Raw genomic sequence first — 72089 nt, 5'->3', positions numbered from 1 at the left:
GGGCCAAACGCAGGCAGGTGGGAGTAGTGTAGGTGGGACATGTTGGTCACTGTGGGCAAGTTGGACCGAAGGGTATGTTTCCATACCGTGTGACTCTATGACTCTATCCTACACACTCGGGACAATTTACAATTTTTTACCAAAGCCAATTAACCTACATACCTGTACATCTTTGGAGTGTGGGAGAAAACCCACCCAGGTCACGGGGAGAACATACAAACTCTGTACAGACAGAATCCATGGTCGGGATCAAACGCGGGTCTCTGGCGCTGTTCGGCAGCAAATCCATCGCTACACCACTGTGCCGCCCTAAAGCTTGCTGGGTCAATTATCAGTGGAACAGGATCCTTGATAACCAATAGGCATACAGAGGATTGAATTGAATTCAATTAGGTCAATGCACAAATTCTAATTATTTTTTTTTCAATTATAAAGAGCACTAAGCAAAAGCAAAGTGGGAATATAAATCATAAGGTTTGCAGATGACACAAAAATAGGTGGTATTGTAGACAGTGAAGAATCACAGGGTATCTTGATCAGCTGGGCAAGTGGGCTGAGGAATGGCAAATGCAGCTTCATTCAGGTAAGTGTTAGGTATAGCATTTTGGCAAGTTAAACCAGGGCCTGAGCATGAGGGTGGATATATCCTCAGGACCTGATAGGATCTATCCCTGGTTATTGAGAAAGGCAAGGGTGGGGATTGTAGGGACCTTGACGAAGATCCTTGTAGTTTCTCTGGCTACAGGTGTAATCCTGTAGGATTGGAGAGTAGCCAATGTTGTTCCTTTGTTCAAAATTGGAAGTAGAGATAATCCAGGAAATTACCGCTTCATGTAAGTGGTTGGGAAGCGATTAGAAAAGATTCTTTGGGATAGGATTTACTCTCATTTGGAAGAGAGAGGACTAATTAGGAACAGTCAGCATGGCCTTCTATGCAGCAGGTCATGTCTTGTGAACTCGATTGAGTATTTTGAAGAGGTGACGGAAGGGATTGATATGGGTAGGGTGGTAGATGTTGTCCATATGATTCTTAGTAAGGCATTTTTTATTAAAAGTTTTACTAAAAATCATATAGACAACGTCTACTATCCTCCCCTCATCAATCTGGTCCTTGATGGTAGGCTGATCTAGAAGATGAAGATGCATGATACAGATGATTTGGACGCTAAAGCGGATCAGTTGGTCAGTAAGTTTGCAGACAACTCCAAAATTAATGGAGTACCGGACAGTAAAAACTTGTTTTTGTTTTGCAAATATGTGGAGGCTTTGGAAGAGATTTACTAGAATCCTGCCTGAGTTGCAGGGTATTAGCTATGAGGAGAGGTTGTGTAAACTTAGATTGCTTTCTTTAGAGTATTGGAGGCTGAGCAGAAATCAAATAGAAGTGTATAAAATTATGAGAGGCATAGATAGGTTACATTGTCAGATTAGAGGGCATAGCTTTAAGGTGAGAAGGGCAAAGCATAAAGAAGATATGTGGGGCAAGCTTTTTGCACAGAGAGTGGTGGGTGCCTGGATCACACTGCCAGGGGTGGTGTCTGAGGCAAATACAATCATGGATTTTAGATAAGCATACGTAGATGTGCAGGGAATGGATCGACGTGGGTCATGTGCAGGCAGAGGAGATAGTTTACCTTGGCATCATGTTCAGCAGGGACATAGTGGGCCGAAGGGCCTGTTCCTGTGTTATACTATTCTATGGCCTCTATTCTAAATGGTGGTAAAGAAGGCTTTTATCACATTGGCCTTCGTCAGGATAGACATTGGGACATTATGTTATAGATGTACAAGATGCTGGTGAGACTGTACAACGGGTATCTTGCTTAGTTTTCCTTACCCTGCTACAGGAAGTATTCCATTAAGCTGCAAAAAATGGAACAAAGATTCGCAAGGATGTTGCCGGGACTCGAGGGCCTGAGGTGCAGGGAAAGGCTGGGCAGGCTAGGACATTATTCCTTGTCGCGCAGGAGGCTGAGGGGTGATCTTAAGAGGTGTATAAAATCATGAGGAGAATTGATCGGGTGAATGCACAGTCTTCTTTCCAAGGGTAAAGAAATCAAGATCTAGAGGACATGGGTTTAAGGTGAGAGGGGAACAATTTAATAGAACCTGAGGGGTAATTTTTTCACACAGTAGAGTGGGGATATAGAACAGCTACTAGAGGAAACAGTTGAGGCAGATTGAATAACAACATTTAAAATACATTTGGACAGGTATATGAACAGGGAAGGTTTGGAGGTATATGAGGCAAAGATGGACAAATAGTCTTAGCTTAGATAGGGTATTTCAGTCAGTCTGAAAGAGTTGGGCCGAAGGACATGTTTCTGTGCTGCGTGACTCTATGTAAAATGTAAATGTAAAAAACCTTTATTGTCACTACACAAAGTACAGCGAAATTAAAGCAGTCCAGATGATGCAATCACACACAGCAGACAGTACAAAGGATAAACCTTTATCCATAACAAGCTAAACCTAATCTACTGAATTAAACAAACTGACCTCTAATACAATATAGACAAAACAATTACAATACGGTCAAGGCAGTGTACAGTTCAATCAAGACAGCAAGTTATTGCACAGCAATGAGAGCTAACATATTGCAAGTGCCGTTTTTTTAAAATTAAATAAATAATGTAATTAAATATAAGGTGCGGTCGATTGGCTATAACTCTATCAATAGCCATTCTAATAAATCTTAGTAGATACCTTGTATTTTTAGATATTTATGTGAAAGAATTACAGACACATACGTGAAATTATTTTTACAGGGACAAATAATTTGTCATCAGATGTGATACAGTATCTTAGAGGTTATGCCACTGGTTCAGCTGCCAGAATTTTGGCTCTTTGATCCAGCAAAGTGTTTGAATCTGCAGAGTATTCTCAGCCCTTTTAGTGTAGTCTAGAGATATAGCATAGAAACTGGCCCCGTGGCCCACTGAGTCCACGTCGACCGTCGATCACCTGTTCACATAGTTCTATGTTATCCCACGTTTGCATTCAGTCCCCTGCTTACTCGTGGGAATTTACAGAGGCCGATTAATCCACAAACCCACATGTCTTTGAGATATGGGAGGAAAATGAAACACACACACGGAGAAATTCCACACGGTCAGGGGGATAATATGCAAAGGGTGGGGACTGCTTGAAATTGGTGAATTCAATGCTTAAACCGTTTAGTTATAAACTACCCGTGGAATATGAGGTGCTGTTCCTCCAATTTGCATGTGACCTCACTCTGGCAATGGAGGTGGCCAAGGACTGAAAGGTCAGAATGGGAATGGGAAGGGGAGTTAACATGGTTTGCAACTGGGAGCTTCAATAGGCTTTGCCAGACAGAACGCAATTGTTCAACAAATCATCTTCTGTCCATTCTTTCCATAGGAATAACTTACGGAGTTCTTCCAGTACTTAAAAAAATAATATTAAGTTGCTGCTGACTGTCAATGACATTCTGATGACATCCTATTGTCATCGATATACTAAAACTCTCATTTGTTTGTTTGTTCCTGAATTACGGCCAAAACGGTACATGATAGCGTGACAATTTTAGGCCCACCTTACTCAGCATCGTCCCTTTGGTGCTAATGGAAGAAGTTTCATTGAAATCGGTGTCATATTTTTAAAGTTACTCACATTTTAAAGATTAAATCTATCTCCTAGGGAGGGAGGAGGGAGGGAGGGAGAGAGGGAGGGATGGGGGGGGAGAGAGGGAGGGGGAAGCAGGGAGGATAAAGGGGCTTGAGGGGGATGGAGTGGGGGGGGAGGGGAGAGGGAGGAGGGATGGGGGGAGGGGAGGGGGGAGGAGAGGAGGAGAGGGTTTTGCACCAATGCAGGAGAGGTTTGGGCCCAACGGGTCCACTCAGTCTAGTAAGTTTTTAAAGTTCATATGTTCCAGGAGCAAGATTAGGCCATTCGGCCCATCAAGTCTACTCCGCCATTCAATAATGGCTGATCTGTCTTTCCTTCTCAACCCCATTCTCCTGCCTTCTCCCCATAACCCCTGATATCCTGGTTGTTTTAAAATCACTGGGAGCAGGTCAAAATTCAAAGCATTGGACCCTACCAAGGCAAAGGAGAGTAAAAGAAAAGATAGGATAGTCACAGGCAGCAACAGTCTAATTCGTGCAAAGCTTGTGTTTGCAAAGATTGAACATTCAATGAGGTAAAACTCTAATGGCCCAACATGAATTCCAATCTCTCTTATTTTCTGCAACCAGATGTCCAATGTAATGTGATGCTATCTCAAACATGTAGAACAGTGACCACAAAGAACTGCAGATTCCTATTGAGCAGGTTGTCTTACATATATACACACACAAGTTTACACGCAGACACACAAACACAAGTCACTTAATAGTTTGAAAGGAAAATCTGTGAATCTGAACAATGAGAACTCAAGAAGGAGGTCAGTGTGACCTGTACACCAGTCCAGTAAATTTAATGATGAAAAATACTACGAGCAAGAAACAAAGTGCTGAGTGTGGTAACCAAACATCCCAACACACAAATTCAACAATTGCCACGTCATGAGATTTTTGTTTGTTTTAGTTTTAGAGATACAGAGTGGAATCAGGCCCTTCGGCCCACTGAGGCCACGCTGACCAGCGATCACCTGTACACTAGTTCTATCCTCTATGCTAGGGACAATTTTCAGAAGCCAATTAACCTACAAAGCTGCACATCTTTGGGATGTGGGAGTAAACCGGAGCACCCAGAGAAAACCCAAGTGGTCACATGGCGAACGTGCAAACTCTGTACAGACAGCACCCGCAGCCAGGATCGAACCCGGGTCTTTGGTGCTGTAAAGCAGCAATACCACTAAGCATCTTTAATCAGGTCGACCTACGAGCCACGCTCCACAAATTCCACCAGCATGTGCAGTGCCCTACCAGGGGCTCAAACACGCTGGATAAGGTGTATACCAACGTAAAGGACGCCTACAGAGCTCTCCCCTGCCCACCCCTGGGACAATACGATCACCTCTCACTGTTTCTACTGCCCGCATACAAACCCCTCATCCGCAAGACCAAACCTACAATAAAGACGGTCAAAATATGGCCCGAGGATGCCACCCTACAATTCCAGGACTGCTTTGATCGCACCGACTGGGACCTGTTTGCACAGCAGGCGACCTGCGGTTCAGAGGTAGACTTGGAGGAATACGCATCCACTGTGCTCTCCTACATCAACTGCTGTGTGGAGAATGTCACGGAGGACAAGGAAATAAAGATGTTCCCAAACCGGAAACCCTGGATGAATAAGGAGGTACAGAACCTGCTGAGGGCACGCAACAATGCCTTTAAATCTGGTGACACTTCAGCATACAGTGTTGCCAGATCAAACCTGAACAGAGGTATTAAAAGGGCCAAAGACACCCACAGACAACGGGTGGAAGACCACTTCAACACCACGGACACCAGAAGCATGTGGCAGGGTGTCAGGGACATTACTGGCTACAAGAGCAGCCCTGCCTGCCCCCACAGCGATATGACACTGACCAACGAGCTAAACACCTTTTTTGCCCACTTCGAAACTGGCAACACCACCTTGAGTGGAAGAACCCCAGCCGAGGCGGAGGGACTGGTCTTGCAACTGAGCATACAGGAGGTACAACGCGCTCTGCAAAGGGTCAACCCACACAAGGCTGCAGACCCGGATGGAGTTCAAGGAAGGGTACTTAAGGACTGTGCTGAACAGCTGGCTGAGGTATTCACCAGGATCTTTAACCTGTCACTATCTCTGGCTACGGTCCCCAAGTGCCTGAAGTCGGCTACCAAATTGCCGGTGCCGAAAAAAGCAAAGATCACAAAGTCTGGTCTACCCCAACAGCTGCTGACGACCTTCTACCGCTGCACCATAGAGAGCATCCTAACGCATGGCATCCCTGTGTGGTACCTCAGCTGCACGGAGGCAGAAAGGAAAGCTCTTCAGCGGGTAGTCCATAGAGCTCAGAGGACCATCGGAACACAGCTACCAGCCTTGGAGGGCATCTACAACACACGATGCCTCAGAAAAGCCACCAGCATCCACAAAGACTCTTCACACCCCTGCAACAGTCTGTTCGAACTCCTTCCATCGGGCAGATGATACAAGGCCTTCTACGCCCGCACCTCCAGACTCAGGAACAGCTTCATCCCCAGGGCCATAGCTGCTATGAACCGGTCCTGCTGAGCCGGATGGTCACATCGCACAGTGAACCGGCACAGATCTACTTGCACTTTATTCTGTCTTAAAACTGTTACAATTTGTTTCGTTGGGTTGTTGTTGTTTAAATTAATTAATTAATTTATTGCATCGTATGGGAGGCGCATTCCCAATCTCGTTGTACCCCTGTACAATGACAATAAAGATATATTGTTTTGTATTGTATTGTATTGTATCTGTGCTGTCAAGGTGTCAAGGTGACACACTATTAATTATGCTTAATTGCCAATTATAAAAGGTTGATCCTGATTTCTCTCAGTCAGTTGGTTCATATAAAACTCTGGCAGCCTCAGGAAGGTTGAGTCAAGAGAGAATCAAGGGTCAAGAGTTCACAAGTATTTAATTGCTGTATATATTGACAACAGAACAATGAAATTCTTTATTGCCGCAGCTTTACAGGCCCATAAATGTAATAATAAATGCAACGACACACAAATAAATATAAAATAATCAAATATACATTAAATAGCCAGGGTGGTGAGTCGATGATGATATTGGCTGCCTCTTTGAGGTTGTGCCGCAAATTGATCCCATTGATCCCTTCGATGGTGGGGAAGTCAGTTCCTGTGTTAGACCAGGAAGTGTCTACCACTCTCTGTAGCTTCCTTCCTTCGTGGGTGTATGCGTTTTCAAATCAGGCTATGATACAAACAGTCAGTATACTCCAGATGGTCAAGAATGGTCACCGTTGGGTGGCGCAGCGGTAGAGTTGCTGCCTCACAGCGCTAGAGACCCAAGTTCGATCTTGACTAGGGGTGCTGTCTGTATGGAGTTTGTACGTTCTCCCCGTGACCTGCGTGGGTTTTCTCCAAGATCTTCGGTTACCTCCCACACTCCAAAGACGTACAGGCTTGTAGGTTAATGGCTTGGTATCAATGTAAAAAAATGTCCCTAATGTGTATAGGATAGTGTCAGTATGTGGGGATCGCTGGTCGGCAGAGACTTGGGCTGGAGGGCCTGTTTCCGCACTGTATCTCTAAATTAAACTAAACCAAACTAAAATTGTCAAGAATGGGATGTCAGGGCAACACTGCCGGCTGCCACATGGAAGTGGGGTACCAGGGGCAGAACACAAACTGCTGGAGTAACTCAGCTTATCAGGCAGCAGAATGGATGGGCGACGTTTTGAGTCAGAACCCTTTTACAGGTAGTAGGGGGGAGAAACTTGGAAATGAGATGGGGGAAGAGATGCTGCCTGACCCGCTCGAGTTACTCCCCCAGCATTTTGTGTTTTGCTCAAGATTCCTGTATCTGCAGTTTAATGGTTCAATGGGTCGATGGTTCAATGGGTCGATGGTTCAATGGGTCGATGGGTCAATGGGTTGATGGTTCAATGGGTCGATGGTTCAATGGGTCGATGGGCCGATGGGTCAATAGTTCAGTGGTTCAATCGTTCAATGGTTCAATGGGTCAATGGTACTTTGTTGTCTCGGACCGAAGGGCACAGCCTCAGAATAAAAGGACATACCTTTAGAATAGCGATAAAGAGGAATTTGTTAAGCCAAAGGGTGGTGAATCTGTGGAATTCATTGCCACGATAGCAGTAAAGGCCCAGAATTGGGTAGTTTTAAAGCAGAAATTGATAGGTTCTTGATTAGTAGGGGCATCAAAAGACAGGAAAATGGGGTTGAGAGGGAAAATACATCAGCCATTATTGATTGGTGGAGTGGGTTGAATTGGGCTGAATTGCCTAATTCTGTTTCTCTGTCTTCTGGTCTTATTGTCACATGTGCCAAGGTACAGTGAAATACCTTGTACCTTGGCACATGTAAACAGTTCAGTAAAAATCTTAATGTACATAGGCACAATCATACTCAACTACAGGACTGTAGGCTTAGTAGATTACACTGAGACAGCACACAAGAGTCACCATGTTTCTGATTTATATCCAAAGTTGTTAAAAATGCAGAGTCTTAATGTAGAGTTCCTTGAGTCTGCAAGTGATAGGGATGGCTGTGATATTTTTATTGTGTTGAATATGCAATTCTCCATTCAGCTTCGGGCAGCACGGTGGCGCAGTGGTAGAGATGTTGCCTTACAGTGCTTGCAGCGCCAGAGACCCGGGTTCAATCCCGACTACGGGTGCTGTCTGTACAGAGTTTTACGTTCTCCCCGTGACTTGCGTGGGTTTTCTCCAAGACCTTCGGTTTCCTCCCACACTCCAAAGCCATACAGGTTTGTAGGTTAATTGGCTTGGTATAAGTGCAAATTATCCCTGGTGTGTGTTAGTGTACGGGGGATCGCTGGTCGGTGCGGACTGGGTGGGTCGAAGGGCCTGTTTTCGCGTTGTGTCTTTAAACCAAACTAAAGTGAAGAGACTCTCTGAAGCTGGAGTAGATGGGAAAACGACTTTCAATCCTTTACATGGAGTTTGGTGGACCAGTATTCCCCATTCACCGCAGGCAGTGATGGAGTTTGGTAGACCAGTATTCCCTGCACTGCAGGCAGTGATGGAGTTTGGTAGACCAGTATTCCCTGTTACTGCAGGCAGTGCTGCTGCCTCCCAGTTTCAGGGACTCTTTTTGATCCTGTTCTCTGGCCCGGCATCTGTGGAGCATGCACAATCATTCCATGACCACATGGGTTTACTCTGGGTGCTCCAGTTTCCCACCACATGCCATTGATGCTCTGGTTAAGTGGCGACTGTGAATCGCCTTTAGTGTAGGTGGGTGGGGAGTTTTGAACATGTCTGAAAGAGAGAATACACTGCGGGACGCGGTAGGATAAGGAAAAGATGAATAGGCCTTGTGGGATTGCTCCAACTGGGAGATGACATTGACCAGATGGGCCATATGGCCTTCTCCAATTACCATTTGCTGCCAACTGTGACATTGGGACAGAGATGTGGATAGGAAGAGATAAGAAGGCTATGGGTCTTCGTAAGACGTCACCTCAGGTAGATGCTATAAATGGTGAAGAGAGCTGTGTCCGTGATGGACCGGGCTGAGTCCACCACTCTGTGTAGCCTCTTGCATTCCTATGCATTGAAATTGTCATACCAGACCAGGATGCAGCTAATCAGGATACTTTCTACAGTATATTTGTGGAGATTTGTCAGGGTAGACCGCTCCAGACTCTCGTGACTGGTAATTTGGATTTTTGCACTCGGGTCCTTCATTTGTGAGCTCAAATTCATTGAATGGAACTCTGACCCATGAATTTGTGACAGAGTGAGAGAGACTGTACTTCCCAATGAACTACATTTAATGCAAAATGCGCAAAACGCTGGAGTAACTCAGTGGGTTAGGCAGTATCTCTGGAGAACATGGATAGGTGACGTTTCGGGTCGGGCCCCTTCTACGGACTCTGAAGAATCTTGAGTCTTCAGAATTCAGACTCTTGAGTCCGAAGGAGGGTCCTGACCCGAAACGTCACCTATCCATGTTAACCCCGGGATGCTGCCTGACCCGCTGAGTTACTCCAGCACTCTGTGTCTTTGCTTTGTAAGCCAGTATTTGCAATTCCTTGTTTCTACAGGAAACTCACAAAGTTTCAATCAAAATTACATTTATTTATATAAAATGTAATAGTTTGACTTGTTCCACATCTGCATTTTCTTTCAGAACAGCAGGTGTGCCACTGATCATAACTTGGCAGAATAACTTTCCACTAAAGAAATCTGAGAATAGAGAAAGGAGAAATGCCATTAAGATTATGCCCTCTACGGACAATATTTATTTTATCTCTTTTGTGGGTACAATCCAAATATTTAATCTACTGAGGACAGTTTCTGCATGAATGCTCTTGCTGAAAATAAAATCAAGTAACACTTCAGTTTATTGAGCTCGACCCAGACCTCTGCCAGTGAATAATAACAGAAAATTAAAAGAATTCATTGCAGATGTAGATCGGGTTAGGACTCTTGAAGAGGAGTCCTGACCTGAAACGTCATCTGCTGTCCCCTCCACGGATGCTGCCTGACAGGCTGAGTTCCTCCAGCACGTTGTTTAGTTTAGTTTAGTTTAGAGATACAGCGTGGAAACAGGCCCTTCGGCCCATCGAGTGCGTGCACACCAGTGATCCCCGCACACCTACACTACACTACCCTACACACATTAGGGACAATTGTACATTTAGAGAAAGCCAATTAACCTACAAACCTGTACGTCTTTCGAGTGTGGGAGGAAACCGAAGCTCTCGGAGAAAACCCACGCGGTCACGAGGAGAACGTACAAACTCTGTACAGACGGCATCCGTAGTCAGGATCGAACCCGGGTCTCTGGTGCTGAAAGCGCTGTAAGGCAGCAACTCTACCGTTGCGCCACCTTACCGCCACCGTGCCTTGCTCAAATCTCTGCAGACGTTGGTAATCTGAAATAAAAACAGAAAATGCTGGAAACAGCAGGTCAGGTCAGGCTGCATCCGTGGAAAGATACAGAGTGAATGTTTCAGATCATGGGGCATTACGTCAAAACTGATGTGCCAAATTTTTCCAGCATTTTCTCATTTTACCTCCATGCAGGGTTTGGTGAGATGCAAGATTCAAAATGCACGCCTACAATTCTGGTCTCAGTCACTCCCTACCTTCTAACTCCCAGAATTCCTAGTCATAGAGTCATGCAGCATGGAAACAGGCCTTCAGCCCACACAGTCCTTCTCTCCGTTTACTTTTCTCGGTTGTTGAGGATGATTCCTACGCTGTGAAATGACGTCAGTGGAATTATCTTTCTTGTCCACCCCGATAAAACCCAATATCATCTCTGGCCTTTGTCCAACAATCTGTCGAGCAAATTACCTGTGTTCACCTCTTGCCGACCATGCTCTGTCCTGCTCCTCCTCTTTTCCTGCTTTCTTCCCCACCCCTCCTGCAATCAGTCTGAAGAAGGGTCCCGATCCGAAACATCACCGATCCATGTTCTCCATAGATGCTGCCTGAGTTACTCCAGAAGTTCGTGTCTAGAAAAACCCAACCTCGTCCCAAGTTAATAAAGAATAAGTGACAATTTTTACAGAGACCGCCACTGTGAACTGGAGAAATTCATGATAATTTTTAGCCTCAAATAAGAACCCTGTGTTTTGTTGTGTGCCCAGGAATTACACCCCTTGACAGCCGCACGGCAAAGACACCCCTTCCTGAATGGATTTAGTTTGGCGGTACATATAGTCGTAGAGTCATACAGTGATAGAGTCACACTGCATGGAAACAGGCCCTTCGGCCCAACCCGTCCATGCCATCCAAGATGCCCCATCTATGCTAGTCCCATTTGGCTCATATCCTTCCAAATGTTTCCTGTCCAGATACTGTACCAAATGTTTTTTATGTAGGGTTGTTGTGCCTGCCTTGGCTACTTCCTCTGGCAGCTCGTGCCATTTACCCACTATCCTCTGTGTGATGAAGTTGCTCCTCAGTTTCCTATTAAAGCTTTCCCCATTTACCTTAAACGTATGCGCTCGAGTTCTTGATTACTCTACTCCAGGAAAAAAAGATTCGGTGCATTCACCCTATCTATTCTCCTCAATATTTTATACACCACTAGAAGATCACTTCTCAGCCTCCTGCATTCCGAGGAAGTGTTACTGGTGTAATGGCATGATTTCATGTTGTCTAGTGGTGCTTTTAGCCGTAAGGTCACAAGTTTCTGGTCTTTCAGAGTCCCAACTGGTACATGATTTAGGGGCAGCAAAGTGGCGCAGCGGCAGAGTTGCTGCTTTTCAGCGCCAGAGACCCGGGTTCGATCCGGACTACGGGTGCTGTCTGTACGGAGTTTGTATGTTCTCCCAGTGACCGCAAGGGTTTTTCCAGCTGCTCCGGTTTTCCTCCCACGTTCCAAAGATGTATTGGTATGGGTTCGTTGGCTTTGGTACAATTGTGAAATTTATCAAGTGTATCGGGCAGTGTTAGCGTACGGGGTGATGGCTGGTCGGCACGGACTTGGTGGGCCAAATGGCTTGTTTCTGCACTGTATCTCCAAAGTCTAAAGTTTAATCTAGTGTGGGAAGATGAAAATCCTTGGAGCAGCATGAATGCTCGTGGGTTTGGATGGAGGCACCTCAGTTTCAGTCTACGTCTGATGTTTGCTATGTCTGCACAGCAATGACTGGCACTGATACATGGCAAATATTTTCTTGTTGACACCTCATCATTTGGAATAGCAAAGAGACTATCAATCATGAATGAAGAGTCTCAAGAACAAAAATGTTTGGAGCATAGTTGCGATTTGGCAGGCTCAATCTATTTCACTGATCGTGGAGCACAAAAAATAAAGAATACCTAAAAAAATTGCAATGGAAGTTCCAAAGTATTGGTTGTATTTTTTTTCGGCACATTCTTGTGGTAAAACCCTGCAAGCATTCTACAGTTCAGAGCCATGTCCTAGTTTGATTCTGCATCTGACTTCTGATTTTGAAGTCTCTTTCCATATCATCTGGCTGTAACTTGGGCAGGGTTCCTCTGTTTACTAAGTTCCTTTCATGTGTGAATCAGGACTGCTCTTCCATTTAAAAAAAATGAAACATGTTCTTAATAGACCTCTCAAAATCAAATAGAGTTTCATAAGGACATTTTATTTCTATAGAATCACCTGTGGTGTTGTTCCACTGGTTGCTCATTAGAATGGCAGTGGGGAGATACTAAGCCCCCCATACCTTTGTCTCGAATACCTTTGCTGAGATCAAGATAGTTCTCCTTCGGTGAATCATATTCTGTTCATTCCTGGCTAAAAGTCACAACCCAATGACATGCCAAAATAGAACTGACTTATGGACTTTCATGGAGTTATAGAATCACACAGCATGCAAACAGGTGCTTTGGTCCAACTTGCCCATGCCTACCAAGATGCCAATCTGAACAAATGCCATTTGCCCACATTTGACCCTTATCACTGAACCTTTGCTATCTAAGTACCTGCCTGATGTATTTTAAATGCTGCAATTGTACCTTTCTTTATCACTTTCTTTGTTTAACCTCATAGGTTTGAGGTGAAGGGAGGAAAGTCCGATGAAAGTGGTGGCGCTGTGCAGCAGCTGCGGCTCACCTGCAGTCCGTTTGTCTTTTGTGTTTTTTGTTGTTTTTTGTCTTAATTGTAGTGTTTAGATGTGATGAGGTGTTTTTTGTGGTTGTGCACTATGTGTGGGGGGGGGGGGGGGGAACTGTAAAATTGTCTCTTCCGAACGGACACCCGACCTTTTTTTCTGGGTCGGTTCTCCGTTCACGCTGAGGCCTACCATCGGCCAAACACCTGGAGCTGGCGGCCTCCACCTGGGACCACCTGGGCTCTGGTTCACAGAGCCCGCGGACCGGACTCACCATCTGCGGAAATGGCTGCCTTCGGAGGCTGTGGTGGCGCTGCAAGTGCGGCTGCGATTCGCCTTCGGAAGGTCCGGAGGCTTCGGCCGTGGGCCGCGTGGACGTCGGAAGCTCGCAGGCCCCTGGGTGGGGGCCGACGTCTGGAGCTCCTGCAGCAGCAGCGTCTTTACCCGCCCCAAAACGCGGGGCTTGGGTCGGCCCACCGCGGACCTTTCATCGTCCGGGGCGGCCTGAAATAGACCGCGGGATTTTTTTCTGCCCGGCGGGGGCTTCAATGTCGGGAGCCATGACCACCCCGATGTGCAGCGGCAGCGTCTTCGCCTGCCCCGAAACGCGGGGCTTGGGTCGGCCCGCTGCGGACCTTTCATCGTCTGGCGCGGCCTGGAATAGGCCGCGGAATTTTCTCCGCCCGGCGGGGGCTTCAATGTCGGGAGCCCCAACCGCCCCGACGTGGCAACTTCAACAGCCTGACCGCTGGAGAAGATGGCAGGGGAAGAGAAAAGACATTCTGGCCTTTCATCACAATGAGGAGGTGACTGGAGGAGACTCACTGTGGTGGACGTTTCTTTTTTTTGGTTTGTGTTGGTTTGTGATTGTGTGTGTTATTGCTTATTTTTATTGCTCTTATTGTTGGACTGTGGGTAACCGAATTTCGTCCAAAAGACTTGTTTTTTTGGATGACAATAAAAGTTATTCTGATTCTGAAAGAATTAATAGGAACCTGAGGGGTAACTTTTTTACACAAAGGGTGGTGGGTGTATGGAGGAGGTAGTTGAGGCAGGTACTATCTCAGCATTTAAGAAGTATTTAGATAGGTACATGGATATGATATATTCCGAGGGATATAGGCCAAACGCAGGCAGGTGGGACTAGTGTAAATGGGGCATGTTGGTCGGCTTGGACACGGTGGACTGAGCTGCCTGTTTCCGCACTGTATGACTCAATGACTCTATGACTATGGCAGCTCGTTCCATATACCCAACACCCTCTGTTTTAAAAAAGTTCCCATTATTGGTGTTGATATTGGTTTATTATTGTCACGTCTGCCAAGATATAGTGAAAATCTTTGCATGGTATCCAGTCAAATCATATTATACATCAGTATAATCAAGCCGTGCACAAGTACACCAGCCACTGCAAAGCAAAATCTTTATCATTAAATATTATCCCTTTCATTTTAAACCTGCTCCCTCTCGAGATTGATTCCTCAACACTGGGGAAAAGACATGGATTTATATCTATGTCTTAGGTCTACCTTATGAGGCTCCTAACTCCTCCATCACTGAAGCCAGCTTTGAAGCCTCCAGCGTATGATGTCAAACCTGGTGCCCCATTCCTACTGACTCTCCCCCTGATTTATCTACCCAACAATCTCTGCCTCAACCATTCCATCCTTTGCTCCCACCCCCGATTCCACTCCCCATCAGCCCCATCCCATCACCCTCTCCACTTGATCCAAACCATGGCAGCACAGTGGCATAGCGGTAGAGCTAGTGCCTTGCAGCTCCAGAGACCCTGGTTCAATCCTGGCTACGGGTGCTTGTCTGTACGGAGTTTGTACGTTTGCACCGTGACCTTCGTGGGTTTTCTCCAAGATCTTCGGTTTCCTCCCACACTCCAAAGACGTTCAGGTTTGTAGGTTAATTGGCTTGGTATAAATGTAATAAAATGTCCCTAGTGTGTGTTGGGTAGTGTTAATGTGCGGGGATCGCTGGCCGCTGCGAATTCGTTGGGCCGAAGGACCTGTTTCCACGCTGTATCCCTAAAACGAAAACTGAAACTTAACCCTCCCACTCTAACCAAAGCACATATTGACATGTCAGGAAGATATTTCATCCAACAGATTCTAGATTTGGATTTTTAGATTTATTTTAGAGATACTACGCGGAACAGGCCCTTCGGCCCACCGGGTCCGCGCCGCCCAGCGATCCCCGCACATTAACATTATCCTACACACACTAGGAACATTTTTTTACATTTGCCCAGCCAATTAACCTACATACCTGTACGTCTTTGGAGTGTGGGAGGAAACCGAAGATCTCGGAGAAAACCCACGCAGGTCACGGGGAGAACGTACAAACTCCATTCAGACGGCGCCCGTAGTCAGGATCGAACCTGAGTCTCCGGCGCTGCATTCGCTGTAAGGCAGCAACTCTACCGCTGCGCCACCTTGCCATCTTGCAGACAGCAATTCCATTCCTCACTCATTTTTTTTCTCTTACTTATTTTCTACACATACCCAACTCCCTTCCCACATGTTTATCTCTGTGTTTTGCATTAATGGCCCTGTAAAGCTGCAGCAAGTAACAATTTCATTGTTTGAATTTCGGTACATGTGACAATTAAACTCTCTTGACCCTTGACTCATTGACAACCACAGTTTGTGCCTTAGTCTATCGCCCTCCCTACGTACGTGACTGCATTCCGAACACTGTATACTATGAGGAGGAGTGGATTTAATCAAAACAGAATTGCATAACTAGGAATTCTCGAAGGAAGAAAGCCACATCTAATTATCACCAGAATTCTCCCTGAGATTTTCCGAGAATTTTTTAATTTTTTGTCCTATCCTTGTTTGATTCGGGCGCTAATACGCAATAGGCCAAAACTGATCTGCCTAAACTATTACTGAATGCCTGTATGTTACGAATGAGCTAATGATTACTGAACCATTTTCTTCCAAAAGGCTGTGGTTTCGGTGTGACATCGACAGGATAAACAAATAATACAATGCTCATAATCCAAATATCCGCTTGTTAGACTTTAGAAGTACTTGTCCTGTCACAACCAACCACTTAGTGCCGTTGAATGCCAACGAAGAAATCTGTTATTATAATTGATGTAATTGATCTTCAGTTGTTAAAAAGAAGCAAAAGCACGCGGGACTTTTCATCGCTGGTGCGGCTCGGCCGCGGGACTTAACATCGCCCGGTGCGGCTCGGCCGCGGGACTTAACATCGCCCGGTGCGGCTCGGCCGCTGGACTTAACATCGCCCGGTGCGGCTCGGCCGCTGGACTTAACATCGCCCGGTGCGGCTCGGCCGTGGGACTTAGCTGCGCAAGGCTCGGTCGCGGGGCCTTCCATCGCCCGGCTCGGCCGCGAGACATTTCAGCGCCCGGTGCGACTCGGCCGCGGGGACTTCCACCCCCTTGCGGGGACTGTGCGGGTCGGTCGGGGACGAGCTGTCTGTCCGTGGGCGTGGGGAAGAGAGTGGAAGTTTTGTTGCCTCCATCACAGTGAGGGGGTGTTTGGAGTCACTGTGATGGACGTTTGTGTTGGGGTTATGTGTCTTGTGTTCTTTTTTGTGTGACTGCTATGTAGTTTCGTTCGGTACCTTGGTACCGAATGACAAATAAAGCTCTGTTGAACTGTTGTTGAACTGTTGATAAGATCAAAAGTGCGAGGAACAGAATTAGGCCATTCGGCCCATCTAGTCTACTCCGCCATTCAATCATGGCTGATCTATCTCTCCCTCCTAACCCCATTCTCCTGCCTTCTCCCCATAACCCCGGACACCCGTACTAATCATTGGACAATGGGGTCTTGGACAACGGCTAAAGAGGTCTGTTTGTCCACATTTGTTCTTAAGTTTGTTCTTCATTTACGTCGATCCTAATTGTTCCCACGGTATCATGAGGTACAATGGAAAGTTTCAACTCCCTGGAGGGAAATTAGTGGAATATGTGGTCTCTCTCAATAGCAAACAATTAAAAGCAGATGTCCAGGGGCACCTCAGAGGCTATAGCTTTGACAATTGTTCCTAAGATTAGCTGGCACATTTCCATTCTCAGATGAAGCAGTCAAGATGAACTTGTGAGATGATTGTCCATGTCAGGCAAGTGGGCTAGCCCTGTAAAACTGAAGGGAATATTTTATGAAACACGGTGGCGCAGCGGTAGAGTTGCTGCCTTAGCGCATCAGAGACCCGGGGTTCCATCCTGTCTACAGGTGCTGTCTGTACCGAGTCTGTACGTTCTCCCCGTAGCCTCATGGGTTTTCTCCAGGTGCTCAGGTTACCTCCCACATTCCAAAGACATGTACAAGGCTTGGATGTGGAGAGGATGTTTCCACTAGTGGGGGAGTCTGGGGATAGAGGTCATAGCCTCAGAATTAAAGGACGTTCCTTTAGGAAGGAGATGAGGAGAAATTTCTTTAGTCAGAGGGTGGTGAATCTGTGGAATTCTTTGCCACTGAAGGCTGTGGAGGCCAAGTCAATGGATATTTTTAAGGCAGAGATAGATATATTCTTGATTAGTAAGGGTGTCAGGGGTTATGGGGAGAAGCCAAGAGAATGGGGTTAGGAGGGAGAGATAGATCAGCCATGATTGAATGGCGGTGTAGACTTGATGGGCCAAATGGCCTAATTCTGCTCCTCTCACTTATGACCTTTTGACCTTATAACACACAGGTTTGTAGGTTTGTAGGTCTGAAGAAGGGTCTCGACCCGAAACATCAGCCATTCCTTCTCTCCAGAGATGCTGCCTGTCCTGCTGAGTTATTCCAGCATTTTGTGTCTACCTTAAGTTTGTAGGTTAATTGGCTTTGGTAAAAAAAAGTTGTTAATTGTCCCTAGTGTGTCGGATAGTGATTGCCTATGAAGATCGTTAGTCGGAGCGGACTCGGTGGGCTGAGGGGCCTGTTTTTGCGCTGTGTCTCTAAACTAAACTAAACTAAACTAAACTAATTAGGCTGAACGTATACTATCTGTGACAACAACAAAAATCTATAAAAAATGGGAAAGGGCTTCCTTGTGATATCCACTGGCCAGGTGACTGAAGGGACAACAAATGCATTTGTATTGAGCATCGTGCTTTGGAAACCAAAGGAAATGAGGTGCCATCCGAAATGAGCTCATGTTCACTGGAATTTAGGCTTATATTCACTGGAATTTAGAAGGATGAGAGGGGATCTTACAGAAACATATAAAATGTTCTCACCCAGAGAGTTTTGAATCTGTGGAATTCTCTGCCACAGAAGGCAGTGGAGGCCGATTCACTGGATGTTTTCAAGAGAGAGTTAGATATAGCTCTTGGGACTAATGGAATCAAGGGATATGGGGAGAAAGCAGGAACGGGGCTACTGATTTTGGATGGTCACCATGATGATATTGAATGACGTGGTTGGCTCGAAGGGCCGAATGGCCTACTCCTGCACCTTTTTTCTATGTTTCTACGTTACCTTGACTCTATGAGAAAGCGGGACAATGGGAATTATTTTCGATTATTCAGTAAGACAGCTGCCAAACGTTCATTCTTCTTTAATCTTTGAAGTTTACTGATTCAGATGTGATTGAATAAGTGGTTTGATTCTCACCTAACCTTTCTGGTGTCTATCGACACCAGTTGTGCTTTCCTATAAAAATTCAAACAGCCAAACAGCAAGTTTACTTTACAAACCTGTGAATGGTTTGCCAGTAAAAATAAGCTTTCTAAAACAAAACATAAAGTATTGGACAAAAATGATTTGTTCTTCAGCCTGGTTCACCATTTTATCTCCCCCCCCCACCTCCCTTATCTGCTCAAAGGGTCTCGACCCAAAATGTCACCCATTCCTTCTCTCCAGAGATGCTGCCTGTCCCTCTGAGTTACTCCAGCATTTTGTGTCTATCCCTTATCTGCTCGTTGCATTTCTTTCTGGTATGTTTGGAATGTGAACCTATTGTACTGCAGAGTTGTGTGTGGTGTCACTGTTTCGCAAACAATGTTAACCTTTATATAGATTTTTTTTTAAAGTTGGAGTAACTCAGCGGGTCAAGCAGCATTTCTGGAGAAAAGGAAAATATGACGTTCTTCAGACTGAGAGTCAGGGGAAAGGGGAATGAGTGATACAGAAGGTGATATAGAGAGATGTAGAACTAAGGAATGAAAGGTATGTAAAAAATAAAGATGATCAAGGAAAGGTGGATTTTTGGACAAATAGTGCCTATGGGCTGGGTAACGAGTTCTACAGATAGTGAAATTCAACAGGACAACAGTGAAACTAGTACAACGACTGGGGTATGGGAGGGGTTTAGAGGGAGGGAATGCAAGGGTTACTTGAAGTTAGAGAAATATTCGTCAATATTCACCAGACATGGTCATATTGAATGGCGGTGCTGGCTCGAAAGGCCGAATGGCCTACTCCTGCATCTATTTTCTATGTTTCTATGTTAACTGGTGAGAAAAGCACAAGGGTACTGGCATGAACAATTACTTTAACAAGCGCTTATGAACCATATCCCACTTCCCAAGACACCCTGCTCCTTTCCCCTCTGCCATGCGCTCATCTCCCATCTCTGAGCTCTATATTTCTCTTTCATTTCCACCCCCCCTTCCCCTCACCACGGACCCAGTCCCATTATAACCCTCCCTCCGACTATACATTTCATTCATCGTCTTCTCCCCTTATCTGATACCCTTTTGTCTCCTTTGCACCTCTAACCTTTGTCACTTACTCCACCCATCTGCCGATCAAACCCCCATCACCTATATTCATCCATTGCCAGGCTTTGTCCCATCCCCATCTCCCTTGTCCAGCTTTATCCCCTTTACTCCTGAAATGTCACCTGACTATTCCTTCCATAAGTGCTGCCTGACTCACTGAGTTCCTCCAGCATAGTCATAGAGTCATAGAGCATGGAAACAGGCTTAACTTCGGCCCAACTTGCCCACACCAGCCAACATGTCCCATGTCCCAGTCTGAAAGAGGGTCCCGACCCAAAACGTGGCCTATCCAGGTTCTCCAGCGATACTGCCTGACCGTTGAGTTACTCCAGCATTTTGTGTCACAAATCCAGCATTTGTGTCATTATGGAATTTAATACCAACAAATGTGAGGTGTTGCATTTTAGGAAGTCTAACATGGGCAGGACCTACACACTGAATGGCAGGGCTCTGAGGAGTGTTGTGGAGCAGAGGGATCTAGGAGTGCAGGTGCATGGTTCCTTCAGGGTGGAGTCACAGGTATATTATGTGGTCAAAAAGTATTGAGTATAGAAGTTGTGAGGTCATGTTGCAGTTGTATAAGACGTTGATGAGGCCGCATTTAGAGTATTGTGTTCAGTTCTGGGCACCATGTTATAGGAAAGATGTTGTCAAGCTAGAAAGGGTTCAGAGAAGATTTACGAGGATGTTGCCAGGACTAGTGGGTCTGAGCTATAGGGAGCAGTCGAGTAAGCTGGGACTCTTCCTTAGAGTCCAGGGGAAATGGGGGCGTGATCTTAAAGATAGATTCTTGATTAGTACGGGTGTCAGGGGTTATGGGGAGAAGGCAGGGGAATTGAGTTAGGAAGGAGAGATAGATCTGCCATGATTGAATGGCGGAATAGACTTGATGGACCGAATGACCTAATTCTGCTCCTACCACTTAGGGGTAATCTTATAGAGGTGTATAAATTCATGAGAGGAATAGATCAGGTAGATGCACAGTGTTTCTTTCCCAGAGTGGGTGAATCGAGGACCAGAGGACATAGGTTTAAGGTGAAGGGGAAAATATTTAATAGGAATCTGAGGGGTAATGTTTTCATACAAAGGGTGATGGGTGTATGAAACAAGCTGCGAGAGGAGGTAGTTGAGGCTGGGATTATCCCAATGTTTAAGAACCAGTTAGACAGGTACATGGATAGGACAGGTTTGGAGGGATATGGACCAAACGCAGGGAGGTGGGACTACTGTAGCTGGGGTATGTTGACCATTGTGGGCAAATTGGGTTGAAGGACCTGTTTTCATGCTGTATCCACTCACTCTATGACTCTATGATTCTATAATTTAATGTTCCAATAACTGACTAGGCTCAAATATTAAACGGCTCTGAGTGTACAAACATTACGGCACGGTGGCGCAGTGGTAGAGTTGCTGCCTTACAGCGAATGCAGCGCCTGAGACTCAGGTTCGATCCTGACTACGGGCGCCGTCTGTACGGAGTTTGTACGTTCTCCCCGTGACCCGCGTGGGTTTTCTCCGAGATCTTCGGTTTCCTCCCACACTCCAAAGACGTACAGGTATGTAGGTTAATTGACTGGGTAAAATGTAAAAATTGTCCCTAGTGTGTGTAGGATAGTGTTAATGTGCGGGGATCGCTGGGGGGGCACGTACTCGGTGGGCCGAAGGGCCTGTTTCCGCGCTGTATCTCTAAATCTAAATCTAAAAAAAATGTACTTCCTGAAAACAGGACCCTTGCCTTCTATAAAACACATCCTTAATTCTACATTACAGTGACCACCATAGTTAAATTATTTAAAGTTCCTTTCAGCCTAAGAGTATAAAAACACATTATTGACTAAATGTCTAATCTTTCCCAGATGTTTTAATGACTTAACATGGACATTATTTACAAACAGCTGACGCCAGTTTCAGATGTGCTAAATGCTCTAAATTCTTGAATGAATCGACCTTCAACAGTCCGGACATCAAAAGTATTTACAGTTGAGGCAATGCATCAGCTATGAAATGCTTTGGGACAGATATCACAACTTGTACATGTATGGCACATTAGAACATAGAAAAGTGCAGTGCAGATACAGGCCCTTCGGCCCACAATGTCCGTGCTGAACATGTTAAACTTGTCACCTTTTATACTTTAGAGATACAGTGCGGAAACAGGCCCTTTGGCCCATCGATTCCGTGCCGACTAACGATCTCCGTTATACTAACACACTAGGGACAGTTTACAATTTCACCGCAGCTAATTAACCAACAAACCTGTACGTCTTTGAAGTGTGGGAGGAAACCGGAGCACCTGGAGAAAACCCACACGGTCACAGGGAGAATGTTCAAACTAAGTACAGACAGCACCCGTAGTCAGGATCGCACCCGGGTCTCTGGCGATGTATGGCAGCAACTCCACTACTGGGCCACCATGCCCTCCCTCTGCCGGCATGTGATCCACATCCTTCCATTATTTGCATATCCAAGTGGCTATTTAACATAATTTGACATAATTTAATTTTAGGAGGCATCTTGGATCATTGACACTGGGGATAATAAGCAACACCTTGCAATGGTAATTATTTTAAGATTGAGATCGTTAAAATTAAATGCATTTTCTCAAAGTAAGTGGTCACTGTCAGTACTATTTTTGTGATGGTACACATTGGTACAGCACCGAAAAGTTAAAAACTAGATCTTCAAATGTTCAGAATTTCATTTTTTATGCTTTAAAATCAATTATTGGCGTATTAAATAAGAAGGTATCAGAGGTTATGGGGAGGAGGCAGGAGAATGAGCCATGATTGAATGGCGGAGTAGACTTGATGGGCTGAATGGCCGAATTCAACTCCTATCACTCATATTCATAAGATCTTATGAAGTTGATTGGTCACAAAATCGAAACAGAACATTTTGAAGGGGTAGCACAGTGGCGTAGCGGTGGAGTTGCTGCCTCACAGTCCCAGAGACCCGGGTTCGATCCTGACTACGGGTGCCAGCTGTAGGGAGTTTGTACGTTCTCCCTGACACCACGTGGGTTTCAGAAACATAGAAACATAGAATTTTTTTAGATTTAGATTTAGAGATACAGTGCGGAAACAGGCCCTTCGGCCCACCAAGTCCGCGCCGCCCAGCGATCCCCGCACATTAAATCTATCTTACACCCACTAGGGACAATTTTTACATTTGCCCAGCCAATTAGCCTACATACCTGTACGTCTTTGGAGTGTGGGAGGAAACCGAAGATCTCGGAGAAAACCCACGCATGTCACGGGGAGAACGTACAAACTCCGTACAGACGGCGCCCGTAGTCAGGATCGAACCTGAGTCTCCGGCGCTGCATTCGCGGTAAGGCAGCAACTCTACCGCTGCGCCACCGTGCCGGTGCAGGAGGCCATTCAGCCCTTTGAGCCAGCACCGCCATTCATTGAGTTACTCCAGTATTCTGTGTCTATCTTCGGTTTAAACCAGCGTCTGCAGTTCCTTCCTACACAATTGTTTGGTTATTTTTAACCATTGATTGAATGTATACACTTCGAGGAGAGTTTCGAAACACCGAGAACATTGCATGTGTGCATTAGTGATTAAGATTTCAAATTACAATCAGAGACAGTTCTCTTCTTGTTAATCTATATGTTCTAAATCTCAACGCACTGTAAAGCTTCCCGATGTTGAAGACAATCAGCCATTATCTTATCCGAAGCTTGGTCCAAGCCAATGTTTTATCAGCTAAAATCCCTTCTATGATCATACACTCTACTCAAGTTATCTCTGCTTGATTTGTTTTAAACTTTTGCCACATTTCTGTTTTGACACAATAGTTTAGGTTGTGATTAGCAATACTCATTTATCAAGCCGTAGAAATTGGTAACTTGTTTGTTATTGATATTGATTTATTATTTTCACGTTTATCGAGATACTGTGAAAAGCTTTTGTTTGCATGTTATCCAGTTCAATCAAATCAATAAGGCAGCACAATGGCACATAGAAACATAGAAACATAGAAAATAGGTGCAGGAGGAGGCCATTCGGCCCTTCGAGCCTGCACCGCCATTCAATATGATCATGGCTGATCATCCAGCTCAGTAACCTGTACCTGCCATCTCTCCATATCCCCTGATCCCTTTAGCCATAAGGGCCACATCTAACTTCCTCTTAAATATAGCCAATGAACTGGCCTCAACTATCTTCTGTGGCAGAGAATTCCACAGACTCACCACTCTCTGTGTGAAGAAATGTTTTCTCATCTCGGTCCCAAAAGACTTCCCCCTTATCCTTAAGCTGTGACCCCTGGTTCTGGACTTCCCCAACATCGGGAACAATCTTCCCGCATCTAGCCTCTCCAACCCCTTAAGAATTTTATATGTTTCAATAAGATCCCCCCTCAGTCTTCTAAATTCCAGCGAGTATAAGCCTAGTCTATCCAGTCTTTCTTCATATGGAAGTCCTGCCATCCCAGGGATCAATCTGGTGAACCTTCTCTGTACTCCCTCTATGGCAAGAATGTCTTTCCTCAGATTAGGAGACCAAAACTGTACGCAATACTCCAGGTGTGGTCTCACCAATGCCCTGTACAACTGCAGCAGAACCTCCCTCCAGAGATGCTGCCTGACTTGTTAACATTCCATTCCCATTTAATGGTTATTTGTAAAAAAGTAGATGAAATGAATAATTTATGTTTTTGCACTATAAATCATTTCAAGTTATCAGAAGGAGACAATCATAAGTGGCAGTTAAAAAAAAAAATTTCAACTGGGGCAACTTGACAAACTGTGGGTTAACTAAACAACATGAAATCATGAACATGAAAGGGCGGCACGGTTGCCTTACAGCGTTTGCATTGCCGGAGATCCAGGTTCGATCCCGACAATGGGTGTTGTCTGTACGGAGTCTGTACGTTCTCCCCGTGACCATGTGGGTTTTCGCTGAGATTTTCGGTTTCCTCCCACACTCCAAAGACGTACAGGTTTGTAGGTTAATTTGCTTTGTAAATGTAAAAATTGTCCCTAGTGTGTGTAGGATAGTGTTAATATGCGGGGATCGCTAGTCGGCGCAAACTCGATGGGCCAAAGGGCCTGTTTCCAAGCTGTATCTCTAAAACTAAAAACTAAAACTAAAAATCTGCAGTCAAGAATCTTTAAACAAGAATTAAGCTAATTTCTTTTGGATCATACGATGCCTTCGTTTCATGGACCTCACGGTTCTTCCCGATCTTGTACCTGAAATTCCCAATTATAGATCTGCCTGTCTGCTCTTCCTTTCTCCCACAAAGATGTTTACACCAGAGGGATTAGTAATATCTTTGGAAGTGCAGAGCATTATCTGGGGCACGTGATAAAGTGAACGTTTTCAGGTTACTTGTTAATTCTTTCACTTATTCTGACCGTTTTGGACGATTTACAGATGATGATGAGTCAGCGTGCTGGAGGGAGATTGATTGGCTGACCAATTGGTGCCAGAGCAACCTTGCTCTCAAAATCAGTAAAACCAAGGAACCGATTGTTGCCTTTGGATCAGGAAGGCCGAGGACCCACAAATATTCTTCTTCGACAGGACGGTGGTGGAGAGAGTCAAAAACTTCAAATTCCTGGGCATGCATATCTCGGACGATCTGTCCTGGACCCAGTTTAGTTTACTTTAGTTTAGTTTATAATAATAATAAGCATTTATTTTATATAGCGCCTTACCAGAAGCTCAAAGCGCTTTACAAAAACAATCATAACATAAAAACAAACAGACAAACTATCCTAACGGAGAAGCGGCGAATAAACAACGCCAGCGTCCTCTCACGTCAGGGTCCGGCAGTATACAACACAAAGCACAGGACACACAGATACAATTTATAACACAAACAGCCATCACAGTGATTGCTCCAGGCACACCCTCACTGTGATGGAAGGCAAAGAAAAGTTTTATCTCCTCCTCATTCTTCTCCCGTGGTGCCACGAGGTGATCGAGGCTCCCAACTTTTTGAAGCCCCCACCGGGCGATGGAAAGTCCCAGGGCCGAGCCGAGCAGGCCGATGAAGGTCCTGAGCCCCCACCGGGCGATGGAAAGTGCCGCGGCCAGGCCACGCAGGGCGATGAAGGGCCTGCGAGCGGGTCGATCGTACCTCGCGCTTCGGGGCGGTCGAAGCTGCTACGGCTGGAGCTCCCAAAAGCCGGTTGCCAGCCAGGGACCTGCGAGCTCCCGATGTTGCGGTCTGCAGGGCCCACGGCCGAAGCCTCCGAGATGGTAAGTCCAGGCCCTGCGACCGGAGTCTTCAAGGTCGATCCCAGTTGGAGGCCGCCGACTCCACGATGTTAGGCCGTAGCGCGAACGGAGACACGACACGGTAAAGGTCGCATCTCCGTTGAGGAGGAGATTAGTTTAGTTTAGTTTAGTTTATTTAGTTTAGATTTGTTTGGAGATACAGCGTGGAAACAGTGTCCTTTGGCCTTAAGAATGGTCTCGACCCGAAATATCACCTCTTCATTTTCTCCAGAGATGTTGCCTGACCTGCTGAGTTACTCCAGCATTTTGTGCCTATCATTGGTATAAACCGGCTTCTGCAGTTCCTTCTTTCTCCTTCTTGGGCCCACCGACTCTACGCTGATCAGTGATCACCCCATACGTACACTAAGGGGTGATCACTGCACTACTACCATCCTACACACTAGAGACAGTACTGCAGTCAGGATCAAACATGGGTCTCTGACACTGTTAAGCAGCAACTCTACCATTGTGCCAATGTGTCATTTAAAGAAGATTGTCTACGCGTTGGAGCAATAGACAATAGGTGCAGGAGGAGGCCATCCGGCCCTTCGAGCCAGCACCGCCATTCAATGTGATCATGGCTGATCATTCTCAATCAGTACCCCATTCCTGCCTTCTCCCCATACCCCCTGACTCCGCTATCCTTAAGAGCTCTATCTAGCTCTCTCTTGAATGCATTCAGAGAATTGGCCTCCACTACCTTCTGAGGCAGATAATTCCACAGAGCACTAGTAGAATCTGCATGGTTTAATCTGACTTCAAAATTCAGCTTTAAATTTTAATTTAAGAGACAGATTACATAACCCATGTAACATTGCCAATAAGAGGTAAGTTTCTTGGCTGAGTACTGGCTGGTGCGAACATAATTTCAACTTAGATATAAAACATCCAGGAGTGAAATCAAAGAACATTCTTATCCCAAGCCAAAGACACACGATATCAAGAGGTCTCATCTCAAAAGGTTTGTGATGCTGGAATAAGAGATCTTTCTTAGGTAGAGATATGAAGCAAAGTTGGGTAACTTAATTTGATAGACTGATTCATTGCCAACTGTGTCATCCTTTAGTTATGAGATCCGCATCATCGGGTTTTAATATTACTACCCTAGTTTAAATTGGAATACAATTTTAAAGTCTAATGCAACTATATTAATGTCAATGTTACCACTGGCAAAATTGGCCTTTGACTTATTTTCACAACATGTTGATCTCTTAAATATTAAAGCTTTTAGGTGTAGTCACAAGAAACGGCAGATGCTGGAGTCTTGAGCAAAACACAATGTGCCGGAGGAACACGACGGGTCAGGCAGCATCTGTGGAGGGAATAGACGGACGATGTTTTGGGTCAGTCTGAAGAAGGGTCTCGACCCAAAACGTTGTCTGTCCATTCCCTCCACAGATGCTGCCTGACCCGCTGAGTTCCTCTAGCATTTTGCATAGAACCTTTAGATGTGGTTGGGTTCTGGTCCCCCACCATTAAATGGCTTATTTTGATACTTTTAACTTGATCAATGATTACAGTTCTCCCATTTGCTTTCATTATTTCAAAATTTAATCACTACTCTACTCACTCCGACCTGCGCGAGATAACCACTTATGAGGTGTTCGTGCAGTAATCAACCAGAATTATTTCAGTTTCTGTTGTGAGTTGAGAAATTGATTTGAGTTTCTAATATATTTTTATAATTATGTGTTTTGTTATAAATCGGTCGTTTGAAGTTTGCACATGAGCACTCACTGCTTTGTGTAATTTTTTTAGAATATAACTTAAACCAGATTTAATCAAATTCAAACCAGATTACATTAAATCTGATTTTTGTAACTCTGATTTATGTCCTGCTGAAAGTCCAAAAATATATATTTGCCCACCACAAGTAGCCTGAAGCAACTGATGAATTTGTCGCATTGAAGATATGCCAGTTTGGGAACTTGGTCTGTTGTCGTCTATGTGTAAGTGACGCATGGAGAAAATGATAACATGCAATACGACATTACATATTTGAGAAACTAACTGAACCATGGAGCATAGAAAAGCGTAGCAAAAGAACAAGCTCTTCAACCCCATGACGTCTGTGCCATGATAGACTAATCCATCTGCCTACACATAGTCGTAGAGTGAAACAGCGTTGAAATAGGCCCTTTGACCCAATTTGCCCACACCGGCCACCATATCCCAGCTGCACGAGTCCCACCTGCTTGTTCCAAACACCCACCACTCTTTTGTGTGAAAGCATTACCTCCCAGATTCCTTGTAAATCTTCTCCCCTTCACCTTAACCATATGTCCTCTGGTCCTCGATTCACCTACTCTGGGCAAGAGACTTTGTGCATCTACCCGATCTATTCCTCTCACGATTTTATACAACTCTATAAGTTCACCCCTGAGTGATAGGAGCAGAATTAGGCCATTTGGCCCATCAATGGCTCCACCATGCAATCATGGCTGATCCATCTCTTCCTCCTAACCCAATTCTCCTGCCTTCTCCCCGTAACCCCTGACACCTGTACTAATCAAGAATCCATCTATCCAGTTCTTCAGTCTGAAGAAGGGTCTCGACCCGAAACGTCACCCATTCCTTCTCTCCCGAGATGCTGCCTGACCTGCTGAGTTACTCCAGCATTTTGTGAATAAATCGATTTGTACCAGCATCTGCAGTTATTTTCTTATCCATCTATCCATGCCTTCAAAATATCCATTGACCCGAAACATCGACCATCCTTTTGCCTCAACTGATGAGGAGCTCCTCCAGCAGTTTGTCTTTTTAATCTCTCTCCAGTGTTTTTCATCTGTTTGTTTAATGTTTTGAAGCTGGTTTGCTGAAACTGTACCTATTCCTGACAGTATTTGATAAACAGAACCCTACAAGGAGTGAACACGATCCGTTATTGATGGGAATGATGAACAGACAAATTAAAACTTGACGTTAATCGGGGAAGGCATAATGCAGGAAAGGGGAAAGAAAGAACATTTGCAGATTTCTGCGTAAATGCGTGTTTGTGGCAGAAAAGTGATCACACATGTATTTGTTGCCAAGGCCTGCAAACTTGAGAAATAGGATTTGGACGTCACTTCAGAGAACCCAACTTACTGGAAGTAGTGTTCTATTACTGGAATTAAAGTGTTCTATTGTCTATTCCAGATGCTTCGATGGAAATATAGATTAAAAAAAGATTGAAAATTGTGGGAGTTTACGGATTACAAGGTGTGAGACTCCCAGAATGGTTGTTCCTGACAAGACAGGGGGCTGCAATAGCTGTGTCTCTGGGAAGTACATTAAAGTGTCAGTCGGCTGCACGGCAATTTAACCCTTGCGGCTCTCATCCGGGATAACTGAGTTGAAAGGGCCACAATCACCCTGGATGAACACAAAATGCCGGAGTAACTCGACGGCTGAGGTGGCTGATTTGGCACTCTGGTGTCAGGACAATAGCCTCCTCTTGAATGTCACTAAAACGAAGGAGCTGATTGTGGACTTTAGAAGGGCTGAACATCCAAGGACGTACACGCCACTGGAGATAAATGGGTCTACTGTGGATAGGGTGAGCAGTTTTAAATACTTGGGAGTCCGCATCACAGAGGATCTGACGTGGGCAACGCACATTGCCGCACTGGTGGGTAAGGCAAAGCAGTGCCTTTACCACCTTAGACAGCTGAGGAAATTCAGAGTGTCTCTGAGGATCCTTCATTGCTTCTACACTGGGGCTGTGGAGAGCATCCTGTCCGGCAACATCACAGTCTGGTTTGGGAACAGCTCTGCCCAGGACAGGAAGGCCCTGCAGAGAGTAGTGCGTTCGGCAGAACACACCATGGGAACTACACTCGTCCCCCTGCAGGACCTATACATCAGGAGGTGCAGATCCAGAGCAAGTAAGATTATGAGGGACCCCTGTCACCCCAGTAACGGACTGTTCCAGATGCTACGGTCAGGCAAACGCCTCCGCTGTCACGCTGTGAAAACGGAGAGGATGAGACGGAGTTTCTTCCCACAGGCCATCAGGACTGTCAACTTTTGTAACTCCAGAGACTAACTTTTTGTCTAGACTATAGTAACTTATTAACTTTATTTATATGCTGTAACTGTAATTCTTTTTTGTGCACAATCCGCAGGCATTGCCACTTTCATTTCACTGCACATCGTGTATGTGTATGTGACAAATAAACTTGACTTGACTTGATCAGGCATCTCCGGAGAAAAGGAAGAGGCGTTGTTTCGGATTGAGACCCTTCTTCAGACCTGATGAAGGGACTCGACCCGAAACGTCACCTATTTCTTTTTTCCAGAGATGCTGCCTGACCCGCTGAGTTATTCCACCATTTTGTGTCTATCTTCTGTATAAGCCAGCATCTGCAATTCCTTCTTCCACATCAATCACCCTACATAGATAAGGAAGCTTGCTTTTCAGCGGTGCATTCTGTACCTGGTTCTGTAAAACAATTAGTTGAGTTTCTTTTGTCTCTCGTCATGTTCAGTCTTCAGCCTTTAGTTACGGTTCCAGAGTTTCTTTGTTTTGTTGGTTATGATACGTTCGGCTGTTAGTCTGAAGAAGGGTCTTGTAGGGGCACAGGGATTGGTCCAGACCATCGAACCCTCTGATTGGTAGAAGAGGAGAGGTGGTGCGCAGGTAAAGGAACCAGGCAGTCTGGTTTAGAACTCCAAGAGAGACAGTAAGATTTATGGTTGTTTGTCGTTTACAGCGTTGGTTTTGTCACGGTTGTTAGTCTTCTAATAAACGTCTACCTCAACGCACATCGCCTTACGATACACCATAGTGGTGACCCCGACGTGATCACAGATCACCAAGATGTCCCAGCGGGAGGCATCGACACCGAACGCAGTCGGCGTTCATCTGCCCCCGTTCTGGGCCCACCAACCACGCCTGTGGTTCGCCCAAGCGGAGGCACAGTTCCACCTCCGGGGCATACAGGAGGACGAAACCAGGTTCTACCATCTATTGAGCGTCCTGCCGTCGGAGACGTCCGCACGGGTCGCGCAGTACGTCACTGACCCGCCAGAAACCGGCAAGTATGCGGGCCTCAAGTCGCTGCTGCTGAAAACCTTCGACCGCAGCCAACAACAGCGGGCCAGCACACTCCTGCACTTACCTGAGCTCGGAGACCGACCGCCGTCGGTCCTCATGACGGAGATGATGACTCTAGCGGGAGAGCACACCAAATGCCTCATGTTCGAGGAGGCATTCCGCGAGAAGCTGCCAGAGGACGTCCGCGTAGTCCTAGCAGACGTTACTTTCGGGGACCCGATGGATTTCGCAGAAAAGGCGGACGCACTGGTCGCGGCAAAGACGAGGCGCCCCGGCTCAGTAAATCGGGTTTCCACACCGGTGAGCGACCGACCGCGCGGCCAAGATGGAGCCCATCCGCCCGCCACTTTTCAAAAAACCCGCCAAACTGCTACGTCGACGGCGGCCATTTTGAAACAGGCCCGCGACATAGAAACACACCAGCGCGGCTGGTGTTTCTTTCATAAATGGTGGGGAGCAGCGGCACGCAACTGTAGAAGCCCCTGCACATTCTCGGGAAATGCCTCGGCCGATCAAATGTAGAGGCAATCTCGATCGGCCAGAACCATCGCCTCTACCTTGCTGAGCAACATACCGGTACCGTTTTCCTCGTGGACATCAGGGCGATCGTCAGCATTGTGCCTCCATCCTGCCAGGAAGCGCGATCAGGTAAGACCGGCCCCCCACTCATTGCGGTGAACGGCAGCCCTGTCCGTACCTACGGAACACGGGACATGTCCCTGTCCTTTGGTCCCAGGACCTACAACTGGACTTTCATCATCGCGAATGTAGGCCAGGCAATCCTGGGAGCAGATTTCCTTTGGGCTTTCTCGTTAATCCCTGACGTCCGCGGGAAGAGCCTGCAGCCGTCGTCCAGTAGCGTTGACCCCCCCGCTCCTTCGGTTTCCATGTCATCCAGCCCGACCGTCCAGGCCGTCACCACGACCTCCGACCCGTTTGCTGCGATACTCGCTGAATTCTCGGAGCTCCTAGTCCAGCGTTTCGACACACATGCCGCCAAGCACGGAGTTGTGCACTTCATCCCCACGGAGGGACCACCTGTTTTCGCCCGAGCCCGACGCCTACCCCCTGATAAGCTGGCAGTCGCTCGCGAAGAGTTCCTCACTTTGGAACGGCTGGGGATCGTGCGCCCGTCGGACAGCCCGTGGGCCTCACCGTTACACATGGTCCCAAAAGCATCTGGGGGGTGGAGACCGTGTGGCGATTACCGACGTCTGAACGCCATCACCACGGCTGACCGATACCCGATCCCGCATATTCAAGATTTTTCCGCCAGCCTGGGGGGTGCCACGGTATTCTCAAAACTGGACTTAGTCCGAGGGTATCACCAGATCCCGGTTCGCCCTGCAGACATCCCTAAGACCGCCACCATCACCCCGTTCGGGCTTTTTGAGTGGCTGCGGATGCCTTTCGGCCTCAAAAACGCCGCCCAGGCGTTTCAACGCCTCATGGATCATGTGGGTCGGGGTATGCCTTTTGTGTTCATCTATCTGGACGATATTCTCGTGGCAAGTCGGTCGGCTCACGAACACCGGTCCCACCTGCGCTCCATATTCCAAAGGTTACAGTACCACGGTCTGATCCTACACCCGTCCAAATGCCAATTCGGACTATCCTCAGTCGATTTCCTGGGCCATCGGATCACACAGGCCGGTGCCGTTCCCTTGCCCGAGAAGGTGGCTGCTATCCGCTCTTTCCCCCGCCCCGACACTATCAAAGGGTTACAAGAATTTGTAGGAATGGTGAATTTTTACCACCGATTCGTCCCGGCGGCAGCTCGGATCATGCGCCCCCTTTTCCAATGCCTCGCGGGTAACCCCACCGAGCTCGTGTGGTCCCCTGCTGCCGGCGCGGCTTTCGCAGCGGCCAAGCTGGCCCTCGCGAATGCCACCATGCTCGTCCACCTGCGCTCCTCTGCCCCCACCGCCCTCACCGTCGATGCCTCCGGCGTGGCGGTGGGAGGCGTCTTAGAACAGCAGGTTAACGGTCTCTGGCACCCTTTGGCGTTTTTCAGCCGCCAGCTCACTCGCCCCGAGATAGCGTACAGTGCCTTTGATTGGGAGCTCCTGGCCCTCTACCTGGCGATCCGTCATTTTCGCTATTTTTTGGAGGGTCGCTTTTTCGTTGCCTTCACTGACCACAAGCCACTGACGTTTGCTTTTTTGAAGGTTTCCGATCCGTGGTCGGCCCGCCAGCAGAGACACCTCACTTACGTTTCGGAATTTACCACCGACGTTCGGCACATTGCGGGAAAACTAAACGCCGTCGCGGATGCCCTGCCCAAACCGGCGGCTTCCCCGGTTGCCGAGGTAAGTTCCGGGGTGGATTTCCAGGAGCTCGCGGAGGCTCAGCGCCTGGAAGACACCCCCTCCCTGTACCCCCACACCACCTCGGGGTTGCGGTTGGCACAGGTAGCCTGCGGTCCCACGTGTACTAAACTCTGGTGCGATATTTCTCTGCCACGCACCCGCCCGGTAGTGCCCACTTCCATGTGGCGCCAGGTTTTTGATACCATTCACGGCCTGGCACATCCGTCCATCCGGGCCACTTTGGCTCTGGTTGCGGCTCGCTTTGTCTGGCACGGGCTGCGGAAGCAGGTGGCCACCTGGTCCCGCTCCTGCATCCCTTGTCAAACCTCCAAGGTACACCGGCACACTCGGCCCCCCGTCCAGCAGTTCACGGTCCCCGCAGTCCGATTCCTCCACATCCATGTGGATCTCGTCGGCCCGTTACCCCACTCTAGGGGCTACACCCACCTCCTCACGGTAGTCGAGCGGTTCACCCGGTGGCCGGAGGTGCTCCCGTTGTCCGACATCTCAGCAGCCTCCTGCGCGCGGGCTCTGGCACTAAATTGGGTTGCCCGTTTCGGCGTCCCGGGCGTAATCACTACCGACCGGGGCGCCCAATTCACCTCGTCCCTGAGGGTGGCTCTGACTCAGCTGTGCGGGTCCCGATTACAGCAAACCACCGCCTATCACCCCCAGGCCAACGGGATGGTGGAGCGGTTCCACAGGCAGCTTAAAGCCTCACTCACTGCCCGCCTGTCCGGCCCCGACTGGGCCGACCAGCTCCCATGGGTTCTCCTGGGTATCCGCACGGCTCCGAAGCATGATCTCGGAGCTTCCTCGGCAGACCTCGTCTATGGCTCGCCCCTACGGGTACCAGGCGAAGTTCTCCCTCAATGTTCTACCCTCCCTCCCTCCATGCCAGCACTCTTAGCTTCACTCCGAGCGCGGGTGGGGTCCCTGGCCCCGGTCCCTGCTTCTCGTCACGGGGATCCCCCTTCACATGTCCCGGCGGCCTTGGGCGACTGCGAGTTTGTGTTCCGACGCATCGATGCCCACCGTCCCCCGTTCCGGCCGGTTTACCAGGGACCGTTCAGGGTAGTGAAGAAAGGCACAGTCACCTTCACGTTGGAAGTGGGCACACGACAGGAGATCGTTTCGGTGTCCCGCCTTAAGCCTGCCTATTTGGACCCAGACCAGCCCGTCACAGCGGCTCAACCTCCTCGCCGGGGCCGCCCTCCGCCCGCGGCTCCCGTACAGCAGTTTTCCCCCTCGCTGCCGCCGTTCAGGACTCCTCTTCCCCCGGTCGCCTTGCCACTGCCGCCTCCGGCCCCGTCAGTTTCCCCTCCTCCCGCGGTGCCGGTTTCCCCGTCTCCACCCCCGGTTGGGCCTCCCTCTCCGCTCCGCACCCGCTCCGGTCGGGTGGTCCGGGCACCTGCCCGGTACCGCACCGAGGGTTCTGGGGGGGGGGGGGGTCATGTAGGGGCACAGGGATTGGTCCAGACCATCGAACCCTCTGATTGGTAGAAGAGGAGAGGTGGTGCGCAGGTAAAGGAACCAGGCAGTCTGGTTTAGAACTCCAAGAGAGACAGTAAGATTTATGGTTGTTTGTCGTTTACAGCGTTGGTTTTGTCACGGTTGTTAGTCTTCTAATAAACGTCTACCTCAATGCACATCGCCTTACGATACACCATAGTCTCGACCCGAAACGTCTCCCATTCCTTCCCTCCACAGATGCTGCCTGTCCCGCTGAGTTACTCCAGCTTTTTGTGTCTCCCTTCAGTTTAAACCAGCATCTGCAGTTCCTTCAGACACATCACTCATCCATGTTTCCCAGGGATGCTGCATCGGTCTGAAGATGGGTCCTGACCCAAAATATCACCTATTCTTTTTCTCCATTGATGCTACCTGACACGCTGAGTTACTCCAGCACTTTGGGCTTTTCTCAATGCATCCTCACTGGTTCAAGAATTCAAGTTAGTCTTGGCATCCCACCATTCAGAATAATGAATAGACAATAGACAATAGGTGCAGGAGGAGGCCATTCGGCCCTTCGAGCCAGCACCACCATTCAATGTGATCATGGCTGAACATTCTCAATCAGTACCCCGTTCCTGCCTTCTCCCCATACCCCCTGACTCCGCTATCCTTAAGAGCTCTATCTAGCTCTCTCTTGAATGCATTCAGAGAATTGGCCTCCACTGCCTTCTGAGGCAGAGAATTCCACAGATTTACAACTCTCTGACTGAAAATGTTTTTCCTCATCTCCGTTCTAAATGGCCTACCCCTTATTCTTAAACTGTGGCCCCTGGTTCTGGACCTCCCCAACATTGGAAACATGTTTCCTGCCTCTAACGTGTCCAAACCCTTAATAATCTTATATATTTCGATAAGATCCCCTCTCATCCTTCTAAATTCCAGCGTTTACAAGCCTAGTCGCTCCAGTCTTTCAACATATCACAGTCCCGCCATTCTGGGAATTAACCTAGTAAACCTACGCTGCACGTCCTCAATAGTAAGAATATCCTTCCTCAAATTTGAAGACCAAAACTGCACACAGTACTCCAGGTGCAGTCTCACTAGGGCCCTGTACAACTGCAGAAGCACCTCTTTGCTCCTATACTCAACTCCTCTTGTTATGAAGGCCAACATTCCATTGGCTTTCTTCACTGCCTGCTGTACCTGCATGCTTCCTTTCATTGACTGATGCACTAGGACACCCAGATCTCGTTGTTCATCCCCTTTTCCTAACTTGACACCATTCAGATAATAATTTGCCTTCCTATTCTTACCACCAAAGTGGATAACCTCACACTTGTCCACATTAAACTGCATTTGCCATGCATCCGCCCACTCACACAACCTGTCCAAGTCACCCTGCAACCTCATAGCATCTTCCTCACAGTTCACACTGCTACCCAGCTTTGTATCATCTGCAAATTTGCAAATGGTACTTTTAATGCCTTCATCCAAGTCATTAATGTATATTGTAAATAGCTGCGGTCCCAGCACCGAGCCTTGCGGTACCCCACTAGTCACTGCCTGCCATTCTGGAAGGGACCCATTTATCCCCACTCTTTGCTTTCTGTCTGCCAACCAATTTTCTATCCATGTCAGTACCCTACCCCAATACCATGTGCTCTAATTTTGCCCACTAATCTCGTATGTGGGACCTTGTCGAAGGCTTTCTGAAAGTCGAGGTACACCACATCCACCGGCTCTCCCCTGTCAATTTTCCTAGTTGCATCCTCAAAAAATTCCAGAAGATTAGTCAAGCATGATTTCCCCTTCGTAAATCCATGCTGACTCGGAACAATCCTGTTACTGCTATCCAAATGTTCTGCAATTTCATCTTTTATAATTGACTCCAGCATCTTCCCCACCACTGATGTCAGACTAACTGGTCTATAATTTCCCGTTTTCTCTCTCCCTCCATTCTTAAAAAGTGGGATAACATTAGCTACCCTCTAAACCACAGGAACTGCTCCTGAATCTATAGAACATTGGAAAATGATCACCAATGTGTCCACAATTTCTAGAGCCACCTCCTTAAGTACCGTGGGATGCAGACCATCAGGCCCTGGGGATTTATTAGCCTTCAGGCCCATCAGTCTACCCAACACCATTTCCTGCCTAATGTGAATTTCCTTCAGTTCCTCCGTAACCCTAGGATCTCTGGCAACTAGAACATCTGGGAGATTGTTTGTATCTTCCTTAGTGAAGACAGATCTAAAGTACCAGTTCAACTCATCTGCCATTTTCTTGTTCCCCATAATAAATTCCCATGCTTCTGTCTTCAAGGGACCCACATTTGCCTTGACTATTTTTTTCCTCTTCACATACCTAAAAAAGCTTTTACTATCCTCATTTATATTATTGGCTAGCTTACCCTCGAACCTCATCTTTTCTCCCCATATTGCCTTTTTAGTTATCTTCTCCCAATCCTCTGGCTTCCAACTCTTCTTTGCTATGTTATACTTCTTCTCTTTTATTTTTATGCTGTCCTTGACTTCCCTTGACAGCCACGGGTGCCTCTTACTCCCCTTAGAATCTTTCCTCCTCTTTGGGATAAATTGATCCTGCAACTTCTGCATTATTCGCAGGAATACCTGCCATTGCTGTTCTACCGTCTTCCCTGCTAGGGCCTCCTTCCAGTCAAATCCGGCCAGCTCCGGCCTTTGCCTTTGTAATCCCCTTTGCTATACTGTAATACTGACACTTTTGATTTTCCCTTCTCCCTCCCAATTTGTACAGTAAAATGTAAAACCTCTCTTAAGTTTTCTTTGGTCATGGGATAGAAACATAGAAAATAGGTGCAGGAGTAGGCCATTCGGCCCTTCGAGCCTGCACCGCCATTCAATATGATCATGGCTGATCATCCAACTCAGTATCCCGTACCTGCCTTCTCTCCATACCCCCTGATCCCTTTAGCCACAAGGGCCACATCTAACTCCCTCTTAAATATAGCCAATGAACTGGCCTCAACTACCTTCTGTGGCAGAGAATTCCACAGATTCACCACTCTCTGTGTGAAAAAAAACGTTCTCATCTCGGTCCTAAAAGACTTCCCCCTTATCCTTAAACTGTGACCCCTTGTTCTGGACCTCCCCAACATCGGGAACAATCTTCCTGCATCTAGCCTGTCCAATCCCTTAAGAATTTTGTACGTTTCTATAAGATCCCCCCTCAATCTTCTAAATTCCAGCGAGTACAAGCCGAGTTTATCCAGTCTTTCTTCATATGAAAGTCCTGCCATCCCAGGAATCAATCTGGTGAACCTTCTCTGTACTCCCTCTATGGCAAGAATGTCTTTCCTCAGATTAGGAGACCAAAACTTTACGCAATACTCCAGGTGTGGTCTCACCAATGCCCTGTACAACTGCAGCAGAACCTCCCTGCTCCTATACTCAAATCCCCTCGCTATGAATGCCAACATACCATTCGCTATCTTCACTGCCTGCTGCACCTGCAAGCCTACTTTCAATGACTGGTGTACCACGACACCCAGGTCTCGTTGCATCTATCTTGTGTCTTCAGTAGATTCTGCATGTCCCCAGAGGTGACAGATTAGCAACAGCTTTTGTTAGAGCCTACAAATGTTAAGTGAATTTATTGAACTCTAATGGAGCAAACCCATATGTGTCAAACAGTGGACTAGACAAGCTTGTTGAATAATAACACTACAGACACTCCCTCACTTATGCACTTACGTAAACAATTCTGTGCTCAGTGCCTAGTGCAATCGAGGCAGTTTATAATCTCCACAACACTGTACAATTGACATCGGGAACATGCCAGCAATGGCGGCAGTGCTTACCCACAAGGCCACACACCACAGAAAGTGCCACAGACACAGCCGGACGCCGCTGAGACAGTTAATATTCCCAGTGACGGACACTAAATGCTGGATTAACTCAGAGGGTCAGGCAGCATCTCTGGAGAGCATGGACAGGCGACGTTTCAGGTCGAAACCCTTCTTCAAACTCAGTGAGCCAGTGTTTTGGGCAGAGGATGGGGTTGGTGAATCCGACTTATGTAAAATCTGACTTACGTTAGGGTTCACTGCCTACCGAAGCCATTTAACCTACAAACCTGGAGGTCTTTGGAGTGTGGGAGAAAACCGGAGCACCCGGAGAAAACCCACGCGATCACAGGGAGAACGTACAACAACTCCATATAGACAGCACCGGTAGTCAGGGTCTAACTCAGGCCTCTGGTGTTGTCAGGCAGCAACTTTACTGCTGCACCACCCTGCCGTCCTGTTGGACATTTTCACCCTCGGAAAAAGGTTGTGACTGTCTATCCTCTCTGTGCATCTCATAATTTTGTATACTTCTATCCCCTCAACCTCAACATTCCAGAGAAACATTTATTTTCAATCCATTTTTTACTCAACCAGCTGTATGGCGGGATTCAGACTTGGGATCGATGGTGTGGTTTCCGGGATTCTAATCCAGTAATTTAACCCCTGGGCTGCAGTACCTCCATGAGAAATCTTCAGCCTACGAGGAACGAGGCCAACTTAGTAAATGCAGTGCTCCATTATCAGATCGTATAACTGTACCTTCAAAAATGGAGGTTCATGTTCATAGGTTCTAGGAGCAGAATTAGGTCATTCGGCCCATCGAGTCTACTCCACCATTCAATCACGGCTAATCTATCTTTCCATCTCAACCTCATTCTCCTGCATTCTCCCCATAACCCCCGACATCCTTACTAATCAAGAATCTGTCAATCTCCGCCTTAAAAATATCGATTGACTTGGGCTCCACAGCCATCTGTGGCAACGAATTCCACAGATTCTCCACCCTCTGACTAAAGAAATTCCTCCTCACCTCCTTTCTAAAGGTATATCCTTTTATTCTAAGGCTATGGCTCTGGCCCTCGACTGTCCCACTCGTGGGAATGTTTCCACATCCACTCTATCCAGGCCTTTCACAATTCGGTAAGTTTCAATGAGGTCCCCCCTCATCCTAAACTCCACCATCGTCAAATGTTCATCATATGGGCGGCACGGTAGCGCAGCGGTAGAGTTGCTGCTTTACAGCGAATGCAGCGCCGGAGACTCAGGTTCGATCCTGACTACGGGTGCTGCACTGTAAGGAGTTTGTACGTCCTCCCCGTGACCTGCGTGGGTTTTCTCCGAGATCTTCGGTTTCCTCCCACACTCCAAAGAGTATGTAGGTTAATTGGCTGGGTAAATGTACAAAAAAAAAAAAAATTGTCCCTAGTGGGTGTAGGATAGTGTTAATGTACGGGGATCGCTGGGCGGCACGGACTTGGAGGGCCGAAAAGGCCTGTTTCCGGCTGTATATATATGATATGATATGATATGATGACCCAATCATTCCTGGATTCCTCATTCCAGGTTCACGGGAAGCTAGAAAACGTGGACCATATCTCAGGAGGCACCTCTCAGTGAAGGCAAGCATTTGTAATTAAAATTCAAATAAAAAGATTAGTTTAGTTTATTGTCATGTGCACCGAGGTACAGTGAGAAGCTTTTTGCTGCGTGCTATCCAGTCAGCGGAAAGCCTACACATGATTACAATTGAGCTGCTCAGCCTTTAAAAGAGTGGAGCAATTGTAATGAGTGATTGCAGATCCACTTCTGGGACCAGCAAGCAGAGAGTCACCTAGCTTGGGCACCATTTTGAATGGGCCTTGACAAGAGTACCTTGATCAGTTCTCAGTCCTCATTTAGAGTGATGTCAAGGCTTTGGAAAAGAATCGAAGAGAGCTGTTCTAAAGCACTGCATTTGGCTGCCTTGAGAAAAGGGTATTTGAACATCAGGACCTCAAACCTGGCACGTGTCCCCTGTCTGTTTGTCTCTCTGGGACACGACTTGGGATACCTTCAAAGTTATTTCATCTTGTTTAGAAAGATACCACCAACACTGGTTTCGGAAAATGCTCCAAATCTGCTGGAGGGAGAATTGAATCAACATCATGCCCTCTCCCAGGCCAAAGGTCCCCAGCACTGAGGGCCTGGCTGCGTTCAGTCTGCTCAGCTGGACTGGCAAAGTATTTTGCAAAACCCTCAAAACAGACATCCTGCTCCGAGCTCCATCACAAGAGCTAGATTAACAGCCAGACTGAGGAAGAAATCCGAGAATGTTCCCGAAGCTTGTGTTGAAAATCACAACCTTCCCTCCATCCTCCCTGATTCGTACTGGAGGAGCATTTGGGAATAATACAGAAAACCTTAGGCTCCTGCACTAGGAGCACACAGAGGCCAAGTGTTAATGGCAGAAGGTCTGTACGTCCTCTCAAACTCACCACCACCTGACCTTTCAGCCACCCCCCCAGCAGAGTCTGCAAGACCCAAATGGACTGGAGTTGATCCGTCCGCGCCCTCAAGGTCAGCTGGGGGCACAAAGGTGGCCGAGCGAGAAGAGGGGTGTCAGTGAACAATCGAGGCAAAGGCAATGGCTGGAGGCCATGCAGAAGCCTGGGGCTCGTCTGAATCAGGCACCGCTCCATGAGACCTTGCACATGGACCAAACTTTGGAACTGGTGCCAAATCTGGAGACTCAAAAAATAATTTTGCCGTTTTGCACATGTGACAATAAAGCACCATTGAGCCATGAACCATTGAACATTGGACCTCATCAACCATCTCTGACCTCACCAAACTGAAGCGTAAGTAAGTCTTTCTCAATCCCTGACCAAGGGACCGACCAAAAAGCTGTTCATTCCAAATTGGGTGGGATGGTGGGGTCAACAACAAAACTATAACATTGGGACATCCTTGCTTTAAAAGAATGCTATTGTTTAACTGTTTTTTAGTTAGAGTGAAGTATAACTAGCCACATAGTAGGATTCAAACTTAAGAGCCATAGTCAGTCAGCAGGGAAACAGGCCCTTCGGCCCAACTCTTCCATGCCGACCAAGATACCCCATCAAGTTATTCCCAGAACCTTGTTTTCTGGATTAGTCGTACAGTTCCCCGAATGTTAGTCCAATAATTTAGCCTGAGCTCCACCTCTGCCAACATGGGAAAGATTTAACTGAGAAGGAATTATGTCTTTTCTATAATAACATTGGAGTAAACTGGAAGAAGGAGTTTGCTTTCATTATAACCCACTTAATATTTTGAAGCTTTCTTAAAAATTGAGACATCTTTAGGGTTCGGAGTTTGAAGTCCAACCATGAGGTGAAGAATACAGTTGAAGATCTAGATTTCTGACAATCTTTATTTTCCAATAAACAATATTGTATTCATTCATAGGATGCTCGCAGCAGTTGCAAGGCCAAGAAAGATTGCCTTTGATAGCCATCTTCTCGAAGCTCGGCAAACAATGTAGTGAAAGTATTGGTGCAACTGAATGGCTCGCTGGATGCCACTGACTGTAATCAAGAAGTAGTGATGGGCGTGGGGCCACATAGATATTTTCTTGCTGCAGGTTTGTGAACCATACTTCTGTTAAAATCCATGTGTGCAAAAAGAACTCTATTTACACTGGTACTTTTCCATTAAATTATTTCTGCACTGGGATCTTCATTACTAATGAATGGAACCAATGATATTAGTGCATTTCTAATCTAACATGGCATTTATTTTAAACACTTCAATCTGGTAGATTAGTGGTCAAACTAAATTTATAAGCGTCCTTGAGACCATGATTCCATTCTGATAATGGCTGACTGAAAGACACAGCATGGAAACATGCCCTTCGGCTGACTGAGTCCACGCTAACTATCTATCACCCATTCTACGTCTACTCTAGTTCTACGTCGTTCCACTTTTGCATCCACTTCCTACACACAAGTAGCAATTTTCAGAGGCCAATTAACGACAAACGCACACGTCTTTCGGATGTGGGCAGAAAGCGGGGCACCCAGAGGAAACCCACGTGGTTACAGGGAGAAAACTGGCAAACTCCACACAGACAGCACCCAAAGTCAGGATGGAGTCTATGTCACAGACGTGGTGAAGTAGCAGCTCTACCAGCTGCGCCACTGTGTCGACACGTAGAAATAAATTTCAAACAGCAACTTTCATAAATCAATGTATTTTTCTGCTACAAAACAAGGATAACATGAGAATATCAATTCAATGTAATTGCAAACATATAGTTGAGTTGCCAAAGGCTACTGCAAAATAGGGTGGTACTGCATTGTGTGTTATGAGGAACAAAGTCATTCATGTGAATTCTTAATGATCGTTATTTTCATCAAAGGTTGATCAGTTCCATCGACAAATTTCCGTACAAACCCTTGTTGCTGATAGCAAACAATGCACTTTTAACCCCCAAAGTGTTTACCACTATATACACCTTTCATCTTACATGACTGATAATATATTCCAAATGAAGATGGTTGCCGGATAGAAACAGTTTAACACAAGGTGGTATAATACGAAATACATCCATTTTTACAGTTGGAAAAGTGATCAAAAAGTAGCAAATCTTGTGAAAAATAATGATAATTACATCAGATGGCAAAGGCAAACATCTGATAAACAACATTCATAATAATGTATAAATAAAATGGAGTATTTTCTTCATTGCTTTTCTTACAATAAATATATGGTATTATTATGTACAATATAAACATATCAGGGTTGAAATTCATCTTGAAGAGAGACACAAAATGCTGGGGTAACTCAGTGGGACAGACTGGAGAGAAGGAATGGGTGTTTCGGGTCGAGACCCTTCTTCAGAAATTCCTCTTACTGCTCTGAGAATGGAAGGAGTTCACAGGAAAGTACAAATTTAGTCAAAGTCAGAGACTTTTGCAACGTCCTTTAATGTGAGTCTATGGGAGGAAACTCGCAAAAATGTTCCTGAGGCACTGAAGGATCTAGGCAGGCCTGTGTAAATTACACCAGCTGTGTGTAAATGGAGCACAGTGGGATGATCCAAATGTGCATTAGACAACGTGCAGCATTCCCACAGGGAAAATGAAGAGCGTGACATCCTGTCACAGGAGAAACTCTCAAAGTCACTATCGTTAGTGAGAAGGTGCAGCAAAGCTTCAGGTAAATGCAAGGAACTACAGCCGCTAGTTTACAAAACAAGAACAGAAAGTGCTGGAGTAACTCAGCGGGTCAGGCAGCATCTCTGGAGAAACAGGAGAATAAGCGTTGAGAGAGAAAAATAAATCAGCCATGATCATATGGCGGAGACTCGATGGGCCAAACGACCCAATTCTGCTTCTATGTCTTCTGATCTTATGAATAAACACCCGCCGTGAATCTTTGATCTTGTTCATTCAGTTTTGTTTTATAAATACAAGTATTCTGCACTCTGTATCTTCTCCTTTGCTTATCAATTGTACTAGAGTTTGATTTGATTCTATTAATGCAATTATCTGATCTGATGCAAAGCAAAGCTTTCCACTGTACCACTGTACCTCTGTACTTGTGACAAGAATAAACCTAAAGAGATAAGGTTTTGGGTCTCAACCCAAAACATCACCTATTCCTTTTCTCCAGAGATGCTGCTTGAACTGCTGAGTGACTCCAGCATTTTGTGTCTATCTTCGGTGTGAACCAGCATCCTTCCGACGCATTCCTTCTCTTCAGGCCTGATTCACTGAGATGGCTTGAGTAACCATGAGCACCATTCAACAGGTACAGGTACCTGGTTTCACATTGCAACATGAAGTTTTGGATGCCTGCTTCTCATGCTGTCTAATCTCCCTGTGTATCCTCTCCTGCTTCTTCCCCAACAGGGGCAAATCACTAACACGGAGTGGTTGAATTCTAGAGATGATGGAATCAGATATAATTACAGTACTATGTTTCAGAAATATTTAGCTCCGGCACTTAACTAGGCAAAGCAGTGGAAGGTTGTGGTTCTAATGTGTGCAAATGGGATTGGTAAAGATGGGCAAAAACAGGTTAGCATAGCATGGTGGGCTTTGGGCAGTGTTTCTGTGTTGTGTAACTCAATGGGTCCAACAGTTCCATTAATATCACACTAGATGTTAAAGTTCTGAACTGCATAATAACATTCCATCTTCCCAGGGCCTGTGTTATATAGGGTTGCCAACTGTCCCGTATTAGCCAGGACAGCCCATATTTTGGGCTAAATTGGTTTGTCCCGTACGGGACCACCCTTGGACCTCTCGTATTAGGCCCGGACGGCGCTGAAGGCCCGGACATTGTAGGCCAGGACACTGTAGGCCTGGACACTGTAGGCCCGGGGGCCGCTGTAGTCCTGGACAGTGTAGGCCCAGGCACCGCCTAATGGAGGTTGCGTAGCAACACGCCTCCCGGCCCGGGCGGCCGCCATTAATGGAGCGGGAGCACGTGGCCGCTGGCTGGTTGAGGTCACGTAGAGCGCGGGGCGGTGATGTCACCTTGTCCCTTATTTGGGAGTGAGGAAGTTGGCAACCCTAGTGTTATCCCTTGATCTCCACATACCTCTGAGGGATAATCAAGAGAGACACAGGGAACTGCAGATGCTGGAACCTTGAGAAAAGTACAGATTATTGGAGTAACTCAGCAGGTCAGGCAGCATCTGTGGAGGAAATGAATAGGCGACATTCTGGGTCTGGACCCTTCTTCAGACTACAAACAAAATTAAGAGGATGTGCACATAATGTCCAACCTGGAGAGTTTTGTTTTTTTATCGTTGGCAGCTTTAATCAATGAACTGTTGGAATGACGAAAAATAAACTTGCAAGCCTTGGATTTGTGAATGTGTGCACCAATAAATCAGGCACGCGGTCAGTGAACAGAGTGAATGGTTGTTTTGTTACCGGTAATGCATCAAATGACCATGCATTTACACCCACATTGCAAAGGCAATGCTCTAACACCCAGAGGAATTTTTACCCAGTGTCTCTTTCTTCTCTGCTTATAATGTCTTTGTTTATAAATTACCACCCGAGCATGAATTTCGAAAACACTGTATTTTCTTGATTGTCTCCTTTTTGCTTGAAGCCTTCTTCTGACGCTGCAAAGAGAAAAATAACCTTCAAAACATGTTGAGTTTTTGATGGAAAGCATTTTGTATTCGTTTGAGAGCCTCAGCGTGGAAACAGGCCCTTCGGCCCACCGAGTAACATCCAGAGGGTCACTTTGACCCAAGTTGATAGTGCAAAGCAGGCAAATTCATACCTGATATCTTAAGTCACCGAGAATCCTAGAGTCATGCAGCAGGGAAACAGGCCCTTCAGCCCAACTCGTCCATTCCGACCGAGATGCCCAACTTGCCTGCGTTTGACCCAAATCGCTCTAAACCTCTCCTATCCATGTACCTATACCAATTTTCATTCACATCAACTTTAAAAAATACACCAGGATAAATATATGAGGGGAGAATATTTATGACATAACGTTTGCATTTTTGTTTTACCACACGAGAGCTGGAATAATCAGGTCGTCGGAGTAGCCGAAGAAGCCCATGGCTGGGGCTCGGATCGGCACTACAGAGGCCTCAGAGAGGGCCTGGCAACGCCGTGGGGAGGTCGGAGCGGTGGGCGATGATGACGCGGGGCGGGGATTTATAACTTTGTAAGTGCCCTTCATGGGCGACTATTGCATACCTTGGCACGGTATACAAGCAAAGAATTTCACTGCGACTTGTCACATGTGACAATAAAGTTTTCATTCATTCATTTCCATGTTTGATTACTGCATTATAACATCTTGAAATGTCATATATTGATTTTCACTATTTATGTACCATTTTCACACTTCCCATTGGCAGTGCTTTTTTATGATGTTACCTGACAGTACGATGTACCAGCACCTCTAAAAGGTTAAAAAGTAGAACACATTTTTTAATATTATGAAAAGAATGTGCAGTCAGGTCTTGAGACAGCTTTGAATACAAAGTGCTGAGGTAACTAAGCGGGTCTGGAAACATCTCTGGAAGACATGCATAGGTGATGTTTTGGGTCGAGACCCTACTTCCGAGTCTGAAGAAAGGCCCCGACCTGAAATGTCACCTACCCACGAGTCTGAATTATACCGATCCGAAATGTCACCTATCCATGTCCTCCAGAGATGCAGCCTGACCCGCTGAGTTACTCCAGCACTTTTGTGTTTTACGCAAACTTCCAGCATCTGTAGTCCCTGGTATCCCCTTAAACAGATTAATTTACAAGATGACAACCCACCATTGACAACACCATCAAGGACTACTGTTTCCAAAAAAACACTGCTCGTTGGTTTGTGCAAAATTAATTTTCTGAACCATCCTTATATAGACAGCGGAAAAGAGAAGCCAAAAGCAGCAGAGAGACATTTAATAAGGACTAGACAAAGTGGACCCGTTGGGCCCAAACCACTCCTGCATTGGTGCAGCACCCTGTCCTCTCCCCCCCCCCCCCCCCCCACCCCTCTCTCCTCAACCCTCCCCTCCCCCTTCTCCCCCGCTCCCCCCTTCCCTCCTCCCCCTTTTAAACTTTAAAATGTGAATAACTTTAAATATATAACACCGATTTCAATAAAACTACTTGCATTATCACTAAAGTGACAATGGTGAGTAAGGTGGGTGTAAAATTGTCACGCTATCATGTACCGGTTTGGCTGAGGTTCAGTCACAAACAAGATAACAAACGAGAGTTCTAGTATATAGATTAGCAATTATCCCATACCCACGCGGCTAATCCTTGCCTCTGATGAATGTATCCAAAGGGGCTGGGATGGTGCAGACTGAGCAGCAGCTGACCATCTACTGTGCTCCCATTTAATATTTTAAATGAGTGCAAAGCACACCTATGGTAAAGCCCATATCTTCTAGTACTATAAATTGGCAGCATGGTGCAAAACTGTGGCTCCATGTCGCGTGCTGGTCCCTAAAGTGGGTCTCCTATCATCCACTACACGTTCATAAAGTCATAGAGTCATACAGCATGGAAACAGGCCATTCTGCCCAACTTGCCCATGCCAACCAAGGTGCCCCATCCACACTAGTCCCACCTGCCCGCATTTGTCCCACATCCCTTCAAACCTTCCCTATCCATGTACCTGTCCAAATGTCTTTAAAATGATGTTATAATACAAGCCTCAACTACCTCCTCTGGCTACTTGCTCCATACATTCACCACCCTCTGTGTGAAAAAGGTTTCCCCTCAGGTAGAATTGCTGCCTCACAGCGCCAGAGATCTGGGTTTGATCCTGACTACGAGGTGCTAACAGGACAGAGTTTGCCCGTACTCCCTCTGACCGCGTGGGCTTTCTCCGGCTGCTCCCACATTCCAAAGAATTGCGGGTTTGTAGGTTAGTTGGCTTCTGTAAATGGTCCCTGGTTGCATAGGATAGAACTATTGTAGGGGTGATTGTTGGCCGGCGCGGACTTGGTGGACGAAAGGGCCCGTTTCCACGCTGTCGCTTTCAAAATAAAACTAAACATTAAACCGATTCCAAAATTAAATTTTAATTAACAAAACCGATATTGTTTCTCTGGTATTTTCTTTGATCCGAGACTGTTTTTGTACTTACAGTTGCATCTCCCGTAATGGGCAACACCAATGGATTTCCCCAGCAGGCAGGTGGCACGCCTGAGATCGCAGACGCTGTGATAGGTGACGCCGTTATTCCCGCAGAGAGCCTGCGCTGATGACAGAGGCTCCGGGCAGGGCATGACTCTGCACATGACGCAGTGCGCGCTGTGAGTTTGGTCAATCACACACATGGAGGTTCCGGGACACAGGACCTGCGTGCAAGACTCTGGAAGACATTGGTAACATACAGTGGTGAGCAATGCATGCAGAGGAATAATAGACACAAAGGGCTGGCGTAACTCAGAGGGCCAGGCAGCATCACTAGAGAACATGGATAGGTGACGTTTTGGGTCAAGACCCCTCTTGACCCGAAACGTCACCAATTCCTTCTCTCCAGAGATGTTGCCTGTCCCGTTGAGTTACTCCAGCATTTTGTGCCCTTCTTTAGACTGATCTGTCTGAAGAAGGGCCTTGATCTGAAAATGCATTTTCTCCAGAGATGCTGTCTGACCTGCTGAGTTACTCCTGCACTTTGTGTTTATCTTTGGTATAAACCAGCATCTGCAGTTCCTTTTTATAACAGGGGATGAGTGAAATGTAATGGAAGTTGTTTCACATAATGGAAATTATTATCTACATTTAGAGTTAAACATAAATATTATGTGAACAAATCAATAATGATTTAATTTGAAGCCATACAAAAAGGCTGTTTGATGGACTGTCCATAACACTCATCTCTCATTCATCCCAATATATTCACAGCATTCCCATTAACTCCAGTCATATTCAACCATCATCGGCAATCAAGGATGGAGCATGATTGTCCTCCCGGTGGGTCCTTTCTGTGGACCTTTGAGATGGGTAAATGTAAAAATTGTCCCTAGTGGGTGTAGGATAGTGTTAATGTGCGGGGATCACTGGGCGGCACGGACTTGGAGGGCCGAAAAGGCCTGTTTCCGGCTGTATATATATGATATGATATGATATGATATGATATGGCCGAAGAGGCTGATTTTGGACCCACAGACCTCATTGCAGTGTGGGCATGGATGGGTGGTATTGGAGGTGGGATGTGGTCGGACCTTCTTGGTGACGAGTCCCTCCCTTCGTTGCTGGCACATGTGTTTTGCAGCCTTTAGGAGGTCTTCCTCATGGAGCACGGCTCCTTTGTGTGCAGTGATTGTCCACATCGCTCTGTCCTGTGCTAAGCCCTCCCAGTCGGTGGGGCTAACGTGGCACTTGTTGAGGTTGATCCTGATGTTATCCTCAAAAGGACACAATGTGCTGGAGTAACTCAGTAGATCAGGTAGCACATCTGGAGAATGTGGCTTGGTCGGGATCCTTCTTCAGACCTTTCTTCTGACTTGTTGAGTTACCCCAGCACTTTGTCTTTTTTGGTAAACCAGCTTCTGCAGTGCCTTGTTTCTCTGATGTTATCCATGTAGTGCTTCTCCTGACCTCTGTTGTCGTGCCCCAGATGTTTGGAGCAGAGGACTTGTTTTAGGAGATGGCAGTCAGGCATCCTGACAACATGGATGGTACATCCGAGCTGGTATTTGGTTAAAATGGTGGTGGTGGAGTCCATGTTCGCCTCTTCTAGCACAGCGATGTTAGTGCGCCTGGCTTCCAAGTTGATTCTACCAGTCACCTACACATTAAGTGGACTTTGCAGTGGTCAATAGACTCAGCAAACTGGCTGCCTTTGGGATGAGGGAGGAAACTGAAAGACCCAGGAGAAACCCATGTGGTCACAGGGGAAAAAAAACTCCAGACAGCACCAAAAGCAGGATTGAACCAGGTGTGCTAGAGCTTTGAGGCAACATCTCTACTAACTGTGCTGCCGTGTGGCCCAAGGATTCCTTCAAATGTTAACAGTAGCATAATTAAATATATGCATTTTCAATAAAAATAGTTTTGATCATGCCAAAATATGTAACACAGATTGGGACATTTTATTGCAATTGCTTCTTACTGAATCAAAAATCAGGAGAGGTCATATAGTCATTTCTATTCCTTTGGATTTCATTCATTTTTTCTGGGGTTTTATTAAAAATAACTAAACAGCATGTTTTCAATTTGCATTGCAGTAAAGAAACCAATCCAAGTATGTGACTCATTAATGCATTGCTTGGCCAATGCATTCCTGTTTGCAAATGCTTCATATCAAGTGACAAATGTATTCATTTGGGATTTACAGGGAAAAAAAAAAATTGTATTTGCCACTAGCGATTGATTTGTGTTATTTTCCACACCACCCTGGCCATGCGCTCATTTCACTACTACCATCAGGAAGAAGGTTACAGGAGCTTGAAAATCGTGACCAAACAGGTTCAAGAGCAGCTTCTTTCCAGCAACTATCGAGTTCTTGAACACTGCACAACACTAACCTCAGCAGCTATGGGCCGGCACAGTGGCGCAGCGGTAGAGTTGCTGCATTACAGCGCCAGACACCCAGGTTCAATCCTGACTATGGATGCTATCTGTACAGAGTTTGTATGTTCTTTCTGTGACCATGTGGGTTTTCTCCGGGTGCTCCGGTTTCCTCCCACATTCTAAAAACACACGTTTGCAGGTTAATTGGTTTCTGTAAATTGCCCCTAGTGTGTAGGATAGAACTAGTGTATGGGTGATCGCTGGTCAGCACAAACGGTGGGCCGAAGGGCCTATTTGCACTCTATCTCTAAACTAAACTAAAGATTTTCTATGGACTATGTCTTTGGTTGTTGCACTAAGGTCTTTGGTGATTGTGGATACTATTACGGTTACCTCGTATGTCAGTAATTAATTAATTGTATTATTCTTATTATACATTTATCCACGTATTATGAAGTTCTCTTGAACTTTATAGAAGGAACTAGCATTTAAAAGACGCTGAGACAGATACATGTATAGGATAGGTTTAGAGGAATTTGGGCCAAACGTGAGCAAATGGAACTAACGTAGATACAGTATGGACCCAAGTCTCTTCTGTGTCCCGCAGTTCTGCTCTCGCTTCCCCTCCCCTCAGACTTCCTCTGGTCCGCACCGTTCACCCCACCAGCCTGTGTCCACCATATCATCCTCTGACATTTCTATAATCTCCAACGTGATCCCACCATTGGTTACATCTTCCCATCCCTACCCCTTTCCGCCTTCTGCAGAGACTCCGCAACTCCTTGGTTCACTCACCCCTTCCCACCCAAACCACCCCATCCCCAGGTACGTTCTCCAGCAACCGCAAGTGATGCAACACCTGTCCCTATGCCACCTCCCTCACCTTCATCCAGGAACCCCAGCAGTCTTTCTACGGGAGACAGAGGTTCACGTGCACCTCCTTTAACCTCATCTATTGCATCCAGGGTTGCTGATGTGGCCTCCTGTACATTGGCAAGACCAAACATAGATGTGGCAACGGTTTCACCAATTACTCGAGCTCGGTCCACCAAGGCTAGGGGATCTCCCGGTTGCCAACCATTTTAAGTCCCCTTCCCATTTCCACACTGACCTTTCTTTCCTAGTCTTTATTCACAAAATGCTGGAGTAACTCAGCAGGTCAGGCAGCATCTCAGGAGAGAAGGAATTTTTCCTAGTCTCCTCCTTTTCCAGAGTGAGGCCACACGCAAACTGGAGGAACAACACCCTATATTCCACATGGATAGCTTACAACATTGAATTCTCCAATTTTAAGTAATCAAAAAACCCTCCCCGTTTCACAGAAATGAGAGAGCTAAAATGTGGACACATTTGGTGCTGGTTTATAAAAAAGACACAAAGTGCTGGAGTGATTCAGCAGGTCAAGCAGTATCTCCAGAGAACATGGATGGGGGATGTTTTTGGTTGTGACCCTTCTTCAAATTGACCCTCAGGAACAAGTTCCTTTGATAGTAAGAAGGACAAGATCCATAATGGTGGGAGATTTAAAATGGTGGGAAAAACATTTAACATGGCTGGAAAATAGAATGAACGAAAACTTACTTTTGCATTCTCCCTGATACTGCACTTCCAATTCTGGCAAACCTCTGCATTTTGCCAAAAGAAGGCTGCATTCATCTTTGTAGATTTTGCCATCGGTTCCACACACAGGTACCTTCTTTGTGACATTAGAACAGTCAGGTGCACAAATACATGTTGGCTTGTTATGTTTGTTAATTTTGCAAATCTTCCCACGTCCACAATCCACACCCTCACAGGTTTCTAAAGTAACAGACAAAAATAAATTAGATTAAATTCCATAACTAATGCAAACGGACCGGGACACTTTGCACTGCCAGTGTTAAATAAGTTAAGAAAAAAGCCATCAGGATGACTTGAACTGGCCCCCTTTGAAGTAAAAAAGACACAAAGTGCTGGAGTAACTCAGCAGGTCAGGCAGCATCTCTGGATCACATGGATAGGTGACACCTGACCCTCTGAGTTACTCCAGCACTTTGTGTCTTTTTTGTAAACCAGCATCTGCAGTTCCTTGTATCTAACCTTTGAAGGAAATGTTGAAACACAAAATTAGATGCACCAATACACTTCACCACTCTCTCCATCAGTAACCCTATTGTCCCCTAAATTGTTCATTTCAGGGGGTATGGGGAGAAGGCAGGAACGGGGTACTGATTGAGAATGATCAGCCATGATCACATTGAATGGCGGTGCTGGCTCGAAGGGCCGAATGGCCTCCTCCTGCACCTATTGTCTATTCATTTAGTGAGTCTACTCTCCATTATGTTGCCCAAATGCGCTGGAAGCAGATCATCTGATAGAGAAATGAACGGTGACAACTGCTTGCAAATTGATGAGGAACCCAACAATGTTTCTTCTTTCAGAGATTCAGATTTGATCAACACAGGTTATATCTTTTGCTACACGGTTGACCACTCATGAGATACTTGTCACGATCCCCAGTGCATTACAGCTTCATGTTTTAAATAAAACCAATTTAGTTTGTGGCTGTAACAATGGCTGGCTATCTAACTGTACACTTGCACAAGCGCTGATGCCTGGGAGATAGCAGGTACGATTGGTATGAGACAACTACCATTTTCCTTTGACTATTTTCAACAAATTGCATCAAGACACACATGTCTTTCAGCTGTAGGCAATCATTACTGTTCAAACCTCAAAGTGAAACATTAAAAGGCACATTGAATGCAAGCACTGATATTTTATTATGCACTTATGCATTTAATGGTATTTATTCAACAAGGAATAATCACCTCTCCAATCAACATGAGACCGCAAAATGTTAATGCCACTAGACATTATCACACAATTACACAAGAGCAAATGTTGTCTGTAAAATTAATTGTGACTCAACATTAGATATGTTTCAAAGGAAAAATCCACGGCCTTATCACAGAAGTAATCAGTTGTTCACAGTTATTTGTACCGACATTCACCACATCTTTAGTGAAATTGAAATTAAAGTGCTTATGCTACGACTGAGATTTGAACCCATGAAATCTGGCCAATGTGTCCTTTTACGGACGAAACCTAACAAATAAACTGTACTCTGTTGTGTTTTCCACCATTCGTAAACCTTGAAGGTGCATTTGCCCAAGGGCAATAGGACCATTCTTTTTTTTTTTAGGCAAAAAATCAGAGCATGATCTTCTTGAAAGAAAATATTATTTTCCACACTGAGATTGAATGTGGCAAATTTCTGAAACCATTTCTCGCAACGCTTTAAGAAACATTTAGACAGGTACATGGATAGGACAGGTTTAGAGGGAAATGGGCCAAACGCAGGCAGGTGGGATGAGTGCAGATGGAACATGTAGGTTGGGGTGGACAAGTTGGGCCAGAGGGCCTGTTTCCACATTGTATGACTCTATGACACTGTCTCGTATGAAGACCAACTCAACAGCAAGTTGGGACCACAATACAAGTAACCCCAAGTGTTAACTAGAATTACTGGTATATTTCCATGAGGAGTCCAGTCCCAATTAACTTGAAATCATGGGAGGAAATCATTATGGTTCGGCACGTATATATTTGTTAGGTTTTCACATCTATCCATTTCTAAACATTGTACAGGAAGAAACTGCAGATTTGGGTTTAAACCAAAGATAGACACAAAAAGCTGGAGTAACTCAGTGGGACAGGCAGCATATCTAGACAAAAGGACTAGGTGACATTTCAGGTTGAGACCCTTCTTCAAACGGAGAGTCAGGAGAAAGGGGAAGGAGAGATATAGGCAGAACATAGGACAAATGAATGAAAGATATGCAAAAAGCAAAGACGATCAAGGAAAGGCGGAGCCCATAATGGTCCTTTATTGGCTGCAGGGTAGATGATAACGAGTTATACAGACTGAAACTCCAGAGGACAGCAGTGAAACCAGTCTGACAACTTGGGTGGGGGAGGGATGGAGAGAGGGAGAGGGGATGCAAGAGTTACCTGAAGTTAGAGAAATCAATATTCATACCGCTGGGTTGTAAGCATTGTAAACATTGTACATTGAATTGCCTTTGGAGCGGAGCCTGTCCCAGCATTGTGTCCACCTATATCCTTCCTTTGTCCCGCCCCCCTGACATCATTCTGAAGGGGGGTCTCGACCCGAAACGTCACCCATTCCTTCTCTCCTGAGATGCTGCCTGACCTGCTGAGTTACTCCAGTGAATAAATACCTTCGATTTGTACCAGCATCTGCAGTTATTTTCTTACAGTCCCTCCATGGTTGCTCTACTTACTGTGGCATGGGTGGCAGCTAACTCCGCCCAGAATTATCAGTTTTAAAATGTCACTCTCCGGTATATCCTGATTTGTCCATGCAGCTTGAGCACTTCCACTCCGGCAACATTCCTCACGATCAATCCGAGTCATGGACAAAGCCTGGCATTTTCCATTCCTTCCTTGCTGTAGCCAACACACCCCAGCTGAAGGAAGCAAAATGCAGAATGCAAAAAATAGTTATCTGTAAATATATGCCTGCAAAACATATTTTTAAACCTGTATTAAAAAAAGTTTAAATTAAAATTAATTTAATTTATTAATCAATATATAATTAATTTATTAATAATATATAATTAATTATAATCAATGATTATATTAATTATAAATATAATATAATTATATTCTAATATAATATTTATATGTTATAAATTAGTATATAATATATTATGTATAATATAATTATGTACATTATAATATTATAATATAATATATATTGTCATTAAATCATTGCAACTCATAACACACAATGCATTGTCACCCATTTTATAGTTGCCTTCGGCAACTCAATTATATGTTTGCAAAGGTGCGGCACAGTGGCGCAGAGGTAGAGTTGCTGCCTAACAGTGCCAAAGACCCAGGTTTGATTCTGACCATGGGTGCTGTCTCTATGGACGATCTCACTGTGACTGCGTGGGTTCTCTCCGGGTGCTCCGGTTTCCTCCCACACTCCAAAGACATACAGGTTTGTAGGTGAATTTGCTTATTTGGTTAATTGGTTTGTTGGCTTAAATTGTCCCTAGTGTACCGTGTACGTAAGTGTTAGTGTACCGGGTAATCGTTGATCAGCTCGGACTGGCTGGGTCAAAGGGCCTGTTTCCACGCTGTATGTCTACAGTCTAAAGTCTAAATTGTTTTAACGGTAGAAGATATTGCCAGTTCTTACTCTATCTGTAATTTGATTCACTTATGAACGGGCTGTGGCCTAAATATGTTGTAAATCACGAGATAAAAATTCAGTTAATGCAATCTTCAATTGCTTGGACATTCTGCTTAAGCACAGTCCAACTTTTGATAGTAAACATTGCAACAAAAGCAGTAAACCTTAAGATGAAAACATTTGCAAAGTGCAGCAAGGAAGCTTCAGATGAAAGTTATTCTGGTTATATTAGGAATGTACAGGTGATAGGTACAAGTTTGATGTGGTTTAGAAACATCAAATGCAAATATTTTAGTGTATAGATATTGTTTATCTATTAAACTAAAATTGGATTAGATAATTATTTCTCTGAGGTCAATTCAACAAGATTTTATCACATTTTTCTTACAAAACTATCGCCCATTCTCTATTACCCATTAACAAAATGCTTTGATTAATTGCGGAAATTGCTAAATTACAGCACAGTTAATCTCCTGAGTGCTATTTGTTAAATTGTATGATTTATTTCCCACACTAAGATTGGAAATGGAAGTTGACAAACATGTTACTGAAACAGAAACTTATGTGTCAGTGTTAAGATATCATTGAAGATGGACGCTAATGCTGGCGTAACTCAGCGGGACAGGCAGCATCTCTGGAGAGAAGGAATGGCTGACATTTCAGGTCGAGACCCTTCTTTAGTCCTGAAACGTCACCCATTCCTTCTCTGCGGAGGTGCGGCCTGTCCCGCTGAGTTACGCCAGCATTTTGTGTCAACCTTTGGCGTGAACCAGCATTTGCAGTTCCAGTTCCTTCCTACACATTAAGATATCATTGAGTTTGAAGTTGCTGTGGTGTTATACAACACATACTCACTCAGCCCTTTGGCCCTCCATGTCCATCCAGCCATCAACTACCTATCCCTGCCAGTTTTACTTACCTGTACTTGGTCAGTAGCTCTCTATGCCTTGGAAATGAAGTGCGCATCTAGTTATTCAAATGTAATGAGAGTACCCGTTGGGTGCATGTTCCAGACTGCGTGAAAGGTTCTTTCTTTGATTCCTTTTAAACTTCTTATCCCTTACATAAAACCTATGCCCGGTAGTTTTAGTTACCTCTACTGTGGAGAAAAGATTATATTTTAAAAGGATGCTTTTAACACCCTTCATAATGTTGTACATCTCTATCAGGATTTCCTCTGCTCCTCAACCCTACCCAGTCGCTCCACATAACTGAAACATTACATCTCAGGCAACATCCTCCATTATAGATGAGGCTCTCACTAGGGTCTCTTCTACGTCCCGCAGCTCCACTCTTGCTCCCCCTCCCCCCACTCGCAACAAGGACAGAATCCCCCTCGTTCTCACCTTCCACCCCACCAGCCAGCGGATCCAACATATCATCCACCAACATTTCCGTCACCTACAACGGGACCCCACCACTGGCCATATCTTCCCATCCCCTCCCCTCTCTGCGTTCCGCAGAGACCGTTCCCTCCGTAACTCCCTGGTCCACTCGTCCCTTCCTACCCAAACCACCCCAACCCCGGGCACTTTCCCCTGCAACCGCACGAGATGCAACACCTGTCCCTTTACCTCCCCCCTCAACTCCATCCAAGGACCCAAACAGTCTTTCCAGGTGAGACAAAGGTTCACCTGCACCTCCTCCAACCTCATCCATTGCATCCGCTGCTCTAGATGTCAACTCATTTACATCGGCGAAACCAAGCGCAGGCTCGGCGATCGCTTCGCTGAACACCTGCGCTCGGTCCGCATTAACAAAACTGATCTCCCGGTGGCCAAGCACTTCAACTCCCCCTCCCATTCCCAGTCTGACCTTTCTGTCATGGGCCTCCTCCAGTGCCATAGTGAGGCCCACCGGAAATTGGAGGAACAGCACCTCATATTTCGCCTGGGCAGCATGCAGCCCAGTGGTATGAACATCGACTTCTCCAACTTTAGATAGTCCCTCTGTCCCTCCCTTCCCCTCCCCCTTCCCAGATCTCCCTCTATCTTCCTGTCTCCACCTATATCCTTCCTTTGTCCCGCCCCCCTGACATCAGTCTGAAGAAGGGTCTCGACCCGAAACGTCACCCATTCCTTCTCTCCCGAGATGCTGCCTGACCTGCTGAGTTACTCCAGCATTTTGTGAATAAATCCTGGTAAAGCTCCTCTGTAGTTTCTTCAGTACAACCTTATCCTTGTGGACAAACACAATTATGTTCACCATTACACTTCAACCTTTCTGTGTAATGAATATAGACATCCCTGATGGGTTCTGGTAGAGGTCAGCTGGTCACTATTCCTGAATTATCACATATAATAGCTGTCTCCCAACTTATACACCATCATTATGATATAGAAACATGGAAAATAGGTGCAGGAGTTGGCCATTCAGCCCTTCGAGCCAGCACCACCATTCAATATGATCATGGGTGATCATGCAAAATCAGTACCCTGTTCCTGCTTTCTCCCCATATCGCCTTGATTCCATTAACCCCCAGAGCTATATCCAACTCTCTCGAGTACATCCAGTGAATTGGCCTCCGGCGCCTTCTGTGGCAGAGAATTCCACAGATTCACAACTCTTTGCTTTGCTCTGCCCATGATTCGATGGAGGTGCACGTGTGATCGATCATACCCACATTCCCAGACTTTGCCCCCACTTTTCATGGAGGCCAACGGGCTGCACGATTCTTGACATGAGAACATCCGCTTCCCCTCAGGGAAGGAAAATGTGACAGTGCTCCTGTGTTACCCTGAAGCACTGCTCGAGTCTGGGATAAAACTACAAGGAGGTTTGCTCATCCCCGGTCCTAGAAGAACGCAGCAGTTTGGAGGAGGGGAATGTGGAAGATCTGGAGAGAATTTATCAATCGGATGGAAGAACCTTAACTTCTTTCACAAGATTATATTAGCAGAATAGCAGTGGTTTCAATTGGGATTAGATCACATTGGACGAAGGGCGTTGTGTTGTTGTGCCTTAGATAAGTCACGAAGTATATCCCATAATTATATTGTCTAAGTGTACAATAGTTTGTGGTGATGGGAAAAAGACAAACATTTTGCTTGCTATGATTTTACTACACTAGATATGAGGAGAAAGTGCAACATCTGGAGAGAACATGTGTTGGAAGAAGCTGCAGTGGCCGGTTTACACCGAAGATAGACACAAAATGCTGGAGTAACTCAACGGGTCAGGCAACATTAACTGACTTTAATCAATATCTTGTCTTAAAAAGGAATTTATAATTCCATAACAGGAAATAGAGGCCACCTGCAAATCCTGTCACAGGAAGTGGAAGTCACCTTACATTCATTGGCTGCTGTACTGGCCCCATTCTATGGTAAGAAAGGGAAAATTATTTGACGTCTCTCATTTTTGTCTGATATTCGAAGATTGAACGGAGACTTGGTGGAAGTAAATAAAATTATGGGAGGCATCGATAGTCAGAACCTTTTTCTCAGGTTTGGAAATATCCAGTACTGGAGGGAATAGCTGTAAAGTGAGAGGGGGAAAGTTTAATGGAAGTGTGTGGTGCAAGGTTCATTTTACACAGAGAGTGGTGGGGAGCTGGAACACATTGCCGGTGTGGTGCCAGAGGCAGATATGATCGTGGTGTTTAAGATGGGTACATGGTAGTGCAGGGAATAGAGGGATATGGATCATGTACAAGCAGATGAGAGATGTTTATTTTGGCATCATGGTTGGCATAGACATTGTGGGCCGAAGGGCCCGTTCCTGTGCTGTTCAGCTCCATATTTCTATATTTTGTGCTATGTTCCAATGTTCTATATTTTATTCATCTTGAAAGTTACAAGTCTGATTTCTGATGCCATGTCTGTTCCTCATCCCAAAGGACCTTTGCCTAGAACATAAACTGCTTCATTTCAGTTTGTCAGGCTACAACCACTGGGATAACACAGGGATCAATGCTGAGCCTTTGATTGTTCACAATTAATATTAGTGGCTTGCATGCAGGACATGAATATATTGCATCCAAGTCTGTGAAGATACAAAGTAAAGTGGGAAAGTCTGTTGTGGGGATAGAAAGACTGCCAGAAAAGTTAAATAAATGACCAAAAAGGCAACAGATAAATATAGCATTGTTCTATGTTCAGGTATGAAGCCTTCTGTGATGGATCATCGAAATACGTGCACAAAACTCCTCGAAGACTGTCCGCACTTTTGTCCTACCAACTAGCACTGGACTAGCGCGGGCAGCACGGTGGCGCAGCGATAGAGTTGCTGCCTTACAGCGCTTACAACTGGGTTCGATACCGACTATGGGTGCTGTCTGTACGGAGTTTGTACGTTCTGCCCGTGACTGCGTGGGTTTTCTCCGAGATCTTCGGTTTCCTCCCACACTCCAAAGACGTACAGGTATGTAGGTTAATTAGCTTGGTTTCAATGTAAATTGTCCCTAGTGTGTGTAGGATAGTGTTAATGTGCAGGGATCGCTGGTTGGTGCAGTCTCGGTGGGCCGAAGGGCCTGTTTCCATGCTGTATCTCTAAACTTAACTAAATATATTCAATCTGTTAATTGCCTCTGCCTCTCTCTTCTTCAGCTGTTTTCTTCAACCAAAGACAGCCTTGCACTGGCATGGCGCCTTTCCTGCACCTTTCATAATAGAGCTAAGTGCATACAATCAGCAAAGTGTCCTTACTGTGACAGCATAGAATACAAGGCCACCATGTTAAACAACAGCCCTCATAAATAGAAATCACAAGGGATCAATATTTACATCGCAATCAGAACTGATAAGTTTCAAAAGACATCTCATCTGAAAGATGGCACCTTTGTCATTCCCTCTGTACTAGACAAAGATTCCAGCTCAGTTATAGAGCTGTAGACCTGGGAAATAGCCCTTCGGCCCATTTTGTCCATACTACCCAGGTTGACATAATGGGACATAAAGATCTGAAGTAACTCAGTGGGTCAGGCAGTATCTCTGCAGAACACAGACAGATGAAATTTCAGGTTGGGTCCCTTCTTCAGACGTCTTCTTGACATATTGGACTAGTCCCATTTGCCTGCATTTGGCCCATAGCCCTCTAAACCTTTCCAATCCACATATCTGTCCATAGGTCTTTGAAAAGTTGTAATTGTATCTGCTTCCTTTGGGGGCTCATCCAAGATACAACTCTGGGTGAAAAGGTCCCTCTTAAATACTCCCTCTCTCGCCTTAAGGCTACGCCCTCTAGTTTTAGACCATTCTACCCTGGGGAAAAAAGACTGAGTGTTCACTTTAATCATGATCTTGTGCAGCTCAATAAGATCACCTTTCAATCTCCCATGCTCCAAAAGAGTCCCAGCCTATCAACCCTCTTCACATACCTCAAGACCAGATAATATCCTGCTGAATCTCTTTTTGCACCCTTTCCAACTGAGATTTTTGTACTCAAATAGGTTTTGTACAACAGTCTTCTGACTCAGTTACAGGTATCTGCCCATCACTTGCTAGGATTTGGCTCAGTACCCCATCTTCTTTTTCCCCCGCTTTCGCTCCCCCTAATCCCCCATTAATCTGAAGAAGATTCTGACCCAAAGCACCGTCTGTGCATTTCTCTCTACAGAGGCTGCCTGACCCGTTGAGTTCCTCCAGCACTTTTTCTTTCCAGCATCTGCAGTTCCTCGTAGAAAGGCACAAAAAGCTGGAGTAACTCAGCTGGGACAGGCAGCATCTTCGGAGAGAAAGAATGGGCAACGTTTCGGGTGGAGACTCTCCTTCAGACTGATTAGGGATAAGGAAAACAAGAGTTATATTGTATAGGTGATGTGGAGAGATAAAGAACAATGAATGAAAGATATGCAAAAAAAGTAACAATGATAAAGGAAACAGGCTGATTGGGCTCCAAAAAGTGGCAACACTTGTGTACTGCCTCATGATGTAAGCTGTAAGCTGATTGTAGGGTGAAAATGAGAAGCTTGTGTGACTTGGGTGGGGGAGGGATAGAGAGAGGGAATGCCGGGGTTACCTGAAGTGAGAGAAATCAATAGTCATACCACTGGGCTGCAAGCTGCCCAAGCGAAATATGAAATGCTGTTCCTCCAATTTGCGTTTAGCCTCACTCTGACAATGGAGGAGACCGAGGACAGAAAGGCCTGTGATGGAATGGGAAGGAGAATTATAGTGTTCAGCTTTTTGCATCTATCTTCGGTTTAAACCAGCACCTGCAGTTCCTTCTTGCACATTTTGTCTGCAGTTCCTCTTGCCTCCAGTTCAGTCACTGCTGGTGCTCCCAACAAACAAACGCAGAGTAATAACAAATAAATTGGCACTTACAAGGATGGTCATTATATTTCTCGCATTTATGTTTTCTCATGACTAAAATCCCACTGAAAATAAGAATTGATATTTCGTGCTTCTAAATGCACAATGGCATACCAATTGAATTAGAATAGCACGAACGATTTAATTGTGTTTAATCGTTCAGTCTGTGGGAGAGTAATCTACAAAATAGTTTATATCGGAGGCCGTAGTACATCAAAGAAGGCTTTTGTCAAGGACTAATGCATTTGCAAGAAATGCTTATATTGCATTTATTCATGTCAATCCGCCTTTGAAGCAATGTTTCCAGTGGTGGAATAATTTAAACTCCTGTTCTGGGAGTGCCACTCGCTCCATCCCGTGAGAAGGTAGACATTTCTGGCACTAACCTACTTCCCATGTCTGGGTGCGAATGTCTGTTTCTCATTCGCAACAAAAACAAAAACAAGTCCACAATGCAGATCATAATCGGCTTTAATCAAGCCGAACATAGACATAAAATGCTGGAGTAACTCAACGGGTCAGGCAGCACAACTGGAGAAAGTCTGTCTTCATCAGTCTAAAGAAGGGTTCCGACCTGAAACATCACATAAGCTTCTTCTCCAGAGATGAGGATGGTGTTACTGTACTTTATTGTCTCGTGTACCTCTAGGTACAGTGAAATGCTTTTTTCCCCCACGTACAACCCGGTAAAATCATGTGGCAGATCTCATCTAGGCAGTACACAAGTGTCGCCACTTTTTGGAGCCCACAAAGGTTCACTGAACATTCTTATCTACTGCCCCCTACCCTACCCCACCCCCCACCCCCACTCCCCCCACCCCCACCCAACCACCACACCCCACCCAACCACCACCACACCCCACCCATCCCACCCCACCACCACACACACCCAACCACCACCACACCACACCACCACCACCATCCCCACTCCCCCCACCCACCACCACCATCCCCACTCCCCCCACCCACCACCACCATCCCCACTCCCCCCACCCCACCCCCACTCCCCCCACCCCACCACCACCACCATCCCCACCCCACCACCACCATCCCCACTCCCCCCACCCCACCACCACCATCCCCAAACTGTCCCGATCACAGGACAGGATATAAATCTGTGCGTATATATATATATACGCACAGATTTATATCCTGTCCTGTGATCGGGACAGTTTGTGGATAGATAGACATGACGATAGATACACAAGTTGCCAATTTTCAACACTGTAGACTGTGGAATTCATAAAGTGATACATGTATTTAAAACATTCACACTGGTCTGGTCTGCCTCACGCTTCACGTCCCAAAAGCACAACATTGTTTCCAACTATCATTAAGTTACTTACTAGACGTTTTCACTCAGGTATTGAAACGAGTGCTAATGCACAACCCGTGGTCGTGGCTGCTGCTGCAAACAAGTATTAAAGAAGTATCAGTCTGAAGAAGGGTTTCCACCCAGAGATGCTGCCTGACCTGCTGAGTTACTCCAGCATTTTGTGAATAAATACCTTCGATTTGTACCAGCATCTGCAGTTATCTGCAGTTACCTTCTTATATTAAAGAAGTATCAGTCTGAAGAAGGGTCTCGACCCGAAACGTCACCCATTCCTTCTCTCCAGAGATGCTGCCTGACCCGCTGAGTTACTCCAGCATTTTGTGGTTATCCCAGCATCTGCAGTTCCTTCCTACACAGTATTCAACTGTAACAACTACTAAACAAGTAAACCGTGCACACGTATTGCGTTTTAGTCGTCGCCCGGACATTGAAACGAGTGCTTACGAGCCTGCTGTAAACAAAGTATTAAATGAACGGCGTGAGCTAGCTTACCATAGGAGGGGCAACCGCCGATGAAATGACACAGGACGGCCAAGGCAAAGGGTGTCACGAAGCAGTTCTTGGCCAACATGGTGAGGAGAAAAGATGAAACCTCAAGTCACACTCCCAAAACTTTACTGCGCTTCTTGCATTGAATGTGGGCTGCGATTTCCCGACCCCTCCTTAAATAACTGGGGCTGGGTAGGCGTGTCGGTGGGCGGGTTGACAACGGCCAGTAAGCCATGAATTGTACAGCCTGCCTTTAATCTCACCTCGAACCCGGCTGAGCCCGCAGAGAACTGGGGACCTCAATAAACATCCAGGCCACGAGGTCATTTTTACTATGTTCTGATCATTACTTACTCATATTATTGTTGGGGGTTACTCGGTCATGTCTACAACTGTTATTCTTTTCTCAAATATTTACAAAACCATTTCCTGATTTTCCACCAAGACATATCTAGGAATTTACCAGAGATTTGCTGTCTGGCCCGCCGAGTTACACCAGCTTTTTTTTGGTGTTTATTTCCCAAGAAGACTTATAGGAGAGTTTTGAAAATTTCAACAGGTTTAGAAGTTGCTAATTGGGAGTTCATACCAGTTTTGTTGAATTAATGAGAGCATAGAAAAATACAGCGCAGGAACACCACTTTCGGCCCACAATGTAGAAAGTGTGAAAACGATCACCACCAGATTCAGGGACAGTTTCTTCCCAGCTGTTATTAGGCAACTGAATAGTCCCACCACAACCAGAGAGCAGCGCTGAACTACTATCTACCTCTTTGATGTCCCTCGGATTATCCTTGACCGGACTCATGTTAATGGATTGATTGTAATCATGTATTGTCTTTCTGCTGACTGGTTAGCACGCAACATAAAAGCTTTTCACTGTACCTCGGTCCACATGACAATAAACTAAACTATATAATGAATGCCAAGTTAAACTAATCAACTCTGCATATGTCCTGTAATTCCCTATATAGCCACACGCCTATGTAAAAGCCTCTTAATTGTTCATAGAAGTGTAGAAAAGTACAACACAGGAGAAGACTTTAGATTTTTTTAGATTTAGAGATACAGCGCGGAAACAGGCCCTTTGGCCCACCCAGTCCGCGCCGCCCAGCGATCCCCGCACATTAACACTATCCTACACACACTAGGGACAATTTTTACATTTACCCAGTCAATTAACCTACATAGCTGCACGTCTTTGGAGTGTGGGAGGAAACCGAAGATCTCGGAGAAAACCCACGCAGGTCACGGGGAGAACGTACAAACTCCGTACAGACGGCGCCCGTAGTCAGGATCGAACCTGAGTCTCCGGCGCTGCATTCGCTGTAAGGCAGCAACTTTACCGCTGCGCCACCGTGCCGCTCCTAATAAAAATACACCTAATAAAAACAAGAAACGCTGGAAACACTCAGTAGGTCAGACAGCAACAGTGGAAAGAATAAATGGTCAACATTTTAGGTCAAAGAGTCTTCATCAGAACCTTTAACTCATTTACTGTAAACCATAAGCCCACCTCGTCTGTGCCATATGTGTAGGAAGGAACTGCAGACGCTGGTTTACACGGACGATGGACACAAAAAGCTGGAGTTACTCAGTGGGTCAGGCAGCATCTTTAGAGAAAAGGAATAGGTGATGGTTCAGGGAAGAAGGGTCACCTATCCATGTTCTCCAGAGATGCTGCCTGACCCGCTGTGTTACTCTAGATTTTTGTGTCTATTGTCTATGCCAAATGTTCCACTGCAAATGGTTTAAGTTCAGCAAAAGAACCATGGATTTTTACTGGAGTGGAGATGTGCCCTCTCTTCAATGTACACAATCTCTACTAATGAAATTGCCAGCAGTTGATTTTGATACTGATGTGTTATGTTATGATATGATTACTGTTACTCAGCAATTGTCCAACAGACAATTCGTAACATTTTTTTTTGTTTTGTATTTTGTTTTCTTCTGCATTTGTCAAAAAATCAAGTTGAAAATCTCAACTCTTTAAATAACTTAGCCAATGACCCTGTCTAAATGTGGAAGTATGTGCCGACTATCTCAAGCAAAGCAAATATGTTGAAATAAGGTCTTAATCTGAGTGTATAAATACTTGGCATTATATCAGTTACAGTGGAAATTACTAAAATAGCAAACTGCACTGAATGTTTTTTCCAACTATTTACAGTACCTGAATAACAAAGTCAGATTACAGATTAAAATGTTTAGGAAGGAACTGCAGATGCTGGTTTAAACCGAAGACAAACAGAAAAAGCTGGAGTAACTCAGCGGGTCAGACAGCATGTATAGTAAGAACTGCAGATGCTCGTTTAAACCAGATAGTCACAAAAAGCTGGAGTAACTCAGCGGGACAGGCAACATCTCCGGAGGGAAGGAACGGGTGACGTTTCCGGTCAAGACCCTTCCTCAGAATAGGTGACTGAATTCAGACTGAAAAGACCGAGGAAGTGTCTTGACCCGAAATGTCATCTATCCCTTTTCTCCAGAGCTGCTGTCTGACCCACGGAGTTAATCTAGCTTTTTCTGTCTATCTTCAGATTATGAATATATGTTTGTGCTAAATGTATTCTTAAACAAACTGGTTTAGAAATGGATTAGCATTCACATGGGATTGAGTTGAGAAATAAAAACTGGTTAATGTTAGTGACCAATAAGCGCCACAGCGTGTTTTCTGGTCGTATTTTCATACCATGTAAATTGCCAAGAATAACTGCAAAAATCTCAGAAGAAAGCAGCCGGAAACACATCTGCAAAAAAATATAATCCTACGCTGTTGAATTTAAGGCAGTTAATCACATCCCTATAGATTGATGGACAAACAATAGATGTTAATACATGGCTTTTCAAGTGTGTGAGGTGTGTGTAGTTCTGATGAATCCCTCTACAGAACATATTTCTTTATCAAAAAGCAAAGCGCGTCCACAAATTGCAGATAGTTGTGGACGCAGCCCAGACTGTCACACATACCAACCTCCCTTCCTTTGACTCCATTTGTACCTCACGCTGCCTCGGCTAGGCCAGCAGCATAATCACGAATGAGTACCCTGCCTGGCCACTCCATCTTCTCCCCTCGCCATTTGGACAAAATGTAGAGAAGTGTGAAAACGTACACCTCCAGATTCAGGGACAGTTTCTTCCCAGCTGTTATCAGACAACTGAACCATCGTTCCACAACTAGTGAGCAGTCCTGGACCACTACGCACCTCATTTGGAGACCCACGGACTATCTTTAATCAGACTTTACTAACTTTATCTTGCACTAAATGTTATTCTCTTATGATGCATCTGTACACTGTGAATGGCTAGATTGTAATCATGTATTGTCTTTCCGCTGACTGGTTAGCATGCAACAAAAGCTTTTTGCTGTACCTCGGTACATGTAAAACTAAACTAAACTAAACTCAACTAAACTGGAAGAACTCAGCGGGTCAGTCCTCATCTCTGAAGCACAAATATAGGGGACATTTCAGGTCGCGACCCTTCTTTAGACTGATTGTAATACGGGGAAGGAAAGATATCTGGAAAAAAAGGTGGGGGCAGAAACCTGGGAAGTGGTGGGGCCAGAACAAAACCTGACAGGCAATAGCAGATGATTATAGATGAGGAGGACTTGATCGTCAGATGGGTGGTCATATATACGCATACACACACGCACACATAGATACACATAAAAACAATAATAGTGCAATAATGACAATAATAGTCCAGAGCTTATTTGGAGGTTGTGGTGTTTAATAGCCAGATGGCTGTACAGAAGAAGCTGTTCCAGATCCTGGATGTTACAGTTTTCGGGCTCCTGTACCTTCTTCCCGATGGCAGGGGCGAAATGAGTGTGTGGCCAGGGTGGTGTGGGTCTCTGATGACACTGGCTGCATTTTTGAGGCAGCAACTCCTGTAAATCCCTTCGATGGTTGGGAGGTCAGAGCCAGTGATGGTCTGGGCAGTGTTCGCTACGTTTTGACAAGATTCCAGCATCTGCAGTTTTTCAGTGTCTTTGGTGATTGAATAGGCTGAGTGCATTTTGTAGACGGTACAGGCTACAGGCATTGTATAATAATGGACACAAAGTGCTGGAGTAACTCAGCAGATCAGGCAGCATCTCAGGAGAACATGAATAGGTACGGTTTTGGGTTTGGATGCGAGAAGCGTGCAGACCTGAAACAGTGGCGCGGTGGTCAAGTTGCTACCTTACAGCACCAGAGACCCGGTTTCATTCCCGACTACGGGTGCTGTTTTCACAGAGTTTGTACGTTCTCCCTGTGATTGTGTGTGATTTATCAAAGTGCTCCGGTTCCCCCCCACACTCCAAAGATGCACAGGTTTGTAGATTAATTGGCTTCGGTAAAAATTGTACATTGTCCCTTGTGTGTAGGATAGTGCTAGCAAATGGGGGTGATTGCTAGTCGGCGTGGACTCGGCGGGACGAAGGGTCCGTTTCCACGCTGTACCTCTAAAGGCTAAAGTCACGTATTCATGTTCTTCAGAAATGCTGACTGACTTGCTGAGTGACTCCAGCACTTTAGGCCTTTTTTTTGTTGTAAACCAGCATCTGGAGTTCCTTGTTTCTATATTGTACAATGTTGGTGGAAGGAACCAATGTGAAGGATGGCTGAATGGATGCAAGTCAAGCAAGCTACTTAGTTCTGGAGAGTGATGAGCTTTTGAGTGTAATTGGAGTTATATTCATCCAGGCAAGTGTAGACTGATAGAAATAAGTGAAACTTTGGGGCACGGTACGAATCTTTGAGGATGTAACCAGGAAAATTGACAGGGGAGAGCCGGTGGATGTGGTGTACCTTGACTTTCAGAAAGCCTTTGACAAGGTTCCACATAGGAGATTAGTGGGCAAAATTAGAGCACATGGTATTGGAGGTAGGGTACTGACATGGATAGAAAATTGGTTGACAGACAGAAAGCAAAGAGTGGGGATAAATGGGTCCATTTCAGAATGGCAGGCAGTAACCCGTGGGGTACCGCAGCTATTTACAATATACATTAATGACTTGGATGAAGGGATTAAAAGTACCATTAGCAAATTTGCAGATGATACAAAGCTGGGTGGTAGTGTGAACTGTGAGGAAGATGCTATGAGGTTGCAGGGTGACTTGGACAGGTTGTGTGAGTGGGCGGATGCATGGCAGATGCAGTTTAATGTGGATAAGTGTGAGGTTATCCACTTTGGTGGTAAGAATAGGAAGGCAGAGTATTATCTGAATGGTGTCAAGTTAGGAACAGGGGATGTACAACGAGATCTGGGTGTCCTAGTGCATCAGTCACTGAAAGGAAGCATGCAGGTACAGCAGGCAGTGAAGAAAGCCAATGGAATGTTGGCCTTCATAACAAGAGGAGTTGAGTATAGGAGCAAAGAGGTCCTTCTGCAGTTGTACAGGGCCCTAGTGAGACCGCACCTGGAATACTATGTGCAGTTTTGGTCTCCAAATTTGAGGAAGGATATTCTTGCTATTGAGGGCGAGCAGCGTAGGTTTACTAGGTTAATTCCCGGAATGGCAGGACTATCATATGTTGAAAGACTGGAGCGACTAGGCTTGTATACACTGGAATTTAGAAGGACGAGAGGAGATCTTATCGAAACGCATAAGATTATTAAGGGGTTGGACACGTTAGAGGCAGGAAACATGTTTCCAATGTTGGGGGAGTCCAGAACAAGGGGCCACAGTTTAAGAATAAGGGGTAGGCCATTTAGAACTGAGATGAGGAAAAGCTTTTTCAGTCAGAGAGTTGTGAATCTGTGGAATTCTCTGCCTCAGAAGGCAGTGGAGGCCAATTCTCTGAATGCATTCAAGAGAGAGCTGGATAGAGCTCTTAAGGATAGTGGAGTCAGGGGGTATGGGGAGAAGGCAGGAACGGGGTACTGATTGAGAATGATCAGCCATGATCACATTGAATGGCGGTGCTGGCTCGAAGGGCCGAATGGCCTCCTCCTGCACCTATTGTCTATTGACTTGTCTATTGAATCATAATTAGGTATTGGCATTCCATTGACTAAATAGTTGCACTTCCAACAATTCACAATGACATCTTAAATCTTTCCATTAGAATCCTCTGAGTAATCTATTTATGTAATAAATAGATACAGTTTTGTAGGATCAGTAAACTTTCCGTGTGTACTGTGTAACACATAGTTGAGTATTGGCTTGCAGTCAATGTAACTTCTGTCAATAAAGATGTGAAGCAAATTTGTTGGAGCAGATGGTATTTGTGGGGGCAAGACTGAACAAAAACAAGTTCATTCTTAGGTTGGTCAGTGACGCACATAGTCATTCACGTCTTTACAATGTACGCACCAGAGATGGTCTGTTACCCAACCTATTATTATTGTATGTTAAGGTCAGGTTTATACAGTTTGTTCTCAAACAAATCACTGCATATGAAAGCAATTATAGCGGGGAAAAAATGAATTGGCAAGCTTTCTGTTTCCAATGGTAGTATTACATTTTTAATACCGAACATCTAAAGGGCTGCCACCAACTCAGTCTCGGGTCTGTGCTTCTAACACAGGCCTTTCCTAATTAAGAACATCCTTAGAACGTCTGCAAAGTTCTGGTGAGAAGCACTGGGTGGATAAAACAAAAGAGCGAAAGTACTCCAGTCTCAAACCTTTAATAAATCCACCTGTTTGGGAATGATGATTCTTGAAGTCTTTCAGTCATCACTCAGAAAGAAATGAAGAAAGTAGGAAGAGATAAACAATAAATTAAAACTGCAAAATCCTGTTTGCTGTTCACAGTGGAAATCCTATTTTTGAAAATAGTGCTTTGACTTTTAAAAGTTTGAACCAAAGGCAGTAGTTTCCTGGAAGAATTTAATAACACAGAATATGAAAGAACTGCCTTGTATTGAACAAAACACAAAGTGCTGGGGGAACTTAGTAGATCAGACAGCATCTGTGGAGGGAATGCACAGACAAGGTTTCCTCTTTAGAAATGTCCTGACCTGAAAGGTCCTGTTGAAGGAGGGTTCTGACCAGAAACGTTGTCTTTCCATTCCCTCCACAGATGCTGCCAGATCCGCTGAGTTTCTCCAAGACTTTGCATTTGCTCAAGATTCCAACAATTGCAGTTCCCTGTGTCTGCCTTTTACAGACTATTTTTCACCTCCTCAATAACGTCTGAAAACGTTGAATGCCACTGAATTACCTACGATAAATCATTTTAGTTTAGTTTGGAGTGAGGAAACAGGCCCTTCGGCCCACTGAATTCACGCCGACCAGTGAACCCCACACACTAACACTATCCTACACACACTGGGCAAAATTTTACATTTATAATGTAACCAATTAACGTTCAAACCTGTACATCTTTGGAGTGTGGGAGGAAACCGGAACTTCCCGGAGAAAACCCACATGGTCACAGGGAGAAACATAGAAACATAGAAAATAGGTGCAGGAGTAGGCCATTCCGCCCTTCGAGCCTGCACCGCCATTCAATATGATCATGGCTGTATGTACGTACAAACTTTGTGTACACAGTAGTGAGGATCGAACCCGGGTATCTGGTGCTGTAAGGCAGCAACTCTACCGCTGCGCCACCATGCCGCACCAACTTTGCTGTTGTTATTTCTGCAAAACAATTGCTAAATCCTTCAGGATAAGGTTGCAAAAGCCTCAGATGACTGGTGAACTGGTGTCGATGTTGAAGGGGAGATGAATATGGCTCAGGCGAACTCCCTGCTGTGTGAAGAATCCCATGAAATTCCTTTCACATCTAGTTAAAGAGGCAAACTAGGCATCAGGGACCTACCTTGTTGGGGGTAGTTGGGGATCGATAATAATTAGAGAATTTGGATTAATATCTTACACAGTAATCAGTCGGGGTTCAGCATTCAACTTGTGCCAGATCAGTCTCCAAGAAATTGCAGAGTTGTGGAGGTAGCCCAGCCCATCACACAGAGAAGCCTCCCCACCATTGACTCTATCTATACCCCACACTGCCTTGGGAGGCCGCCAATGCAATCAAGGAATTTTTATTCATCCTGGTCATTCCCTTTTCTCCCTTCTCCCGTTGGGTGTAAGATACAAAAGTTTGAAAGAACGTACCACCAGATTGTGGAACAGCTTCGTCTCCGCCT

General features: G+C 45.7%; 1 protein-coding gene across 1 annotated transcript; it reads right to left on the bottom strand.

The window, feature by feature from the left end:
* Nucleotides 1–42966: 42966 nt before the first annotated feature.
* Nucleotides 42967–64080, bottom strand: fstl3 (follistatin-like 3 (secreted glycoprotein)). Its single transcript, XM_078424314.1, has 5 exons — nucleotides 64002–64080; nucleotides 55000–55185; nucleotides 52295–52513; nucleotides 48339–48566; nucleotides 42967–45843 (listed from the first exon to the last, which is right to left on the bottom strand). Exons 1-5 carry the CDS (start codon nucleotides 64078–64080, stop codon nucleotides 45767–45769), a joined length of 789 nt encoding a protein of 262 aa, XP_078280440.1. The 3' UTR covers nucleotides 42967–45766.
* Nucleotides 64081–72089: the final 8009 nt, after the last annotated feature.

This window comes from Rhinoraja longicauda, chromosome 28 (assembly GCF_053455715.1).
Source record: "Rhinoraja longicauda isolate Sanriku21f chromosome 28, sRhiLon1.1, whole genome shotgun sequence".
Lineage (NCBI taxonomy): Eukaryota > Metazoa > Chordata > Chondrichthyes > Rajiformes > Arhynchobatidae > Rhinoraja > Rhinoraja longicauda.
The sequence above is the reverse complement of the archived record's forward strand: the minus strand, read 5'-3'. Positions and strand labels throughout refer to the sequence as shown.

Excerpts from the sequence above, each read along its gene's own strand:
- fstl3 (XM_078424314.1), bottom strand. The coding sequence starts at position 64,080 with ATGTTGGCCAAGAACTGCTTCGTGACACCCTTTGCCTTGGCCGTCCTG. Across the intron at positions 48,567-52,294 it reads GTATCAGGGAGAATGCAAAA|AGTCTTGCACGCAGGTCCTG; the intron begins GTAAGTTTTCGT and ends AATGTCTTCCAG. Across the intron at positions 45,844-48,338 it reads CCATTACGGGAGATGCAACT|CGTCAGAAGAAGGCTTCAAG; the intron begins GTAAGTACAAAA and ends TTCTCTTTGCAG.